Raw genomic sequence first — 72,089 nt, 5'->3', positions numbered from 1 at the left:
ATCCCATCTCGAATCCATTGAAGAGCAAATTCTATTGGTGGTGACTAATTTAAAGGAGAGGGCAAGATATGTCTCAAGTTGCTACATAAGGTGAGAGGCCACTGCACACACACATAATCAAGGAGCGGTCCTTTTAAATATAGGTCATGCTCCCCACCCTCATCAGTCCCCAAGATCCAGCAACATTACTTGACATAAGAGGGAAATCAGGGAACCAGTGGCTACACAGATAGAGCATATAATGGGGGCGTGTGAGAGAACAGATCAGATTAAACTATCCATGTGCGATCAGCATTTTGGTAAATAAAATACACCTAATCAAAATCAGTCCCATCACGCTTACCCCTAAGGATGGGGGTGCAAGATTGGCTGACCCTACCTCTAGAAGCACCCCATTTAGCTTGACATTAATGGGGGGTTCCACCATTGCCCGTATACCAACACGAAGATTGTCAAAGTCTTATTAATAAATCAGCACACTGGTCTATTAACAGGCTGTCACTCTAAAATTATAGGAAACATCATTATGGCATGCAGAGTTAGGTGGATAGGCTACACAGCGGAATCTGTGGAAGGAGAGAGTGTAGTTTTAAATTTGAAAGACCCCAGATGTGTATACTTTTTGTTAACAGGCTTGAGCCATATGACTTCGGATTCTGGTAGCGTAAGGGCATGTCCCCTGGCGTTTTCCATCCTCCCCCATCAGGACCTAGCTTTAGTCTCTGGCCAGGCCGCATTCAGCACACACAGAATACCTTTTCACCCTGGAACACCTTTGCCCATGTAAACCGTTTTCATATTTTATCAGGTCTAATAGCTATAGACTGACATTAGGCACCAGCACCTTTGGAAGGTGAGTAGGACCAAGTAGGTAGGATTGATTTACTAACAAACGTCCCACAGGAAATTAACTCAGCAGTGGCGAACGGAAAAGTGACATTATCTGGCCCCATCTTTACCCCCTGCATTTCTGATGTTGAAGGAAGGGCAAGTACATTTGGGAAGCATGGCCACCCCTTTTAGGATATTGTCTTGGAACCTAGCGGGAGTCCATACGGAGCTGAGTAATGAGGATTGGTTAAGTTATGTCTTAGGTTTTGACATCATTTATTTACAAGAAACTTGGTTGCCTAATGACTTTTTCATAAATGGGTTTCGTTCCTTTTGTGTCCCGGCAATCCCCTCCGCATCAGGAAGGGCCAAGGGTGGTATAGCTGTGCACTTAGCAGTAAAATATGAGTCAGTAAAAGTCAAAATCACTTGTTCCTCCCCCTGGTATCAATTGCTTGTGATTTCTAGCTTGGGCCCGGTTGATTTGCTCCTGGTGAATTTCTAGGATGTATGACGTTACAATGCAGGCTATTACAACGCCTGCCTTTACAACGCGGTTTTTACATCGCAATCCATTACAACACATAGCGCTTTGGGGTGTTGGATAGTGAAAAGTTTAATTTACTATTCCAACACCAGTCCCCGTGGACACTAGGGAAGGTGTTGGATAGTAAATTAAACTTATTCCCTATCCTATAGCGCCCCCCAGCGCAATGCGTTGTAATAGTTTGCATTGTAATGACCGCGTTGTAATGGTAGTGCGTTGTAAAAGTTTGGTTGTAACGGTTGTTCACCGAATTTCTATTATAACATCTTCGATAGTGGCAATTGCCAGGTGGTAGAGGACCTACAAGACAAAATTGTCAAGGTCACAGCAATGAGACAGCCATTGTGTATTTTTTGGGTTGGAGAATTTAATTGTACCTTTTGCAAACACAGTAACCAATGTGTTTCTGGGATGGAAGATAAGGACAGCCATACTCTGGCCCATTTTACTCATTCTCGCTCGAGGAAGGACCTAAATAGCATATTGACTGTTAACAATTTCATTCCTCTGAATGACTGTGTCAGTGATTCCATCTTGTCTTGCCCAACCTATGAATAGGGTGGTCGTGCTAGCTTCACTGATTTTTAGGTTCATAACCAAAAGATATTTCACTCTTGTACACAATTTAAAATCTCACCAAACTCCTTGAGTGACCATAACCTGCTTATTGCTCATTTAAACATAAATTCTAGGACAGGGAAGGTGGAAGATCAAGCAATCCTGCACAATCCTAATAAGGGATTATGGCTGAAATGGGACCGGGTAGATTCACAAAAATGTGAGCAGGATATTATTGTAGGTAAACGGGAGCTTATAGATAGTTGTTTGAAGCAGGATCCTATCCTGACAGAAGTAGCACAGGATTTTGAAGTGCTCTGCTCAGTAATTTCACTCGTTTTTGTAAAGAGAATTTCGCTTAAACAAACCGGTGCTCTGGTTTAACAACGAATGCACTAAAGCTCTTAAAGAACTAAAAGGGGCTCTACACTCAATCTCTTGGGATAAAGAGTGAGTAACAACCCTAAGGGGGAATTAAAAATATGTGATTGAACAGAGGAAAAGGGAACTGAGGAAGGAGGCATGTGAGGATCTGCACGAGCAGGATCCCTCAAGGATACAAAAAAATTCAGGGAAATTATGAATCGTTCAATGTTCTCAGAAGACCTGACCCAGACAACTCACTGATCCTATGGGAAGTCAATGTATATTTTTAACCCTTTAAATAAGGTGACCGGTATGGTGGCTAAGGATATGGAGATGTCCCACAATCTAAATCAAGCTCTAAAATTAAGGAAATATATTTCAGTCCAAGAGTAGAAGTAGAGATGGAGTGCCACCTGACCTTTTTAAGGGTAACCCTATTTTGTGGGTGCTGTTACTAACCAATATATTTGAAGCATATATTATTGGCACATTGCTCAGGTCATAGAAAGAGTTGATAGTGAAACCTGTCTTTTAAAAGGGGGACAGAAATGAACCTGTGAGCTACCGGAACATTTCACTGATAGATGCAACAGTAAAGATATTAGGTAGGGTCCTTGTTGTGTGCTTAGAAGAATGGGCATCAACAAATGGGGCACTGTCACATAGAATATGGTTTTAGAAGGGCCATGGGTACAACTGAACAATGCCTCAAACTGTCCCTGATTGTCGGTAAGTACACGAAGTCCATGAAGAGTTCTATTCATCTGGCTTTCATGGATTTAATTAGTACCTTTGATACTGTCAATCGGGACAGATTTTGGGCAAAGATGGGAAACATGGAAGTAGAGGAAGCACTGGTATCCCTTTTACCTAGGGTACATGCAGATACAACGGTTAGGGTAAGATACGGAAGCAAGGGAGCATAAACACCACCGATTGTTTCAACTGAGGGGGTCCGTCAAGATTGTATTTTAGTCCCCATTTTATACCTCATTTATACAAATAGACTCAAAGCTTTTTTATTGAAGAGGAAGCTTGATTTCCAGAGAATTGGTGGTAATTTAGTCCCACTGCTATCATAAGCAGGCAATACAGTCATGTTGGCAAGGACAGCTATGAGCCTTAAGAAATCCCTTGATGCTTTTACAGATTTTATGATATCTCTTGATCGAAAAGTTGATTTTAATAAACCATATATTATGGTACGAGGTCCTCAGACTACAAAAACAAACACATTCATTATGCATGGGAACGTTATGGACAAAGTTACAAACATTTCATATTTGGGTAACCTATTCAATACACAGCAGACAAGGGACACCCTGTTGACTATAAGAGTACAGCAGACAAGCAGGGCCTCGGATGCGTTCTTTCAGTTTGCAGTTAAACTGGGGCAGAAACCAGTAAAAGAACTATTAAACCTTTACAGAACAAAATGCCTTTCCATTGCCACATATGGGGCAGGGGACTGGGGGTACAGCAGAAGCAATAAACTTCAAGTTGTAGAGAAAAATTTCTTTAGAAGACTCCTTATGGTACCAAAAAGTGCCTCTGCAACACTTTGCCATGCATAGCGGGCTCTAGTGTCTATAAGATTCCCTAGTTCCATTACTTGAAACGCAGGTTCCATGATATTGGCTTAGGAGACTTTTTGGGAAATGCCCAAAAAACGAACCCTATTGCAAAAGACTCTATCAAGTCTGCATTGTTTACAAGGGCTAACATGTGTCATCTGCACCGCTGGGGACATTTTGGAACTCTGACCCCTGCTTTGACTAGCGCTTTGAGGACTCAATTATAGTTGTATCTAGTTTTTAGCACTAATTCACAAAATAGATTTTATCTTACAAGATTACGGCTAGACAAAGTGCATTTTTGGGTATCTTTCCCATGTCAAGGCTGTTAATCAGATAAGCTTACTCCATGTCCTTGTGACAATTTGTCTAAACAAAGTACCTTATACTATTTTGCACACTTTATAAGCCATTGACAGCATGTTTTCTGTCGCATTACCGAGAAATAATGCCCTCGTACTGACAGAGAAGGCTTTTGATATCTGTATTCACTGGCCTCTATGGACATCTGTATCTCGGTCCTGAATTTTATCAGGAGTGCCATTGCTATCATAAAGCACTATAAATAAAATATGCAATTGAGTGGCAGGCATTGTAATTCTTAAAGGTGAGCTAACTGAATTGTTTTACCACCTACTGAGTAAGGTATTTAATTTGGCATTGCTCTTTATATAAAATTCTACAAGCATACCTCCTTCATTAAAATTATGGTGTGCCAAACCAGTGTGGAGTACTACTTGGGAGATATGTACCAGTTTAATGATATTTATCTATGTTTTTATAGTTTTAAAATGTCTTATACATTTTATTGACTTATGTACACTATCTTTCTATTTACTTCAGTGAATGGAAATAACATAGATAACCAGGGCGACATGCCGGACTCTAGGATACAATCCCTAAGGGCTCTTGCTTTGAGGTTTTTGTCTCCCTGGTTTTGATTGTATCATTAGGGTTGCATTTTATCCACTGATGAATTATGTTAGAAATTGATTAGTATGTATACATTGGTATGGAATGTGATTGGATTGACTATGCTTTTATGTATTGAGTTTGCCTTTGCACTGTGTACTTTTATGGTTCATTGAACTGAAATAAAGTTAATATGACATTACATGAGTTTCACTTATTCATTCATTCAATATACTTTATTTTTGCCATGAGGCCATAAATGTACTCATAAAAACAAACACAATCAAAATAATTTAAAACAGACAGGGATACAAATAGTATAATTTGTAATAAAACTTCTCCATTATGGTAAAAAGTAAAACAAATTAAGAGCCATAGACAGAAAAATACATTTAAAAACCACATTAACACTTTTAAGTGCCAGCCACAACCACAAGGGATATCAACTATGTTGTAAGGGAAATAAATGCTTTCTACGTAATATCCACAAAGCCCCAGGGAACTTAGCAACAGGAATAGCAAGGAGTAGACTAGAGCCCGTCCTCAAAATACAGAGAAGGGCTAAATGACCATGCTGGCCCAATTGCCTGCAAACAGGGCTCAACCAGAATCTGTGAGGACTTGCATACACAAAATAGGCAAAAAGAACATGGGGTACACTCTTGAACATGGTGGGGGAAAGGGGGACAGGGGCCTATGGCTACTGTAGACCAACACTTTGTGAAAGCCCTCAATGGGAGAGTACCACTCTGAACTGAAAGAACAATTTTCTGTCTCATTTATTACCTTTAATGTTACTGATAGATTTTTGGTGTGGTGTTGACGGCCGTCACATTTCTTTTAACCCCTTGTATGCTCATAACGAGCTTAGCTCGTCATGGCATACACCTCTCGGGTGCTCATGACGAGCTGAGCTCGTCATGGCCCGTGGAACGCTCAGGTGCAGGGAGAATTCCGCTGCTGTGCTGAGCGTTCCACGGGAGCCAATGCACCTGTGACGAGCTGAGCTCGTCATGAGCACCCGAGAGGTGTATGCCATGACGAGCTGAGCTCGTCATGAGCATGCGGGTGCTGTGCGTGCCCCCTCCCCCCAGCACAGCAGGGGAATAACACAAGCAGCGAAGGGGTTAAAATGGCTTAGTCATGTTGTTACACATAATGTTGTTTACTCACATTTTACAATCAATTCCATTACATTGTTATAATAATTCATCCAAACAAATGTGTTCTGTACGGTTTTTAAACATTGTTCTCCATCTTTTTCTGTTCAGAGCAAAATTGGTTTATTTCCTTATAAGGATGTGTCATTGTTAGACCTGCCATCCTTTGGCATGTGTCCCCTGTCTTTTTGCTTTCTGGCCTCCTGTTTTTAATAGTATGTTGGACTTTGTTTTGCTGGTTCAGTGCCTCTACGCACTTCTCACTGCTGTTCAGTGTTAAAATGCAAGTGCTCTTACTGTAAATTATGTTCATGGATTGGTGTTTCCATGTTTGGATTATTTGATTTACTTCTAAGTCCCTAGTATAGTGCACTGTGTGTGCCAAGGGCCTGTAAATCAAATGCTGCCAGTGGGCATGCACCACTGATTGTGCCACCCACACAAGCAGCCTTTTCAAAGGTGTCTCAGAACAGCCATTGCGGTTTCTGCGCACAGCTTTTGGTGCCATATTGACCTGGCAAGTGCCCCCACTTGCCAGGTCCTAACAATCCCTTTTCTTACATGTAAGGCACCCCTCAGGTAGGCCCAAGGTACCCCCATGGCAGGGTGAAGTGTATCTGAAAGGTAGGACCTGTCCTGGTGTGTGTGACATGTCTTGAAAGTGAAATACTGCCAATTTAGTTTTTTACTATTGACAGGCTATCTGTCCCCCAGGCTAACATGGGAGTTGCTTTGTAACATCTTACAAGCCTAATTTTCAATTGGGACAAGATAGAGAAATAGAGTTTAGTATGCCTTAATTCAAGATTTAAAAATACATGTTTTAGTAAAGGTGCTTTTTATATTATGTGTTTGGAAATACCACTTTTAGAAAGTGGTTACTTTCTTGCCTAACCATTCTGTGTGCCGCTGCGTGTTCGTGACTTGACTGTCTAGTTTTGGAGTAACAGGAACTGGGATGTGCATTCACTGTAGACAGCCACAAGAGAGGTTGATGTGTGTCCTGCCATTCGTGGGGGACTCAAAGTTGGGCTGAATTGGCCTGTTCTGCATTTAGAGTGATGGGAGGAGTTTTTACTAGCACCTGAATAGGCAATGTCTCCTCTGCACAATGCTGTCTATACCTCCTGTAGAGAAGCTGGGCCAGAGAGTGCAGAACTGGTCAGGGCTGGGCTCAGGGACCCTTGCCACAGAGAGAACAAAGAGAAAATGTGGTATAAATATTGGGGCACTGACCCCAGGGCTTTAGAGCTCTTCTGGGTCAAGGAACCTGCCAAGAAGAAGAGCTGGAGAAGCTGTGAGACAGAACTACCACATTGCTATGTGCATTGCTGTGCTGGCCGGAAGTAGCTGCTTCTGTCTTGGACAAAGAAAGGACTGGACAGAACTTTCTGCAACTTCTTTGTTTGAGTTTCTCTAGGGGCTTGAGGTAGACCTTGCCCCCTGTTCAAGAAGTCTCAGGAACAGCAAAGACTTCAAGTTCATCTCCTACCAGCACATGGAACTTTGTGTTTTGTTTTGCAACGGAAGAAAAAGCAACTGATGCCGTCAATTATGCCGCTGCCAGGTCTGTGTCCTGAAGGCACCGTATAGGGCACCGCCCCACTTCGCACGGCAACCCTGGCCTCATCAACGACTACGCCTGAGACTGCTATGGAGCTGAGGCTTGCACCAGGACCTGTTGGCCCCGCACATCGCACTGCGTCCCTTCTAATCGCTGCACTGGTATCCCCAACGATGCCGCTCCACACTGACATCAATGCCTCTGCTTACATTGTGGTTTGAGTGCACCGCTCATAAGGTCCCCTATGCACCACTCTGTCCCACATCGCAGCCTTTGCTAGCCGACGCTGGCACCATCAATTCCAGTTAATAAGCCGATGACATTGCTTCACCAACAACAATGCCCGCTGCCTGCACCGTGACCTGCTAGCACCGCAACAAGCAACACTCCACGTTTCACCACAGCCCTGGTCTCACCGACGCAGCTGGATGACCACCACAAACGAATGCCTGCACTATGACCTCCTACACTTCACACTGGAGCCCGACTTCGCACTGCACGGAGTTTGATCTGCAATGCATGGGACTTCAAGGACCCGGCAACACCTGCACCAAAATCCGGAACCGACGCCTGCACACGCCGGTTCTTCGGACCTCACAGTGAGGACCCTGATGCCGTATATTTCTAAAGGTACACTTTTGTGGGTATTTCCGACACCGTAGCTGCCCAGCAACACCACAGTCAGCCAGAACTGTTTGAATTTGTTGTTTACGACACCACGATAGCCTCGGATGGAGCTATCGACTTCAAGGAACTGCATTTCAAGTCTGTTTTTGCCTATTGATATGTATGGTGGATTATTAATCATTTTTGGTCTTGTTTTGCACAGATAAAATATTGGATATTTTTCTAAAACTGGTGTGGTGTCCGTTTGTAGTGTTTTCACTGTAGTACTATATGTTATGTTCAAATGCTTTACACACTGCCTCAGAGATAAATCTGACTGCTCGTGCCAAGCTACCAAAGGGGTGAGAAGTAGTTATATTAGAAGTGTATCCCTGACAACTAGAGACCCCATTTCTAACAGTCATCTTCCTCCGTACTGTGTTTCTTGTCTCTTCTTTGATCCACCTTTAATGCTTGAATAGGGTTCTTAGACCAAGTAGTTGAAACAGTGGACACCTGGCTTGATTTGATATCCATGTGCTAAGTTAGGTATGGGTGACTTCATTTCAGATGATTTGAGATTAAATGGAAAGACACTTAGGCCTAAAAGATCGGGAACCTGTTTGTATATTGTTGTTCACCAACATAATTAACACCAATGTCAGACTTGTTCTTAAGTACTGGTCTCGTGGCAACAGGGAAACTGGATGCGAAGAAAGCACTTTGGTTTTATCCTGATTAAATTGTAACTGGAACCAATAGTGATAGCTTGATGATGCACAATGAAGCAATCAAAGAAATACTGACACATATCCTTGGACTTGAACTACATTTTAACTTTGATATCAATACTATCCCCTCAACCACATTAAATTCAGTCCTACCTCTGCGAACGCCGTACTTGACCATGTGGCAGAAAATAACATCTTGGACCCCTCCCAACACGGGTTTAGGCCTGGTCATAGTACGGAGTCCGCACTTCTTTCCACCACTGAACACCTCCGGAGGATTATGGACACCGGTCAGAGTGCTGCGCTGATACTGCTCGATCTCAGCGCAGCCTTTGACACGGTCTCCTATGATATCCTATTGAGTCGCCTGGAAAGCATTGGGATCCAGGACCTGGCACTTGAATGGTTCCGTTCGTTCCTTACGAGCAGGTCCTTCCGTGTGTCAGTCCCCCCATTTATGTCCCAATCACAAGCTATCGGCCAAGGAGTCCCGCAGGGCTCTGCCCTCAGTCCATCCCTTTTTAATTTGTATATGCAGCCTCTTGCGGCAGTGGCCAAAGAATGGGATCTCACGCTGGTGTCGTACGCCGACGACACACAGCTGGTAAACACCCTCACTGAGGTGCCCTCCACCGACGCCACAAGATTTAGGGATGGACTGGCCGCTGTCGCCAATTGGATGACTGCAAATTGTCTACAACTGAATGCAGGGAAAACCGAGGTGCTGCTCCTGGGCAAGAACCCCAGTTGCTGGAATGACCTTTGGTGGGCCCCCGTGCTGGGCCCTACTCCCCCTCCCAAATCTCTGGTTAAAAACTTGGGAGTATGGTTGGACTCCACACTTAACTACCAGACCCACACCAAAAAAGTAGCCGCTACCTGTATTGGGCTGCTGAGAAGCCTTAATCCCATTCTAGGCTTCTTCGACCCCAAAACGCGGCAGCTCATCGTCCAATTCACCATCCTTGCCCGGTTAGACTACGCTAGCGTCCTACTACTGGGCGCTAACAAAGCTGAGACAACTAGATTTCAGCGAATTCAGAACTCAGCGGCCAGGGCAATAGTAGGCCTCCCCAGAAGGTGCTCTGCGAGAGCCACCATACACAAACTCCACTGGCTTCCAGTGGAAGCCCGCATTCAATTTAAGGCCCTTACCACTGCTTTCAAAATCCTTAAAACTGATGGCCCCGAACTCCTCCGCTCGCTTCTAACACCCTACACCCCCCAACGCAACCTTCGTTCTACGGGGCAACACCTAGTAGTGGTTCCCCGCACGAAGCTCTGCCGCATCGGAGGTCGCTCCTTCAGACTTCTGGGAGCAAGGCTCTGGAACTCCCTTCCCCTCCACATCCGCCGCCTTGACAACCTGTCCGCTTTTCGCAAAGCAATAAAAACTCACCTCTTCCCTCCTCTGTAAGTCTCTCCTTTTTATTTTCCCCCTGTTGGTTGTGCTATGGTTCTTAGCGCCGGGACGCCCCGTTGCTGGGGCAGCTGTTGCGCTTAACAAACATATAACATAACATAACATAACATAACACTCCAACACAGGAGATGCCTTATTCCCCGAACACATCTTTCTAGGACTAGCAATCTTTGCATGAGCACAAAGATTAACTCAGGGCTCACACACTTAGTAAATCTTATGTCCCAATGGGGAAGCAAAATATCCTGGCAGGCTTTATAGAAGGCACCATAAAAAGTCCAATTTAGACATGCACATGAAATATTATTTGAATATTACACAATATTGTTAATTTCTTTATTTTTGCCTGCGAAAGAATTGGTACATAACTGAGCGCCTTTCCCATATTATTGTGTTAGAATCTAGACAGAGGCGGACTTGCCTAAAGGGCAAGGAGGCAATGCCCTTTGATAGGGTGCTCTGACAATCCAGTAGCGCAGATGTATTGGGAGTTAAGTTTTGCTCCCCTACAGACTGCGTGATATTCCTTTTAGTTTACCGGCCACCTAACACAACATTTAGGTTGTATGGAGCGTTTTTTGAAATTAGTTCACGATTTTTGCACCCGTTATTAAGGATTGGTGGTGCTCAGGTATTTTAATTTTCACTGGGAAGTAACCCCGAAGGACGGCCAGACAAAACATTTAGAAGAGGTCTTAACATCTTTGGGACTTAGCCAGATGGTGGGTGGGCCTACACATTAGAAAGGCCACATATTAGATCTAGTTTGGTCAACCTGCTCACTTATAGGTCCCTTAGTTATCTCTCCATGCTCCTGGTCAGACCACTATCTAATTGAAGGCCAATATCCACTCTTCACAAGAAGATCAAAAGCTAAGCCAGAATGGAAAACACTGCGTAGTTGGAGGCAGGTCAAAGCGTCCGACCTGACAGCCATCCTATTACATTCTGATAACAATTTATCCAGGAAGGACGACTTGGAGACTGAGAGCGCTACCCTGTTGTCTAAACTTACGGATGCCATTGAGGTAGTGGCACCGGCCCATAAAATCAAACTGGTAGACAAGGGTAAGGGGACACCTTGGTTTAATAATGCTCTCAGGGAACAAAAACAAATCCTCCGCCAATGTGAGAGAGCATGGCGCAAGTCTCACGAACCCAGTGCCCTTTCTGCTTATGTACAGAAGTTCGCTGCATACAAAAGAGCCATCCGTTTAAGGAAGGCCGAATTTTATGAGGTGACAATTACGGAGGCTGCCAACCCGCAGAAAGAAGTGTTCAGGGTCGTAAACGATTTGAGGACGGCTAGGGTGCAAAAACCAACCTTTAGTCAAAAGGATTGCCATGATTTTCAAACCTTTTTCTTGGGCAAGATAAAGGATCTGATGACAGAAATCAGTCATACCCCAAACCTTCTCTGTTCAATCGAGCCTCCTTCCCCTTCCCCTAGGCTGACAATGAACATTGTGACTAGTCTGCCCTCCCTCACCAAGGAGCTTCTGTCCACCCTGGTAGGACGGGTGAAATCAGGCTCTCCAGCTGATCCCTGCCCTCCTAAAATTTTTAGGTTAGCATGGCCGGGTATTGAGGATAAAGTGCTTGCCCTTTTGAACCATTCTTTGGAAACGGGACTATTCCCTTCTAACTTTAAGGAAGCCCGGGTGGTTCCGCTTCTAAAGAAACCAGGCGCAGATCCTAAAAATTTAAAGAACTTCAGGCCAATCTCTCAGCTGCCTTTTCTGGCACAAATTCTAGAACAGCATGTTCTATATTCTCTTACTTGCTTCCTAGAGTCTAATCATCTCCTTGAGCCCAATCAGGCTGGGTTCAGAGATCATCACAGCACGGAAATGGTCATGCTTTCCATGCTGGATGACCTGAGACTCAGGGCTGATAAGAAAATTCTGTGTGCTCTGGTCTTATTGGACTTATCCGCAGCGTTTGATACCGTTGATCATGGCCAACTATTATCGCGGATCAAGGATCTAGGGATCCAGGGCGAGGCTTTGGCCTAGCTGACTTCCTTTCTTAGGGAACACTCCTAGCGAGTCCAACTAGCAGATCTAGTGTCCAACCCAGCCATGCTGACATGTGGAGTGTCCCAGGGTTCAGCATTATCACCTCTGCTCTTTAATATCTATTTGCAGCCCCTGATAGCAGCACTGAACCAGATGGACTGCAGGGTTTATAATTACGCCAACGATACTCAAATTCTGATTGACCACTCACCTACAGCTCACCTGAAAATGCAAGACATTCTCAAATTTACCATCAACTGGATGTCGGCTAATTCATTAAAAATAAACCCTGACAAAACTGAAGTCTTAGCGGTCACCACAGCTTCAAATCCTTGGAGTGATCGGTTTTGGCCGGTAGAATTGGGGCCTTTCCCGGAACCCGAGGTGGCGGTAAAACGTCTTGGTATCAAGGCTGATGTTTCGTTATCCATGACACAGCAGGTGTCGGCTGTGGTGGGAATATGTGTCAGTTTGCTGCGCCAGCTTCGGAAACTGTCGTCACTGCTGTCATTCTCCACTCTTAGACTGGCGGTCTCAGCTTTGATTCTGGCACGTCTCGATTACGGCAACTCTTTATATTATGGCTTACCTAAAAACCTCCTGGCTAGTCTCCAGGTTGTTATGAATGACGCTGCCAGATTAATTTTCAAAAAACCTAGGCGAACCCTTGTCACGCCCTTATTACAGGACCTACATTGACTTCTGATTACTCGGAGAACCAAATTCAAAAGCCTCTCTATTGCACACAAGGCCCTTCACTGCTCAGCCCCTAGCTATATCAAGGACCAACTGATGAACTATATGCCGAGTAGGACTCTTCAGTCAGCTGATGCCTGTAACTTGGTCTGTCCCCGGTTTAACCTTGCGTCTATGGGCGGTAGAGCTTTCTCTAGCACTATCCCTCAGGCTTGGAACCGCCTTCCAGTTAAACTTCGGAAAGAAACTAATCTCCTCCCCTTTAGGAAGAATTTGAAGATTTGGAGGCCTGGGGGCCCATCTGAGTAGGGTCTCTGCGTCCCTCGCTGGTGGTGTACGTCCATTGATAGTGATGGAGCAGATTTCATCTGCAGTCAGGCATTTTTTAATTTTTGTGCTACAGACAGACTACATTTAAATTGCCATGCACATTTTGGTGCAGGTTAAAAACATGGCACATGAAAAACATGACAGTGATGCCTATTCAGTCTGAAATGCTTTTGCTGAAATAACATGTGTTTTTTGTAATGTAGAGAAAAGTGGCCTTTTTACCTTTGAAGATTAATAGAATGTGTTTCTCTCTTCCCAGCTCATCCTTGCAATCTAAATTCACTATTTCTGTCTTAAAAGACTTTGACTTGTTGCATATTTTGATAAATATTTTCAGTTAATAACACCTCTTTTTATAATGTGTGTGAATTAATAATACACCAAACACTACACAGGGGACTAAATGCTTTTTGCATGAAAAGCTATCTAAAACATTAAAGCATGTTGTTGTGTGCGCTATATTAACTGTGTGTGCTTTTAAAATTTACACTAAAGCATGAAAATGTTATGTTGCACATTGCACATTTATTTTGCATCTTGTCATAAATAATAGAAAAGCTGCTTGAAACTAATAGCTTGGCTAGGTAAACATTTATAAGGGGTATTAGTATGGAGTTGGGAAACATAATGGGCTGATTTACATGCAATTAATATTCTCTTTGTGTTTCTTTTATTTTTGGGGCCTCAGAAAAATGGCTGCCTGTGAATCCAGCAAGGCTATGGCTTGCATTAAAAGAGAAGAGAGCATGCGCAGACACCAGCTTTCCTAAAGGAGTCAAGGACATCATGAATTGGACATTCTTGTGATTGTGCCAATGTACCAGCTAACTAAAGTATCCGTCCTACTGCGCTGTGAAAGGAAGGAAGGAAGGAAGAATTAGAATGAAACATTTTTCCTAGTAAATGTTGCAAATGTTTATAAATGTAGTTATTCATGTATGCTTCTTTTGTTAAAACAGGTAAAGTCAGGTTTTTAGAATGAGTCAGGGTAGTGAGAACTCTTACCATCATGACTGACCAATCACGTACAAGTTTTCCTGAAAATGAAACATCTTTGTGTAGTCTGCCAAGAATTAGAGTATAAAATAATGACCTCTCTGGAGGAGGGGCTGGCTTTCTCAGCTCAGCTGTCTTCTAGGCTCATTAGGGGGGTGGGTGAGCTCTTGAGATAAGGAACAGATTAGAACAGACACTCTATGGGTTAGGCACGAGAAATGACCCGGGAGATTGCTGATGGGCGGAGTTGCGTCCAAGGAGAGTCAGGGCGAGGTTTCTTGCTTCCACGTGATATTTTGGCACTGTAGGCCACATTCCTTGGAGGTCTTGTGAAGGAGGGGCTGTTTTCCTCTTTAGACACAGACAGACAGAGAGTGCAGTGGATCAGGATAGAATTAGATGCTAAACTTTAAGTTTATGCTTTGACTAATTAATTAGGTCTGAAAAGATTTATTTGCATTTATTTCTATTTATGGGAGATTTTGGCCAACTATTTAATTATTGATTAGCCTTACAAGACTATTTTTCTTAGAAACTCTTTAAGAATTTTGCGCCACAGTTTCTTTCCTACATGTAATGCTTATATGCAGACTGTAATGTGTTCTGTATTAATGCTATTTTTCCTGTTCTCCAAATTCTGTAACCTGATTGATATTTTACTAATGAATAAAGGGTCAGAGAAAAAACTTAACTTTTGACTAGAAAATAAAACCCTTTAAAATACTCAACAACTCTCTTTATTGGCTTGAATAATAATTGCAGTTTTTACTGTTCATGATTATTTAAAATCTCCCGAAGGTAATACATGGTGTGAAGGGCCCAAAACCTTTTGAGCGGTAAATTAGAGGTAGCATGAAGGTTTTACATTGAGAAACTACCAGAAGAAATTACCGTTGCATCAGTTTTTGGTAATCAGAGGATGGTCATTATTGATTAGTTTGGTGATTAATGATTATTGATTTCACCATCAATTATTCAACTAATGGATCATTGACCGTAAGAGGGAAGTAAAATAATTGCCCAAGTTAGATAAATGTCCAAGTCCTGATTCCTGACTCCAATGCTTAGAACCTGAAGACTGGCAAAGCAGTACTGGCAGGTGATTTAAGAAGTGGTGTGAGTATCAATAGGGTTGTGAAATGTTGTTAATATGCTAGCATGTATTTTTTGAAGTGTTGAAAATATTAAAGTTTTTTTGCTATTGGGGAAATTTTTCTTATTTTGAATTGATGGTGTTATTGATTATATTGGTAATTTCATAGGATATACTTTTTTTGGTTATTGATTACATGTTTTAACTCTTCATGTTAAGTTAGTGTCTTGTTCTATGTTGTCTGAACACGCAGGTATGCACACCTGTGGAATCCCGGGAAGGAATAGCGGGTGGTGAATGGAAGCCACACTGCACTGAGGTTACTCGTCTGTTGGAATAACACTGAGAAGCTAGGTAGGGCTGGCAGTGTTAAATTAGGGACTATTTTCTGTGTGAGTGATTGATAGCAAAGAGTTCGCTGGTGAAACTTTGGTCTGATATCACCTAGAAAGGGTCACACCGAAGGAGTAGCAGATTTTTCTGAGCTTGATTGACAACAAAAGGGTTCGCTGGTGAAACTTTGGACTAAGATATATCCTGAAGGAGAAGTCCAAAGGAGTAGCAGGTTCTTCTGAGCTTGATTGAAAGGTAAGCGGAAGGGATTTACCTGTAGTGTTTGAAGAGTAAACGGAAAGTCTTACTTTGTGAAGGGTAAGCGGAATGTGTTACTCGCAGTGAATATAAATCTATCCTTTATTTAGCACAACAGATAGAGTAGCGAATGTATTTATGTTGTTACTAACAGAGTTATTGATTAAGAGAAATATTGCAGTAAGATTTTGTGGACGGTCAGTGGTAGGAGTAAAACTGACTAAAATTGAGACTGACAGCTTTGGAGAAAAGAAATTGCATTGAACTATTGCAAAAATGAAAATGTTTGAAGGTTTAAAGAAGCTGTTAGGAGGTAAAGTGAAAAATGTGTTTTTTATTGGTGATGCTCCTGAAGGAACACCTGTGCACTTTATGTCTACCAATTTGGGACAAAATACATGTATGTGGGTTCACCAATGGTGCAGGATTACTGAAAAAGAAGGTGCTTTGAGGTTTCCAAAAGATAGTACTTTTGAATTGCAAATTATTGACAAATTAAGGGAAGTGTTATGTGAAATAAAGACACAATCTAAAGCTGCACAATTTGAGGCCTTAAGCCTGTGGGAAAATACAGCAAGAGAGAAAGCAAGTGAGGATGAAAAGGTAAAGCACCAAATGCAGGAGAAGAGAATTAGTGATGATAAAGAGCTTCAAATAAATAATGATTCAGGGGATGAAAAAATGGATGCATTGATAACTGAGTGTCCACCCCTTTATGTGGCTCCCATGAAAAATACTGAAAATAGTGTACCAGTAAAAACTACAGGGGCTACTGCTTCTGTTGAACAGAGAGAAATACAGACTGAGAGAACTGTGCAGACATTTTATATTGACCCATTACCTGTTGATATTCAGTACTGACAGTGATACCTCCAGGTGTTACTGCTTCAAATGTGGCTGATTCAGTCAAAGAATTGCAAACTGCAGATGCACAGATAATGCCTAGAAAAATTATGACTGTCCCAATTAATATGGTCCCTACTGAAAAAGTTCAAAGAGCTGCAGAATCAGTGATTTTGCCAGGGTTTATTTCAGAAACTAAGAATACACAGAGTATTGAACAGAAATTACCCCAAGCACTGTAAGATGAGGGGAAAATGGTATTTAAAATATCTGCAGCCCAGGATAAAATACATATATTTGAAAATGGGATTTTTCAAACCTGCTTTGAGGAAGAAGCAGCGATTAAAACTATAGAAAACATGGGGGAACATATTAACCCAGACCATGAAAAAGAGAAACAGCAGGGGGCCCGATGTAGGTGGCAAATACCGGTCGGAAACGGCCGAATTCGGCCGTTTCCGACCGGTATTTGGCATCTTGAGATGTAGGGGGCCATTTTTACAGATTCGGTAAATTTACCGAATCGGTAAATTTACTGAATCTGTAAAATACCGAATCGGTATTTTTACCGATTCGGTAACGGCCAGATGTAGGTGGGACTCTTCAGAGACCCTATGGCCTTACAGAATCAGTATTTTACCACCCAATCCAATTGGGTGGTAAAATACCGATTCCAGGTGTGCATGCACATGTGTGCATGCACACCTAGCCATGTGACAGACAGACATGCCCTTAGGGCATGTCTGTGTGCCACATGGCAAACATGCTCGTCTTTGGGGTGCTAGAGGGTGTCAAAGTGACACCCCCTGCACCCTTGCTAAAATCGGTATTTACCGAATCTGTAATAACAGATTTGGTATTGCCCATTGATTCCTATGGGCTTCAGGGCCCATAGGATTGAATGGGCAATACCGAATCGGTATTTACAGAATCGGTAAATACCGAATCGTTAAGATTCGGTATTTACCGAATCTGAAATACCTACATCTCCCCCCCTCTAATTTACCACTTCTAAAATACCGATTCGGTATGATTCGGTATTTTAGAAGTCGTAAATTAGATTTACCTACATCGGGCCCTTAGTGTTTTAAATGGAGCATTTGAACATGAAGAAATTACCAGTCCTTGCTGTTTAAATAATGAAAATGTGAACCAGTGTCAGGAAAAAGAATTAATTTCCCTGAGTAAGGAAACAGCTGTATGTGCATTAACTACACATAATGGACTGACAGATTTGGCTCCAAATTTTGAAACTGATGGTTCAGGAAGTTTTTTTATTTCAGAAAAGTGTCCGGGTACATATGGATGATGAAGCACATGAGAAAATGTGTTCTTCAGGATTGCATTTGCACATTGCAGAAATAAAATATATTTTTAAATGCAATGGGTTTGATAAATTAGGAAACAAGTGGGCAAGAAAACATGAGAAGAAAAAGAAACCACCAGACCTAGCAAGGAAAATGGATAAGGAAAAGAAGCCACCAGATTTAGTTGAGAAAAATAATAAGCAGAATGAGGTAGAAGAGTTTGCTTACTCATTGAGAGAAAAGGTGGGAGAAATGTATGTGCCTATGCCACAGAATAAAAGTGAATTTTCAGCATTTCTGAACACATTCCCACAATTGAAAGACAAAATTATGCTGTGGTACCCACAAGTTGATGGATTTGATGAAACATTAAAAGAGTTGTGCATTCATTTGGTTTCTCCTTTGGTTTTTCTTAATTTGGAAATGGTCTTTTACACTGCCATGCAAACAAAATTGTGGTTTGAATCTAAAGTTGTTGTGGAAAGGCCAGGTGAAGCGACAGTGAAAAGGGTTTGCATGAATGCACCATCATTTTCTGTTGTTATGGAGGAAAATATAGCAGTGATTACTTTCCTGAAGGGCAGAGTGCCAGTAAAAGATGTTGATTGGGTACAGATTAAAAGAACACAGGATGGAAGTAAAGGTGTTTTGGTTTGTGCAAATTCAGGTATGAATGTTGTACTGATGGAAAATGTGTCCTTTTGCCATCTTTATAACAGATTTGAGCAGTGGATGAAGGAAAATAAATTTAAACATGATGCACAAAAACATGGAGAAATGCAGGTGCAAATTATGCCAGCTAAGCAAATGCAAATGTCAGTTCAGAAACAGGTACCAATGGCAGGAATTTTTCAAGCACAGATGGTCCCACAAAATATGGAAAATGCTAAAATTAATTTAAATAGGTTGTCAAGAGCAAATGTGAATTATTTCCAGAGACAAAATCAAAACCCAATCCAACAGGTTGATGTGTTTAAAAATTAGATTTTTAACCCTCACAATTCTGAAGTTACCAAGTCCATTGTGAAGGCAGTGGAAAGTCCAGATTTAGTTGCAGGAGTTTTAAAGAAAGAAATTACAAACCCAGTATTAGAAAAATGTGCACCAAAATTAGGCCCATTTGAGGAAAATTGCAAAGTTGTTGTCTGTGACTCAGGCTAGCAGGAAAACAATTATTTTGCAAATTAAGCAGCACAGATTACTGTACATCAGATAATGTTCATTTTCTGATTCCTGAAGAGGATGTACATTTTAAAATGGCCCAACAAGAGACAGCTGTACCATTATTTTCAGAAAAGACAGTTGAAAAATTACCTTCTGCTTTGGAAAAAATAAAAAACACAGAAATAAGAGAGTTCAAAGAGAAGGATGCCAGATTAATAAAATGTGCAGAACATGTCTTATTAAAATTTGAACCAGATGACATGTATTCAGGAACACAATCAGTTGCAGGAATTTTACCAATAAAAGGATTTTTGATGGAATTGATTAGAAGTTTGTGTAACTTTCTGATCATAGGTTCACAGAAAATAAATGAAAAGAACAGAATAGTGCAGGAGATTAAAAACATATTTTTTCCATGTTGTCCTGTGGTACCGAATCCAGCCAATATATTTTTTCACATTCCATGTGGTGAAGAATGGCTTACTTTTATTGATTTTTACCATGTTCATGTCACAGTGCCATTGCATGAGAATAGTCCGGAGTACTGTCAAAAAGAAGATGAATACCTGAGACACAAAATTGGAAAGGGAGGTAGAAAGGTGTCACCAGAGAAGGTGGAAATAATTTCCAAGATGAATACACCTCAAATTCAGAAAGAAGTCAGGACATTTTTGGGAATGGTTAGCTGCTGTAGAGAGTGGTTACTAAACCTTTCCCTAGTGGCTAAGCCTTTACTGAGGCTGACACACTCAGGTGTGTCTGATCCGCTTCCATTGGACAACAACTGCACAAAAGCATTCCTAGAGTTGAAAGAGAAAAAATGTCGCGCCCCAGCACTAGGAATGACAGTTTATTTGAAAGAAAATACACTAATTTGCAGTGAGATGGAGGGCTGCGCTCTCTCATTGCCTATTGAAAAGGATGACTGTGTTCAAAGGTCTGTGATGTATTGCCCAATGACCTTTGACCCTAACGTCACAGAAATGTCAGCAAATGAATTGGATTATGATGACACTGAATATGAGTGTCTAAATATCATGAAAATATGCATATAGCCAAATTCAGACTTTAAGGATGAACGTCTGAGTCAGCCCAACAATGTCCATTTTGTAGATTGCCCATGTTTGAAAGATGACACATTAAAAGCAGCACATGCTGTGCTCCTTATGCATGATGTTGTCAACGCTTCATGGCTTTCAGTAGTTACCTCAGCCCAAAATTCGAAATTGATTGCCCTTACCATAACATGCAGTATATCTGCTCTATTGGGAGTCACTGTTGTCATGGGAGAGAGAAATGCTAATTAAGTTGCACACATTTGTGTTCTGTTAGCATATATATTCAATGGAATCTTCACAGTTGAATTAAAAGAGGCTCAAGAAAATGTTTCAGAAGCAGAACAACAGGGTTGTATCAGAACTATTTTTGAGAAAAATGACAACTGCAAAGTGGCAAATGTGTTATTGCAAAGACTGATGCCCAGGTATAGATTGCCAGTTTCTCTGAAATCAGATCATAATGGGGTCTCAAAGATAATGAGTGCAGAACAACAGATTGGACAAAGAGTGGATTGTAGTTATCTGCCTGAAGTGTCACGCATAATAAAGCAACACAATGGCAGCACATAGTTACCTTTTGCAAAAGACTGTGTTTCAGCATCACCAAAGTGGCTTGAAAATACATATGCAAATGCACTTGTGGAAAACACTGATGAGAACACTAGCCATTACTGTGTAGGTCTGGTTGATGTACAGTGTACAGTTTTTCACCAGATTGCAGCTGCTACACAAGATCTGCATGATGGATGGTGCAACGGCTTTGATCTGAGAGATGCTGTGGTGAAACATCTGAATCTGATCAAAGTGAAAATAAGAGTGAAAGGCCTTGGTTGAAAAAGTACAAAGGATTGATGGTGTTCTGTCAGAGTTTCTCAGCACCTAAGTAATCTAATTTGCATGGAAAAGATAAAGAATGCCACACTATATGAGCCATTCTGATGGCAAGCTGATGACAAAGAGAAAAGAAATGCTGAAACTGTCCAGTTTAATTTTCCTTTTATTATTTTAGTTACTTATTTTAAAGAAGACTAACTGTTCCAAGAAGCTACTTACAGATCTCTGCACTAAAACATTTGAGCTTGGCTATATATGATCTGATTACAGACCAAACTTGTGTTTACCTTAGAAATAGAAGTACAATTGTTATATGCTCAGCTTTTGCAATTTACAAAAAAATATATATATTGTCACTTGTGAAATGAAAATTGTGTGATGAATTATAAATCATTTTATTATGATTTGAATCATCAGAAGGGTGGATTGATGGAGTAGATTTAATCTGCAGTCAGGCATTGTTTTATTTTTGTGCTACAGACAGACTGCAATTAAATTGCCACGCACATTTTGGTGCAGGTTAAAAACATGGCACATGAAAAACATGAAAGTGAGGCCTATTCAGTCTGAAATGCTTTTGCTGAATTAACATGTGTTTTTTGTAATGTAGAGAAAAGTGGCCTTTTTACCTTTGAAGATTAATAGAATGTGTTTCTCTCTTCCCAGCTCATCCTTGCAATCTAAATTCACTATTTCTGTCTTAAAAGACTTTGACTTGTTGCATATTTTGATAAATATTTTCAGTTAATAATACCTCTTTTTATAATGTGTGTGAATTAATAATGCACCAAACACTACACAGGGGACTAAATGCTTTTTGCGTGAAAAGCTATCTAAAACATTAAAGCATGTTGTTGTGTGAGCTATATTAACTGTGTGTGCTTTTAAAATTTACACTAAAGCATGAAAATGTTATGTTGCACATTGCACATTTATTTTGCATCTTGTCATAAATAATAGAAAAGCTGCTTGAAACTAATAGCTTGGCTAGGTAAACATTTATAAGGGGTATTAGTATGGAGTTGGGAAATTTAATGGGCTGATTTACATGAAATTAATATTCTCTTTGTGTTTCTTTTATTTTTGGGGCCTAAGAAAAATGGCTGCCTGTGAATCCAGCAAGGCTATGGCTTGCATTAAAAGAGAAGAGAGCATGCGCAGACACCAGCTTTCCTAAAGGAGTCAAGGACATCATGAATTGGACATTCTTGTGATTGTGCCCATGTACCAGCTAACTAAAGTATCCGTCCTACTGCGCTGTGAAAGGAAGGAAGGAAGAATTAGAATGAAACATTTTTCCTAGTAAATGTTGCAAATGTTTATAAATGTAGTTATTCATGTTTGCTTCTTTTGTTAAAACTGGTAAAGTCAGGTTTTTAGAATGAGTCAGGGTAGTGAGAACTCTTGCCATCATGACTGACCAATCACGTACAAGTTTTCCTGAAAATGAAACATCTTTGTGTAGTCTGCCAAGAATTAGAGTATAAAATAATGACCTCTCTGGAGGAGGGGCTGGCTTTCTCAGCTCAGCTGGCTTCTAGGCTCATTAGGGGGGTGTGTGAGCTTTTGAGAGAAGGAACAGATTAAAACAGACACTCTATGGGTTAGGTACGAGAAACGTCCCGGGAGATTGCTGATGGGCGGAGTTGCGTCCAAGGAGAGTCAGGGGGAGGTTTCTTGCTTCCACGTCATATTTTGGCACTGCAGGCCACATTCCTTTGAGGTCTAGTGAAGGAGGGGCTGTTTTCCTCTTTAGACACAGACAGACAGAGAGTGCAGTGGATCAGGATAGAATTAGATGCTAAACTTTAAGTTTATGCTTTGACTAATTGACTTATGCATTTATTTCTCTTTATGGGAGATTTTTGCCAACTATTCAATTATTGATTAGCCTAACAAGACTATTTTTCTTAGAAACTCTTTAAGAATTTTGCGCCACATTTTCTTTCCTACATGTAATGCTTATATGCAGACTGTAATGTGTTCTGTATTAATGCTATTTTTCCTGTTCTCCAAATTCTGTAACGTGATTGATATTTTACTAATGAATAAAGGGTCAGAGAAAAAACTTAACTTTTGACTAGAAAATAAAACCCTTTAAAATACTCAACAACTCTCTTTATTTGCTTGAATAATAATTGCAGTTTTTACTGTTCATGATTATTTAAAATCTCCTGAGGTAATACATGATGTGAAGGGCCCAACACCTTTTGAGTGGTAAATTAGAGGTAGCATGAAGATTTTACATTGAGAAACTACCAGAAGAAATTACCGCTCCATCAATAGCGCTTAGATACCCCTGGGTGATAATGCGCTCTATAAGTCTATATTAACATAACATAACAGTAGCTGCGCCTGTTCTATGGTCTAGTGGGCCGGTTTTTACTGTTGATTTCCCTGATATTAAAACAAACTTTGCCTGCAACAAGTTCAAATCCATTCAGCCTTCCATACTTTTAGATTAGATTAGATTAGATGTGGATTTGTAGAGCGCGAATTGCTGCCCGGAGGCGTCCAAGCGCTAAAAATAACCATAACCCCTCAGAGAGCTGTAAAGGAGGTTAACTGAAGTTAAAGGGGTAAATTAAAAAGGAAGGTCTTGAGCTGTACTGAAATACTTATACAGCATGTCTTTACAAGTTCAAAACTGCCTCAGTTTGCAAACATGGGTCACTTTTTAAATATGTAATTCTCTAATGGTGTACACTTTCATTTTGGTGCCTGGGCCTATTTTACTACTATTTACTATTTACTATTTTACTACTATTGTACTACTGGTAAATGCCCTTTGTGAATACCTTAAGTCGAACTTAATATCTATAAATATTCATAAAGGGCATTTACGAGTAGTACATGCCATTTGTGAATACCGAAAGTCGTAAAGTTGGACCTTTACTTTCGTGAATGGGGCTCCTTGTTCTCTTATGGTCCCAAGAAGATTACAGCTTAATTTAATGTTATTATCAAATAATATTGTATTTTGGTAATCTCGAGTCCGGATGTGGCAAGGAAGTTAGAAACAACTCTAAAGCGTCATTTCGTAACAGTTTGCCTCAAACCTTGCTTCCTCAAGCAGCCTAAAACGTCTCTCAAAAAGCCTCTCCCTTTGAACTGAATTTCCCGACTTTACACAGCGCAAGGTACCCAACTTTAAACAGACACATCTGCAAAATAATAATTTCTTAGAAGTCACCCTTCATTACCTAACGATAAAAAGGCCACACAGGTGGTAATTGTAATGCATAGTTTTTATAGCAGGAAAGCCTTCTATAATAAACCAACATGCAATTCGATTCACAGTTGTGCTTTGGGAAATTATTTCGCAATGGCCGCTTTTCTATATTTGATCAAAACGTTACTGATCAATTTCCGTAACTTATTTTGTTAAAATATTGTAATTGTATTGTCAGTTCACCATGCTTAACAACAAAATAAATGACCATGACTAGAAGAGAAGGGTGAATACCCTAGAGGTGAAATTCAACCTGTGTTCAGAGAAGCACTGTGAATGTTTTCTCAATGCACAAGGGTCTGATTAATATTCTATATTTTAAAATAGATATTTAATACACTATTCCAGGGTTAATAAAGGGCAGAATTTCACATAAATTGTGATTCAGAAAACTTCTCAACCTTCTTTTGTTGTGCCTTGGGTTGTTGGATTCCTATCCGGTGAAATATATACATATATATTTCAATCTGAAAAACGTCATACAAGCAAAATGAAAACAAATGAGAGTGCTATCTCCAAAGAGACAATGCATTGTTATAAAATGAAAGCAATGTCCCACTCCATGGCTTGTGACAGGTAAAGGTGGAAAACAAAATGGAAAAATATTTAGTTAACTCTTTCAGGGAAGCATAACTTTGAGCACGTTTATTGTAAGGTGAAACACAGAAAGGAGATTGCATGCAATAAGGTTTGCACTCCAGTAAAAAACACAAGCATGTATCAGGTTTCAGTGCAGCAAATATTTGTGCAGTTGCCGACAATGTGACCTAGTTAGATTATTGAGAATGTTTTAGAAAAATAGCCTGCATCTCTTTATTGTTTTTAAGTGGCCACTGTGTGAAATTTAAAAAGCTTCTCCTTTTATTATTTTCCACATCACTAATATAACTAACTACAAGTGTTCCAGAATTTCCCCTTGATGAGGTTATTGAATTGTAAAAGTAATTTTGACATCATTCACATCACGACCCCTTTATTGATATGTCCAATTTCGCAAACTTATGCTACGTGTATTAATGCGTCATGCTTCTTAATGTAGAGGCCACCTTGATGCCAAAATAGATCTTCTGTTTTAAAAGAGCCGAGTGTTGAGCACGGCATGATGGGAATTTTAGGATAAAAAACTGGGCCTGACTTTCAAATAATTTTGCACTTCTAAATTAATCTCTGGTGCACAGAAAATGCCTACTTATTCCTCAAGCACGTACATCAAGATCGGAAATACACTGTTAATCTAAATGTAAAATGGAGGTCGGTGAGGGGGCTCAGAGGTGCGTAAATGTGGGCTATGGATCACAATTGGTGTAAATCTCTATGTAACCCTAGCCATACATCCTGAGAAACATCTCCAAAGAACACTGGTGTGAGCTGACCTGGAGCAGCCACCCTGGTCCTCTGATTCTGCTGGTGGATGGCAATGATGGAGCGAGGAAGACAATGGAGGCAACCGAAAAACTGCCCCTCGACAAGTGAGTTAGTGACACCACGAGCCACATCATCTGTGTCACCCAGAAGAACACGGTATTACCTTGTCACTGGACTAGTCTAGCGCCATGAACCTTGTGTCTTGCCCGAGGTGTGCTGGAAACTCTTACAGCCGTCAGCAACCATTCAGCCTGCCTAGGTCAGGATGGCTGACTAATTTACCAATGATGGGCCCCTCCTCTTGGCACTTGAGCACAAGTAATTGGCATAGGTGTGCCATAGAGGATAAGGGGCATTAATAATGGATCTGTTTGACCTGCCCTACTGATTGGGCGAGGAGGTTTTTTGGGGATGTTTGGTTTGTCTCTGAAAGACATTTTCTTGTTTTTTTCTTCATGATGTGAGTCTGAATAGGACACTGAAATAGAAAGACGACTAAGTCCTAGACTCTGGTTATATGCCTGCTCGGTCTTACCTAAAATTTACAACAGGCTTTGCATGACCCTATGTTTACATTGTAATGGAATGAAAACTTTATGGTACCACATTGGCGGATATTACCATCTTTTGTGTGATGTTTCCCCAGATTTTCTGCAATGCTAGCTTTAGAACTCAGTACATTTAACCCCTGCTAACCACAGATAAAGGGTCTGCGCTCCTCATTTAAACTTGGTTGAATTGGGGTCAGAGCTTGGCTGGGCTGCAAAATGGCTGCGATATGAGCGAGGTTCACTGGCCGACTCCACTATTCATTAAAAATCCAGCATTATTGGGCTGACTGACCTGCAAATATAGGGTCCCTAAGGGACTTGGGCTGCTGTGGCACAAAGTGAGTGAGCAGAAGGGTGTGTGATGTGAGGGCCCTCGACTACTGAGAGAGGAGGCCGCAGGAAATGATCCAGTGGTTGCATGGCAGACCAGTGTGTGGCTCTGAAACCACAGGCGGGAGTGATTGAGAGGCCTTGCCGGTGAGGCTGGGGCCAGGTGGCCTCGGGAGAGGACAGCAATGTGACAGCAGACGCGCCATGACTGGGAGTCTCTCATGCTAGGATAAAGAGAGCGCTGCGGACCAGTTGCTGTTCAGAATGCCACAGCTGAGGAGGCACATAGCAAAAATACGCTCCCAAGCATCTGCCTGCCAAATTGCCCTGCCCAGGGATGGCAGAGTGACCTGGCCTGGGCTTACATCTCCTGACACAACTGCAGTAGGCTGAGCAATGGGGCAGCTGTGCTGGTCCTGTGGAGGGACTGCGATTCGCTTGCTGATACCCCAGCAGTGGGTTGGACCTGAGGCCCACGTTGTGCTTGCGCACCCCGACTCCTTCATTTGTGCATCAGGCCTATACCGAATTTCGCGCATGTCGGCCGAATGGACTGTGGGACTGCTTTGGGGGTGGTGGGTGCTCAGCCCCCTGGCCCCTTGTCCACTCTTCCTCTCAATTTGACTGTTTGGGCCCCTCACTGAAAGGAATGGATTTTTATGCCCCTAAGAATGGATCACTGAAACAATATCGATGTCAAGAATATTGATTTACAAAAATATCGAGGAAAAAATATAGAATACCAAAATATCTACCTCCTATCTCCAAACAGGTAAGTACAAAAATATCGAATCAAAAATTTCGATGTAAAAAATATAGTTAGTCAAAGTATAAAAATGTTTTAAATGCTTTAAATTAATTAAAATTATTGAAATAATAAATATAATTAACTTAAACATAGTTAAAATACTTAAATAACCTTAAAAATAATAAATAATTAATGTAAGTAAAAAAAATAATACAAATTGATTTGTTAATACATATATATATATATATATATATATATATATATATATATATATATATATATATATATATATATATGTCAACGTAATATTAATTAAAAAATTACAATATTTTTACCGAAGGATAGCGGAAAGGGTAAAATGTACTATTACCACTCCAGTGAGTGCAACAGTAGGGAACGCATTGGATAGCGTAGGGGTAAACATTACTATTCCCACTTCAGAGAGTGCAACAGTAGGGAAAGCATTGGATAGTGTAGGGGTAAAAATTACTATTCCAACTCCAGAGAGTGCAACAGTAGAGAAAGCGTGGGATAGCATAGGGGTGAAAATTACTATTCCCACCCCAGAGAGTGCAACAGTAGGGAAAGCGTTGGATAACATAGGGGTAAAAATTACTATTCCCACTCCAGAGAGTGCAACAGTAGGGAAAGCATTGGACAGCGTAAGTTTAAAAATTACTTTTCCCACTCCAGAGAGTGCAAAAGTAGGGAAAGTGTTGGATTGCGAAGTAGTAAAAATTACTATTCCAACTCCAGAGAGTGCAACAGTAGGGAAAGCGTTGGATAGCGTAGGGGTAAAAATTAGTATTCCCACTCCAGAGAGTGCAACAGTAGGGAAAGTGTTGGATAGCGTTGGGGTAACAATTACTATTCCCACTCCAGAGAGTGCAACAGTAGGGAAAGTGTTGGATAGCGTAGGGGTAAAAATTACTATTCCAACTCCGGAGAGTGCAACAGTAGGGAAAGTGTTGGATAGCGTAGGGTTAAAAATTACTATTCCAACTCCAGTGAGTGAACAGTAGGGTAAGTGTTGGATAGCGTAGAGGTAAAAATAACATAGTTATAAATAAAAAAAATGTTTTAAATAATAAAAAACGTAAGTATTAAATAAATATACACCATTTATAAATACCAATACATAATTATTAAAAACATAATTAGCAATAAATAATTAACAAAAAATGAATAAAAAATACAATTTAATACTATTTAATTACCAATTAATAATTAACTAACAATTATATAATTAACAACATAATTAATTTAAAAACATTATTACTTAATTACATTTAAATGTCCAAAATGTGGGGAATCTAAAGCGAATGATTTTAACATGTTTTACCAGTGTCCCCAACTTGTAAAACTTTGGGAAGACGTCGGTAAGAGTATTGATAAAGTATTAGACGCCCAAATTGAGGTAATCCCATTTACTATTATTTTTGGCATTTTGGACAGTAATAACCTGTCTGTAGTCCTAAGTAAAAAACAAAAACGTGTATTATTTATTCTTATACTACTTGCTAGACAAGAGATATGTATTAATTGGATTCGTAATATTCCTCCTGACCTCTTGGAATGGGTTTCTTCTGTAAATAAGGTTAGCGCATTAGATTACTTATGAGGGAAGATGAATATAACTAGGTTTCGGGAATTATGGGATACAAAGTTTTGAGGTGGGATAGGGAGGTTTTGTCCAATGGTTATACTTAATGTGGTCTTTCAAATTCGACAAAGCAGCAGGAGGGCTCCTTGACTGCTTTTATTGTAAAGAATCGGAAGGTTGGAAGACTTGGTTCTTCCCAGACATGGAAATTGGATGACTGTCAGTTTCTGGAAAGGCACTACGAAAGGGGCCCTTGTCTACCCTAACCTAATTAACAGCATAAATGAGGACAATAAAAAATAAATATATAAATACATGAATAAATAAATAAATAAATAGATAAAAGCGATCAAGTGCGTAATTTCACATTTTGTTTCAGTGGAAGCGATCAATCCAGCATGCGTGTTGGCGGTGAATCTGACCACAATGGGCATGGAGCCACGAAATGAAGGAGAGTCCCGTTTTTAAAGTCTGAGTCCACCGTGAAAGCACAGAGAAGTGTGAAAACCTTAAAAAAAACTGTCTCGCCGCCAACACGCATGCAGGAGTCATCACTTCCACTGCAACATGATGTGAAATTACGCACTTTCATGAATGTGTATACTCAGTGTTTGGAGCATCCTACACAAAAGACATGATAGGTCAGAAGTATGTCTGCAATTGCAAAACAACATTGTCCTGTGACTGCCATTCAAGTGTTATAAGTTAATTGCATAATTTTGAGAGAAAGGTCTGATGGCACACAGTTCTTGGACATGGATTTGTCCATTGACTTGCTGTTCTCCTCGGTTTCCATGTTCGCAAGATACAAAAGTCTTGTAATTAATATGTACCAATTACAAAGTCCTGGTCCAATTACTGTTCATAGCTGTACACTGATGGACATTTAAAATACGCACATCATTGTATGTACCTGTAACACAGACAGACATTTAAGAACAGGTGAAAGTTGCTTCAGACAAGGATAATTTTCATTAATCTTTTGAATGGGCCAATTTCGAGACACATAATCACTCTGGACAATAATGTAGCTCACTTGTTTGCAAAAGTCTACAGTTCTCAAAATGTATAAGTAGAATTTACCTCAAAAGTTTAGGAACTACGAAATATTATATAATGAAAATTTGTATCCGCTGGCTAAGCATCCATATTAATTTAGGTCACTTTATTACATTTATAAAATTATGTTGGTTCTAACATGGCTACAGTGCCAAATTAGAATACATAAGGGCATCGTTTAGACCCTGGCAGGTCGTACCAGTCTTCCAGGAGGCAGAGGTCCCTAGTGGGTGAACCTACATGCTATTCAAGGGTCCCTTGCCTGTCTGGTGTTGGGCTCTGTGCTACATCACCAAGGTGGTTCCCTCTACAGTACTAGGGCTTGCCGAGCAGCTGCCGTATTTTAAGCGCCTGCTAAGTAAACCTTTTAACTCAGAGGACTTTGTTTTCTCTGAACAAACAAATAAGGGCCCTAAGCTCAAGAGTTTTCTTTTCTTGCTGCATTTGTGGGACTTTCTGCCTTTTCCCTGCTGATGTAAATTATGTCAAGCAGGGTAAACAAAGGCATGGCAAATAAACGCAGGATAACTCTCACTGTGATATGGTGGCCCCTTGGCACTCATCCCGCCAGTTCAAAGCTTTATACCAGCCGATTATTTGCAAGTGTCACTCAGAAGCTTACTCGACAGTAGGGCAATTTATGTCAGCACTTCACTATTCTAAATTCTAAATGAGCCCTTAAGTGTTAACTCCTGGTAGTTCTGCCTAAAAGATAAAATAGTTAAGAAAGCACCAATGTGCAAAATATATGTATTTTAACAGCAATATGAAATGTTCATAATCGATTAAAAAGAAGGGTCAAAAGCAATGGCAATTAAGACACAGCACTAGCTAGTTATGTTTTAAAAGGAGACCTGTGACCACTAATACTAAGCAAAACGACAGAGGAGGTGTCTTTACATTCATTGGAACAATATACCCAGAACTGAATTGCCTTTTATTGATTGTCGAACTATTAGTGGTATGATTATTGTTAAAGGATAGAAATTATCCTCTCATGCTTCAGTAAATATTATGGATTTATTAACTTAGTCAGTAAAAAAGTTTTTTGTTGTATTTTCAACCTACATTTGAGAGCGTGATAACATGATCCATTTAGCTTCATGACAGGCCTTGCAAATAAGCCTCCAACGCTAGCTATTGGCATAAGCTCTGCAGCTCAAAGTCTAGAGATCCAATTCTTGTAAGTTTTAAATTGAGGATTTGTTCAGGTTTTTTTCCTTCTTAAGGAAGGTTTCTCTTTCTTTTTCCATAGTGCAGCCTACAGCCACGAGTACCTTCCTTTGGTCACATGATTCCTTTCTCCACTACTCGGGTACCAATTTATCCTCCGAAGTCATATGTTCTCCAATATACTGCTGATTGCTCTGTCTTCTTTTAATTTTCTTTTAAATACTTTACTGCTTCCTTATGAACTTAATAAATGTGGAGCAACTGTTTGCAGCTGTTCCTCACAGCTGCTTATTTCAGTTTCTCCAGAAGTTTCAGGTAAAAATAGGAGGCATGTTGGCAATCAGTGACCATGCACTTCCAATATGTGTCAGATAAGAGCTATGGAGGGCTGCAAAACTGTCCATAACATCATTTTGTCATCTTCTTGCCAAGTAACATATCCTAAACTGTATTTGCATTCAGGTTGAAATACTTTCCGCTCTTTGAGTATGAATTGTAAGTCTGACACTTTGCACAGCATACTGATGCGCCACTGTTAGACAGGGTAGCATTGGTGTGGGTCTCCCTTCTATTTTTCACTGTTTTCTACTCTGTTTTTTATATGTTTCTGCTAGTTTATATGCTTTGGGCACTGTGTCACTGCTATTTAGTGCCACAGTGTAAGTGCTCCCTATTGTAAAGTGTTATAATGGATTAGTGACTCCATGTTTGGCTTATTTGATTTACTTGTCAGACCCTAGTACAGTGCACCATGTGTGCCCAATGCCTGTAGATAAAATGCTGCTAGTGGGCTTGCTTTTTAGAAAGAACAAGTGCAAACCCCACCAATTTTCAAGTGCTCAAAAGTAAGAGCAAACAAATCAAATTGAATTCCAGATTTGCTCGGTATATTTATTTATACCCTTTACTAAGTAAAGGGTATACATAAATATACCGAACAAATCTGGAATTCAATTTGATTTGTTTGCTCTTACTTTTGAGCACTTGAAAATTGGTGGGGTTGGCACTTGTTCTTTCTAAAAAGTAGTATATGGTCCAGCCGACCCTACGTCCCGGGACCTATCTCCTTAACTATACAAAGCTAGTGGGCTTGCAGCACTGATTGTGCCACCCACAGAAGCAGCTTGTAAAGTGTGTCTCAGGCCTGCCATTGCAGAGCCTGAGTGCAGTCTAGTACTGCCATGTCAACTTGGTAAGTACACCCACTTACCAGTCCCTAAACCTTCCCTTTTCTACATGTTAGCCACCCCTAAGGCAGGCCGAAGGGTATGGTGCATTGTAAGTAAAAGGTAGGATATGCCCTGGTATGTGTGGCATGTCCTAATACTGTGTTACAGCCAATATCGTTTTTCACTATTGCAAGGCTACCTCTTCCCATAGGCCAAAATACGCAGTTTGATTATTACATTTTATAATCCTAACTATCCCAGGGAGCATGGTAGACAAACGAAGTTAGTATGCCTGAACTCAGTATGTTAAAACACATCTTTTAGTGAAGGAGATTTTTACATTCTGTGTTTGAAAATACTACTTTTAGAAAGTAGGTATTGTCTTGCCTAACCATCCAGCCTGCCTCTGCTAGGTTGTGTATTGCATGTCTGGTTTGTGAGTGACAGGAGGTCTTGGGCTCCAGCAGTCTGATGAGTCAGGGCTGGGCTGAATAGGATCTTGGCTGCATAGAGAGTGGGGTGGGGGGGAGAGTTCCTTTCACTCCCCTGAGCCCTCATAGAATAGCGAGTAGAGGGAGGAGATATCCTTTCAGGTACCTCGGCCAGGTCTTCTTTCAGCAATGCTATCTCCACCTCCTGCCAGGAAGCTGCACGGAACTGGCTTTGGCCAGGCACACGCACCCTCTGCCTTCACAGAACAAAGGATTACTAGTATAAATATTGGGGCCCAGACCCCTAGATTTGAGATCATTTTGCCAAGGAGAGGAACCATAAAAAGCTGAAGGAGTTGACTGCCCCTGTGCCAGTGTGCTATTTTCTGGGGTTGGCCTGCAATGGTTGCTTATTTGCTAAGGAAAGGGGAAGGAACTTTTATTTCAATGTTGAATCTTGAAGATGAATCACCAAGGGCTTGAATTGTGCTTGCCTCCTGCTGAAGTCTCAGGGATACAAGATTTCACCACCAGCTCCCACCCTGAATTTACTTGCTGGGAATTCTGTCTGCAGAGGCCTACGTATTGTTGGGAGCTGGAAACGCGACTCAACGAGAAGAAAAGTGTCGCATTCATGGCTGTTGCCGTCGCATCATCGGAGAAGCGTGTTGCACCGCAAGGATCGCTGCCGCATCACCAGAGAAGCATGTCACCATCACAGCTGTTTGTCATCGCATCACCGGAGAAGCATGTCACAGCCGCAAGGGTTGCCGTCGCATCAACGGAGAAGCGCGTTGCAGGGTCTGTTGTGGCTCAGAAGTTCCCAGAGTCCCCGCACGGCCGTCGGGTGTGCACGCATCGCCTTCACGTCATCGCATCAAAGACGCCATCTTGTCACATTGCACCGGATTATCTCATCAAGGAGACATCTTGTCACATCGCAACCGGAACACATCATGAGATCGACGCATCACCTCCTCTCCTGTAAGGAACAGACGCTTCGCCTACTTTGTGCAAGCACTGAAGAACAGACACATTGCCTCCTCCGAAGCAAGGAACAGCTGCATTGTTCTACCTGCAAACCTTTTGTTCAACTTGTGTGATGCATCCAAAGGTACTTTGTGAGAAACGTGTTGCATTTACCAAAATCTTTGAACTAAGCTATTTCTACCATCTGAAAGTCATTTTTCTTAATACTGTACTGTGGATTTTTGTCATTTGGGTCTCGTGTTAAGTCTATATGAAGAATTCTTATTTTTATAAAACCTGTGTAGTGTCCATCTGTAGTGTTTTCACTGTATTACTGTATGTGTTTACAAATGCTTTACACCCTGCCTCTGAGATAAGCCTTCCTGCTCGTGCCAAGCTACCACAGGGTTGAGCAGGGTTATTTTAGGAGTGTAGCCCCCTTACCCTGACTAGAAGCAAGGGTCCCTATTTGGACAAAGGTGCAAACCATAGCAAACTAGAGACCCCCAGTTCTAACAGCCACCAACACTCTTTATTGTAGGACATTTTAGTATTTTGTGGACCTCCTTTCCCCTGCAGATATCAAAATGTCTGAGCCAGTTTGGTGTATGCATGTAGAGTTATGGTAGACCTCATAATCAAGACCATTCTTTGAATACTAAATAAGGAGAATGAATGCCAGCTGAACTGGGACAATCTTGCCAGTTGTCTCATAGAATGGGGGAAATGCTGCTATGGAACTCTCTCCTTAGTTACTTCAGACCGAAGTCATGCTTACACTTTTTGAAGTGCAAAGCCATCCACTTCTAAGATCCAGACAACCACTCATCTGATGCTGGTGGACAGTATCCTCCACTCACATAGCTTATAAATTTCATTAAATTACATACAATTAGATTAAATAAACCTTAACCAAGCATAGGATTCATTTCAGAAAAGGTATGCAATGAACCTTGATTTACATCTTATCCCCCAATCATCTTTTGGTCTGTAAAATTCGCCAAAAGTGAATTTTTCAAATGTTACTTTTAAAGCTGCACATTGCCTATCCTTTTACACCTGCAACTACTGCAACACTATGCTGAGATCCTGTACTTTACCTTATCATTAGTTTTATTCTCTCAATTGATCATGACCATATTGGTGTGATTACATTAATAACCTAGTTTATGTGTACTGAACACTATTTCCTGTTACTGTGAGACGATTACTCTCCTATACAAATCCTATGTAAATAAAATTGGGATAAGTAAATCCTAGACTAATAAGGCATACTTTAAGTTCTTGTGGAATAAGGTATGTGAATGCAACAGTATGCTTTTCAAATAGGTGATTGTATGCATTTTCCTTATGGTTACATAATAAAGAGCCCCTGAGATACCTCCGTAAAAGATTTGTTGTCCAGAGATTTACATTTTTGATTTGTGTTTTTGGATCATTACAGAAGTAATTTAGCTTGGGTAGAAATTGCTGATCTAGTCCAATTTATCAGGATGACATTTTAAAAAATGGTGATGTGTTGCAGTGATGATGTAACATTTGAAGAACCATGAGACCTATCTACTTCCTTTTGGTGTCTAAACATACGTTTTGGGATTCAAAAGTCTTATAGAGACAGAAAATACCCCCTTTCGAGCAAATCCTTCAGCCATTTTCCAAAATGGCGCTTATAATCGAGGAAGAAGAGCCATATATAGAAATGAAACAAAGAATGATGTTTTATAATCCTTTTATGTATACAACAAACAACTGTTTTCTTTTTGCTGTGATGTTATTCATAATACATAATATGGAAAAGACAGTACATTTGCGTAGCATAAGTCCGTTGGTTAATGGGTTTTTCTTCCACTTCTTTGCTATATCTTCAAAGCCATCATCAATGTTGTCAGATTCTGTTCTGAACTCAGAAACTTTAGTGTGTAACAGTTTTGCCTTGCTGATATTAAACAATGATATAAAAAACTGTTGAGACAACATCAGGCATTCTTGTTGACTCCCATGATTTGCGGAGCTATGAGGCATCAGAAAAGTTGTCATTAAGTCCAAAATCTAAATCTTTCAGGGGATTTGTTTAAAATGGTTCTTTCTGATTTAAATGCATCCTGTGGTCCTATTTTGGCAGCAAGAATTTCAGGAGGCAATTCAGCTTAGAACACCACAATTGGCTCATTCTTTTTGTGGGATTGACAAAAATTAATCATGTCGCACATTCTCACTAGAAAAATCTTAATTTCATTATTATCGATCAATTCTGTTTCATCAATGTTGACCATTATTTCTCTGATCTCATTGAGTGTGAACCATAAGTCAGCACTCAAGAGTGGCTTTGAAACTTAATGTGCTTTTCAAAGAGTGAAAACCTAATTGAAGGTTGGCGGTTACATTGCTGCTGGCAGCTCATTGTACATTCATATTTTCAAATACATGCATGCAGTTCAGGTGGACATACAAATCTGATGCAAATACATTTACCTCACTGTTTAGATCAGCTACTCAGCTGAAAACTTAATCTTGGAAGAAACTAGCTGCAGATAAAAACATGTTTGCCCTTTGAGACTCACATACTCTGTACTTTGTTATTTCATCAATCCCTTTTCCCCTTGTTCTGGCTAAACCACAGAAAACACATTGAAGATCCTCTGCTTCCTGATTAGATGTTGGAGATGGACGAGGGGTAGCCATCAATCTTCTAAGTGGATGGGCATTGGGTTTGGCTATCATCGCTTTCTCAGACGTCTCAGATTCTTGTTATGATTCATTGTTTTCTGTTATTTTTTGTCAACATTTTCCATATTTTTTTCCATTGTATATGATGTATAGCACTTGTTGTTACAATGATAAAATATTTGAGCTTCTTCACATAACAGTTTCAATCTTTTGTGAAACTTTGTGTTGCTGTATTTATGCAGCATCTCAAAGTATCTTCTCTCTATCCGCATTTGATGTTAGCTTTTCTTTTGGATCAGTTTGGCATATGACACATTTTTCTTTGTTGGAGGAGTCCTTAGATTTTGAAGTTAGCAACACTCTTTTTGGAAGTAAAGATCCTTTGCTACCATCTGCTTCGCTCATGCTTACGAATTTGAATCAACAGAACACCTGAAACAAAAACAAAATTAAAATAAATTACCAATATGATGTCTAACACACATCATTATAGTCACTATTTTAGGAAATGGTATAAGGTTTACTCTGAGGAGTTATTTTCTGTCTATATAAGACTTCTAGACCTCCATGAAGTATATAGGTCTTAATGTTCCTGTAATATAACATCATCTCTGCAACACATCCACCATTTTCAAAAAATGTCATCCAGAAAAATTCAGCCCGGATTATCAATGTCTACCCAAGCTAAATTACTTCTCTAATGGTCCAAAAACGCAAATCCAAAATGAAAATCTCTGGAGATTTATTTTTTTACGGAGGTATATCAAGGGGTGCACAGCTAAAATACTGAGTTATAAATATTGACATACACAAATATCGAGTTGGAAACATCGTGATGCAGAAATATCGACAGCAAGAATATCGTGGTCAAGAATATCGATGTGGAGGTAAGAAATATAACTTTTATAAATATCAAAGTCAATAATATCATTTACAAAAATATAGTTGTTTAAAATATCGATGTTTTGATTAGTGTTATGTATTTTAGTGTGCATTTTAAAAGCAAGTCAACCATTTTTTTATAAGTATTGCTTTTGTTTTTTAATATATGTGTTACATTTTTAGTAGTTATTAATTTTATTTAAATCACATTTTTTTCGTTTTTTAGTTCTGTAGCGGGTTGTGGGTGTATAGGGGAATAGGGTAGGAAGTAATTTAATTATAATACAATGAGTATTATTTTTTATTTATTAGTATTTTTTACATTTTGATTTTATATTGTTAATTGTGGAAATTAATGTATTAATAATTATTTAATAACGGGTTGCTAATTATTAATAATTAATTAATTGTTAATTGTGACATAGTGTTTTATAATATTAACTGTTGTATTTCTTGTCGTCATTTGCAATTGTGATCTTAATATTTTGTTTCTCTTTCTTATTTTAGTGCAACACTTTTCATTACCTTGATGGTGACTCCTGCTTGTAGTTTTGGTACTGGTTGATCTGCAGTTTGTGTAGTTGCATGTGTTTGATAAGAAAAACTTTTTTTGTATTGTTTATTGCTAATAAGTATAATTGGCATGCATGAATGTGTTTTTATAAATGGTGTAACTATTGCAGCATCTTTTGCTTCTGTTTTATTGTGTGTCAAATTATCTTTGGATTTGTGCAAGATGTGTACTGTGTTGTCTTGTGTGTAATTTACTTTTGTTTTTCCTTTCTAGTGGTGCTTGCTGTGTCTGTACAGAGTACATGAAGGTGATCCTCAGTCTAAATGCTGTGTCTGTACAGAGTACATGAAGGTGATCCTCAGTCTAAATGTTGTTTTGGAGCATGAAATTAATTGTGTGGTTTATTTTGACAGTTTTTTTAGATCATTATATGTCAATAGTTATATTTACTCTTTGATGCAGCCAGTTTGTTGAGTTCAGATTTGACATAGTGTTGCTTATTGTTGTTTTGCTGTTGGGTTTGATTGGTAAGCATTATGGCTGACTACCCAGCAGGTTGTTGGTTTGCTTTTTCAATCTGCCTATGGATATGGCTCTGAGGTTGACTCTGCATCTGACTAGGATATCACTTTGTTTTTGGGCTGTTCATACTTTTTTGACTCAGGTTGTTACATTGGCCAGCACTTAGACAAATGGTGTACAAGCTGAGGAATAAACAGTGACATCCCTGGAACTTTGACCTTAGGGGATATTAGTCTGAACATGGGCACTCAACTGTTGCCCACGTGCTTCTTGGTGACTTGTACAAGTTGTATAGGATGGCAAGAAAGGCTCACCCACCCCTTGACCAACAGAAGCTTTATTAACTGTTGTATGAGAGGCCTAAGTGATGTGGGATGATGATTTGATACACGACTAGTATATGTTTATGATTTAAATCCTCTTCTCTGGTGATTGAGACAGGTTATCTTTCACCACCCTGGATACCAAGGGAGAAACATTAACACCCCCCCCTCAATTGGGGAGATGACAAATATGGAATTTTTGACACAAAGGATTGCATCCGATCCCATAAGGCCCCTAGCGAATTTCCTAGAGTCTCTAATTTACCTTCCAGATTGGAAATTATTTGATTTAAATCTTAAAAAGCGGCAAGCAACCTTTATTCCATCCCCTCCAAAAAATCCTGTAAAATACACACATACAAAGATGAAGCCCCTTTTGTCTTACTCGGGCCAGTGGCTTTTTTATGTCCAGTAGGCTGAGCATCAGAAATTAACCCCTTTTCACTTTTGGGTCTAGCACCTTCTAGATCTACGTGACTAGAGTTCAAGGATGGAATCGGAATCTCTGTGGAAAGTAGGAGAGATGGAGGAGATGGATTATCACTGGGGCTGAAAAGCAGTTGGGGAAACTGTAGGATCAACAACCAACGTAGGGGAAGAAGCCATCTCACTTTGGGTTTGAGTAAGTTGCTTTTCAACAGTGTAAATTTCATTTGTGAGCACCCCAACTGCATTACTTAAGAAAGAAAGAAATGCTAACTCACCCTCCATTGAGGATAAGCTGACTGACCTCAAGCATGATCCGCAACTAGTCAAAGATAGCCTGCAAAACCTATTATACTTCTCTATGAAGATGTAGAAGGTTTAGAAGCTCAATACGACCCTTGAGACAAATCAACCCAGCACTCCTGAAGTGGATAAATACTGCAGGAGGAAAACTTGGTCTTCTGAAAACCTGCTCAGTCTACTCTGGAAAACAAGCCCCCTTCTTAATCACCACTCCAGGCCTAATAGGTCTACAAAATATCTAAAATATTCCTTCCAATCCATTTAGAGAATCCAGTATTAACCTGAGAACTGTGAACAAGGATAATTTATTACCTGTCCCGACATCACACCTAAAAGCAGTAGCAACTAATTTGCACATCAAATCGATGATTCTCAACTGCAGGTCAGCAGTTAAACACACACCAGAAATTTCTGACTTCATCCTCATGCAAGTACTGGACCTTCTAATCTTAACTGAAACCTGGCTTAATGACACCTCCTCTCCTATTTTGGGCATCCTAGTCCCTTTCATATATGACATCATAAGATTTGATAGACCTATTAAAGTTGGGGGCGGCATTGCATGCAGCTGTCGCTTCATTCTCACCCTGAGACATGTACAAACTTCTCCAATGCCCTCCTGTGAACACATAGGCATTGAAATCTGGAACAATGGCAAGATAGTTTATTTGCTCCACATAATCTACAATCCCCAGGTGAAAACTTCCTAGAACACATAATGGAGTCCATAGCCTCAAACTCTGACAAACACCACAACCATATCGTCCTTGGGAATTTCAACTTATACTGGAAAGACACAACTGATCCCTTACTGGAGTCCTTCAAGGCTTTCCTCTCTGACTTAAACTTCACCTAGGCCTGCAATGGACTTACACACAACAAGGGCTCCAGCCTTGATTTAAACATAGCTAAAGACAATATCATACACCTTGATAACATCTCACCTTGTGACTGGTCGGATCACTTCCTAATCTCTTTTCACATTTTGGTAAAGGTATTTGTCAGACAAGGTCAACTTCACAAGATCAAACAGTGGTCTTGAAATCCGAGGGACATCAATGTAAATGATCTAACCTCCATTAGTACTAATATACTTCCTCCACTCCCTAACATGACTAATCTGGATGACCTCACTGATCATTACATCCATGACATGACAATTATATTCGACATAATTGAACCACAGTAACTCAGAAGGATGCAGAGCAAACAGTACAAACCATGATTCAATATCTTGCTTAAAAGGGACAACACAAATTAATTTCTGTGGATAGATCATGGAGAATCTCGCTTTTCATAACAACCCTCAAACAGATGAGTATGACCAGAAGTTCTTATAATAAACATATCCGTAGTGCAAAAACTAATCACCTTAGGGCACAGCTTGACAACTCCAGAAACAGACCCAAAAAACTATTTGAAATCATCAAACAACCAGCTAACCACTCAATCAAACAGTACTCTGCACTCAAGATCTTACTCCCTAGTGGTGAAGATTTCTCTGCACACTTCATTTAAAAGATAAAAAAAATTAACTAGAACTGCAACTTGCATCACCAAATGTGCAGTACCAGACGCAGCCAACACCATCATCTTGGCTAACTTCAGTGAGTGTCCCTACTTCCTGCTCCATAGATTGTATTCCAAAAAACAATGCCTTGTGGAACACCTTTTAACTACCAGGCATTACAGAGCTGCTCAAATCTATGACTTTGTTAAATCACTCTAATCATTTCAATGATCTGCTACCCAACAACATCTTCAAAGAGATCAATTCTGCCATTCTCCCATTCTGGTCCATGATTATCCATGAATCTCTCATGCAGGGTAGGATTCCTGATTACCTCAAGATTGAACAAGTCACCCACATCGCTAAAAAGCCAAATGCAAACTTAGCGGATCTCAACAACTTCGGTCCAATTACAAATATCATGACCTAGGCCAGAAATGCGCACACACACAGCTCTGCAACCACCTCAATAAGATCCAGCTCCTTGACCAATACCAGTCAAGTTTCAGAGAGGGACATAATACTGACACAGCTCTAATACACATTGTTGATAACGCCTTGAAATCACTTGACCAGAATGTACCCTGCCTACTTATCCTTCTTGATCTGTCCTCGGTGCAAACATGAAAACCTGACTGATCTTCATCAGAAACGGTTGGGGTAATCGGGCCCTATCTCAAATTGGTTTGCCTCAATCTTTCAAAATAGAACGCAAGGAATCAAAGTTAACCTCTCCCTCGGCAACAGAACACCAGTCTCAAATGGAGTGCCTCAAGATTCCACAATTTCTCGCTCACTTTTCAACTCATTCATGAAACCACTCTCCGAAATTCTGAACCGCTCGATCATTCAATACCACATGTACACTGATGGCACCCAATTGTACATGAAAATTGCTTCACCGTATGACATCAAAACTCTTAACTGTGCGCTTCTGAAAACTCAACAATGGTTAACTCACAATCACCTATTGCTCAATACACTCACAACGGAATTCCTCCTGATTGCTCCCCAGAATCAGTCTAAACCCTTCATTCAAGACTGGTTCAAATGACTTACAACTCTCAACTGCGCTCCACATGTTGTTGACTCTACGAGATCTTTAGGCATAACTCTTGACAAATACCTGAATATGCAAGACCACATCAGCGCAACAACGCTGGAGCCAATTATCATCTCAACACAATTAGGAAAATCAAGCCATTCCTGCCTTCTGAGGACATGCAGTTAGCAGTCCAACAAGTAATTGTCTCCCACTAAGACTATGGAATTGTGACACTGGCAGGGTTACCCAAAGCTAGACTGGCACCTCTAAGACCTACTCTGAACTCTTCTGTCAGAGTCATCATTGGATCTAGAAGACATGATCAATCACGCCAGACCTAATTCAGCTCAATCGGCTGTCGATCGAAGCAAGGATGCAGCTTAATATAGCCTGGCTGATGCAAAAAGCTCTTCATTATAACACCCCTGTTTACCTGGCTAAAAAACTCAAACTATCTGGTTTGAATCGGACCCTAAGAAGCTCTAACATGCTCCTGCTGAAACCTCTTAATTTCAAAGAGAAAAGAACCTACAATTGTGCTGTCTCTGGTCTTGCACCCAGAATATGGAATTCTCTTCCTCCCAAGATCAGATCTAACTCTAACTTATTTCTAGCTGACATCTTTGAACTCATTCAGCGATGCACTTATTGTCACTCTACACGCACCATAAGATTGGTTGCTCTTTTGTTTCTTTACATGTATCACAAGGTTGGTTGCTCTTCTTTAGTATTTGTACTTTTTAAGCTCCTTTATGTTGTTGTATTTATGCCTTTACCTTTTTCTCGCTCCTGCCCCTTTGAACAGTGCTCTGATACCCTGACAGGTCATGTTCACACAATATAAAAATTTTCAAATAAATAAATAAAGACAGAATAGTGTGACTAGTCTTGGGTCGTTTATCCAGCCCATTCTGAGTCTCCTGTTTCCTCTTACCCATAGTGAAAAAAAAGAAAGTTAGAGCACATCTACACTACACTGTAACAATAAGTAAAAATCTAGTCAAATTCAATACATACAACATAAATAACATACTGTTGTTGTTGTTGTAAAGCTTTTATTCGACATTTTTGCCATAAAGCCAACACATAAAAAATACATTTATAAACATAATTTTTTAAAAACAAATATCATCTTTAAAAGATTCAGTATGTACATGTATCAATTCCCCGGACAAAATCACAAGTTATTTACAGTTTGCGTGGGGATACATTACTTTTTTCACCATCCATGATAAACAGGGTTTCTTCCAGTTTGTATTTGATTTACAAGACCTAATAATAAAAAACAACTATTTACATCATTTAAATAATTAAAATGCCAGTGATTAAAAGTGCTATAATCTATGTTTTTAGTCCATATTTTTTCCTAATCAAGCAGACACTAAGGAGGTACCGACTGACTCCAAAGGTTATCAACCGAACAGTCGAAGATCTAAGTAATCTTTCAGCCTCTTTGTATGAACATATGCCCAAATCTTTACAAAGAGGTTTAATCCATTTCATACGTTGTGATTTATATAATGGGCAAAAGAATAGAATGTGTGCCTCGTCTTCGTTTTGTTTCAATTCACACAATTTGCAATATGGGTCTTTCCCATCGGAATTGGAGTTTCCCCACCGGCAAGTATTTGCATTTATTTGTAAAACCCCATATCTATATTGAAGATATATGGTTTTAGCCAAAGGTGGTTCAACTTCGTCCATAAATTGTTCAAATATAGGGATGTCCTTAAATTGCAAAAATTTGAGTGTTAATGAACCAGTGGCACGTTCATATACATTGTTATTCATATAATACCAATAAGCAGTTTTTACCTGATCTTTACAGTTGGTTTGCAAGGTGGTTGGATTTTTCCAGAAGTGTGATAGACCTATTTTTGTAAGCCATATGGATATATGTCTCAGCCACTTGATCGAGTTAAAAGTGTCCAATTCCATAATTTCCATTAATCCAGCTCTATAGTCTGCAAGTTCCGGGGTGGACCATAATCTTACCCAATAGAGCAATGGCCTCAACCAGCACAAGTGGTCTGTACGTTTTAGGTTAATATCTAGAAAAACGGGGATTAAGGGTGTTCTTGCTGGTAATCTCAATAGGCGCCTACAGAACGTATTCTCATCAGTATCAAATGTTCTGTTTGAATAAGGCCCCCAAATCTCAGCGCCATATAGAGCAGCAGTTTGTGCTTTAGCTCTAAACACTTCAATCGCCGGAGTTATGGCTTTTGAAGTGCTCCCTCCATGGATTTTTAAAATAGGGAGAGAGTTGTGCTTAAGTGTCAACCTACTTTTTTCTAGTTGTTTTGACCAAGACAGTTTACTGTCAAACCTGATACCCAGGTAATCGAAAAATTCCACGTACTCTAGCTTAGTGTTGTTTAGGGCCAGATTTTTCTTAAAAGTTTTCGGGGGATTAATGGCCATATACTTAGTTTTAGATGAGTTAATTTCTAACCCCTTTATTTCGCAGTAACTATTAAATTGATTTATTAAATTTTGTAGGCCTTTAGGTGTTTGTGATATTAAAATGGTATCATCTGCAAATAGCAGCGTTGTAATTGCCTCATTACATAATTTCGGGGAATCGTGATTGCATTGTGCCAGATAGGGGGGGATATCATCTACAAATAAGGAAAAAAGGGTCGGGGCCAGCACGCAGCCTTGTCGTACCCCCCTCTTAACTGGTATGGCTTGAGTAAGTTCACCATTTCTCCCCATCTTACTTTTGCAAAATTATCAGTATGAAGCTTTATAAGGTTAGACAGCAGTTCTTCCGGGACACCCATATTCCTTAGAGTATCCCATAAAAGGGAACGAGGGACAAGATCAAACGCTGAGCGTAGGTGCATAAATGCTACATATAAGCTACACTTCTTTATTTGGACGTATTTCCAACAAATACACATAAACCTATGTACCTGATCCACAGTGCTTGTCCTAATTCTAAATCCTGCTTGGAATTTTGAGAGGATTTTAGATTCCTGTACCCAATCTAAAAGTCGATTTAAAATATGTCTGGCAAAATGTTTTTGTAAAATGTCAATTAAACTTATCGGTCTGTAATTACCTGGGTTATAGCGATCCCCTTTTTTATAGAAGGTAACTATTTCCGCCCCCTTCCATGATTCGGGAATCGGAGTTCCTAACAGAATAGAATTACATAAAAAATGTATATAGGGGCACCATACTTCAATGTTGTGAGTTAACAAATCCCCTGGTAATTTGTCCGGGCCTGGTGCCTTACCGGCCTTGACTGCCTTTATTGCACACAGTGTCTCTTCAATGCTAAATTTTACTAAATTAATGCATGGAGGAACAGATCGAATGTAGTTTTCATCTGGGGACACCCCTGTCAGATCATATAATTTTAGAAAATGATCATACCAGATTTTTTCATCAAGGAAAAAATCTCTATTGGAGCTACCCGATTTATTGTTTTTTGTTATCAGGCTCCAAAAAGTGCATTGGTCATGCTTCCTAGCGGCATTTAAAAGATCTTCCCAGATCAAATCATCCCATTCTTTTTTTGCCCTAGAGAGGAGATTTTTATATTCATTTCTACACTCTCTTACCCTCATCTGATCTTTAGATTTTACGGCATTGATTAGATTACCTTTGGCTAGATGACACTGTTTGTTGTACCACGGTGTCTCCAATTCCAATTGCCTTCTTGTATTGCCTTTGCTATTACTACAAGTTTTGCTCAGGAGGGGAATTAGTGACTCTACTAGATGATAATGCATTTTGAGGACTTCATGGGATCCCAAGGTCAAATTATCGTATAGAGGGATAATCTCCTCGGACGACCAACCAGACTGTGATTCCTTCCAAAATTTCTTCCTTCAGAAGGTACAGGATATTATCACCGACATCAAGACACGGCCAGCTCCAATCATGCTGCCTAGTCAGTCGGTTCAGGTGCTACCTATGACTTTGAACAGCTTCCCCCCATAGATGACAAATGCCTAGCGGAATTGGTCGGACAGATCAAGTCAGGCTCAAATATCGATCCATGTCCCCCAAAATTTTTCAAAATGGCCCTGCCAGGCATTCAGCCCCAGGTGTTGAGTTTACTGAATAACTCCCTGAATACAGGTTATCTGCCAACTCAAATGAAAGAAGCCAGAGTCTCCCCACTTTTAAAGAAAGTAGGAACGGATACGAAAGTCTTAAAAAACTACAGGCCGATCTCGCAGCTACCTTTGTTAAGCAAGATCCTGGAAAAGCATGTTCTCAGCACTCTAGCTAACCATCTTGAGGAACACAACCTCCTTCATGCCAGACAAGCTGGGTTTCGGCCCCAACATAGCACAGAATTGGTCATGGCCTCGGTCGCCGATGAGCTGAGAATCAGGGCTGATAATAAACAGCCATGCGCCCTGATTCTCTTAGACTTATCGGCGGCTTTTGATACGGTCAGCCACACCATCTTGCTGGACCGGATCGCGAAACTGGGGATCTCAGGCCAGGTGCTAATGTGGCTAGAATCCTTCCTGACGGGTCGCACCCAGAGAGTGCAGCTAGGAAACCAGCTGTCCGGGATCAGTGAGGTAGCCTGGGGGGTGCCCCAGGGGTCGGCTCTATCCCCCCTGCTTTTTAATATCTATCTACAACCGTTGGTAGAGGAGCTCATGCGTATGAACTGTGAAGTTTTCAATTACGCTGACGATACCCAGCTATTGGTACAGCTGGATGACACTAGAGAGGCCCAGGAATCAGTAAGGAGTTTGCTCAGCTTCACGGTCAACTGGATGACTAACAATCTGTTGAAAGTGAATGCTGATAAAACGGAGGTGCTGGTAATCAGCAATAGAGAGGATCCTTGGAATGACCTGTATTGGCCTCCTGAGCTAGGAACTACTCCTTCTCCTGGTACTGTGGTAAAAAGCCTGGGTTTAAGGATCGATGCGGATCTCTCAATGGCCCCCCAAGTCTCAGCAGTTGTTGGATCTTGCATAGGTGTGTTGAGGCAACTGCGAAAGCTAGTTCCCATCTTATCTGCCTCCACCCTGCAATCGATCGTATCTGCCACAGTTATCTCGAGACTCGACTATGGCAATGCCTTATATCTTGGCTTGCCACGTAAGCTGTTGAGGAAGCTGCAGGTGGTTCAAAATGATGCAGCTAGGCTGATCCACTCCCTGCCCAGAAACTCGCATGTAACCCCCTTGCTTCAAAAGCTGCACTGGCTTCCAGTGAAACTTCGAGTTCAATTTAAATGTCTCTGTGTGGCCCATAAGGCACTCTTTGGGAAAGCCCCAGAGTACATCAAGCAACGTCTGAAGAGGTACATTCCTGGAAGATCCTTGCGCTCAGGAACAACCTCCAATCTGACTCAACCTAGGTTCAAACTAAAAACCAGAGGAGGCAGGGCCCTGTCTGTGCTTCTCCCGCAACTCTGGAATGAGCTCCCGTCTACCCTGAAGGAGGAACTCCAGCTACTACCCTTCAGAAAAAAACTGAAGACCCATCTATTTAAAAAGGCTTTCATAACAGTTTAGGCGGCGAAACAACTGACGGTTCTTGGATACCAGTGTGTTATGTTTTCTCTGTTAAGCGCTTAGAGACCGGCGGTGATAGGCGCTATACAAATAATCCATAACATAACATAACATAACATATCTGAGAAGGTATCATAAATGCCCACAAGTATATCTTGTTTTGCTAGGATATGTGTCCATTTTATAGCTCTCCTGTTGTTGGAGACCTCAACCTCTCCCACCTCCATGTTTGATTCCGTTCCACCATCAGATTTTAAGAACGGTTGGGGAAGTAGCCCTAATTGTAGAGGGAAGTGGTCACTTTCTGGTCTATTCATGATAGTGAAGGCCAACAACAGATGCCACAAATTAGTAGTGATCAATACAAAATCAATCAATGATTTGGATGCCCCCTTACTATATGTATAATTTGCTGGCTTATCTGGATCTAATCTACCATTACATGCCCTTAGATCATAAGATACCGTCAATTCATAAATCTGCATAACTGCCACTGAGCTTTTTACTGATTTTACGCTATCTAGGGAGGATATATCAAGGGCCCTATCTTCATTTTCTAGTAGATTTTTGAGCCCCAACACAGGCTCGAATTGGCAGTTGAAATCCCCACCTATAAATATTTTGGAGTTTGGCTCTAACTTACTCAAGTGCGAACTTAGTTGTTCCACAACCATTGATTCCTGTTTTTTGGGGATTAGGTCTATTGTAGATATTTATCAAGTAAATATCCCCCATATCCTTCGTGGTAATCTTTACCCCAAGCAAGTATTTGGAAACAATGTTCAGAGGTGATACATCAACATTCAAACATATTTTTATCCAAATTAACAAGCCCCCTGAAGGTCTACCTCTTACAGATGCAATAGCCCCGCAATGAAATACTTTGTATCCAAGTCTGTGCACCATATTAATTGCCCATGTTTCTTGAAGGAGCATGATGTCATGCTCTTCCATGAAAGAGCTCCAGTTTCTATCACACAGGTTTCTTGACAACCCTGCAATATTCCATGACAAGATTTTTAAATCACATTTTAGGTTGTACTGTACTGAGTTACTAGGGCAGGCACTACGTGTACCCAATATACTTGGTATTTCCCTCTCATTAGGGTCGTCAGAAAACTTGCTATTAGATACCAAATCTTGCCGCTCAATATGTACCGTTGATGTCCTATTTTGGTCTTGTGCAATACAAACATTCGCTATATCCCTCCCTTGATGGTCTTCGAGAGGGCTAATAGACAAAGATCCAACCCGTATAGTTTTGGGTTTATCAGATACAGGGGGCATTACACAGGAATTTAGGCTTAATTTTACACATTGATTCTCTAAATGATTACTAAACATGGGGGAAAGAGTTCCATAGAATCCACACTCTCCTGTTCCTGTTTGTCAATTACCCCACCATGACCAGTTTTTATCCACATCCCTATTTTCTGGATACATTCTATCAACAGGAGTCTGAGGATCAAAAAACGAATATCTGTTATTCATCAAGCCTGGCCGGGATGAATCTCTAATGTCTTGTGGCCGCTGCATAGGATAAAAATAGCTAAGGTCACAAGTACCAATTCCCAGGTGGCCTCTCCGTTGATTTTGGCCATACACAAGGTGTGCGACAGAGGGGTATTTAAAGTTGACCAAAATACAATCCCCTGCTATGTCTTTCGGTCTAGTGCACAACCAACTGACTCTTCGGACTTGGATGACCTGGCAATTAACAGAGTATGGCAAAGGTCTATTTTCTCTCAACCAATATAGGGTCTTATTTTTCAATTCATCATAGGACTCCCTTTTATTGGTTTTCAAGGGAGGGACACCAGTAAGCACTGCCACGTATGGTTGACACCCCGGTGGAAGGTGTGCGTTTGGGATCTTTTTCGGCACTGGTCTGACTCTGTTATGGTCAGTTACTTGAGCGTTATTGTCCAAACCACCATTGATAGTGCAAGTTGTAGTTTCTATCACATCAGCAGGCTTTGACGGTGCAGGGACTTGGGAAATGGTAGTACTAGTCACCTGTTTTACTTTGCGTGGCGCAGGTTTTGGGGGAGCAACCAGTTGAATTCCTCCATTGTTTGGCTGTGATTTGGGAATCTCTACTTGACATCCCCTCAATACAGTGTTAATACTATTCTGATCTGACACTTTATCTCTCCTAGGTGGTCCAATTTGTTGCGTTGAATTTGGAACTATAGGACTAGATTCCACCCTTGTAGTATCTGCTCCAATCTTGGAATGTAATTTTACCAAGGTTTTTAGGGCAAAGAAATTATCCAGTGAAGTTTGCTCGAATTTATCCAGACGTTCCGATAGCCCTTTCAAACTTTCAGTTACTGGTAACAGCAAAGTTGTCATGAGCAATTGGATCTGGTCAAGTAAAGAATTCGCTACTGGTGGATCTTTTGGGCAATTTATTAATTCGTTATCCGACGCTAGGCGTTGTTGTTCACTTACTTCTGACCCAATATTCATCGTTTCTGGCTCTAAAGATTTACAATACACACCCCCGTTCATATAGTTCCTGCATATTCTCTTGAGGGTTTTTAATCTGTAGGCTTTTCGCGGAGTGACCAGTCTCTTCCTCTTTACTGCAACTTGACTTGCTTTATGCAGGGGAGATGTTAAAACTTGCTCTGCAGGCATTTCATGTACCAATATTGCAGGCAGAGCCGGTAGGTCAACTACTGTATTGTCAGAGCAATTTCTTGTGTCAGTATTACCCAAAATTCTGTTTGTAGATGCATGATCAGAGACGATTTCAAAAAGGCCATTATCTTGCCTTAAATCGACAGCACAAGGTTGCAAGTGACTAGAAGTTACAGAAATTAAGGGTTCTACTGGGATAATGTTCTTTGAGGATTTAGCCTGTGCCAATGTTCCCAACGAAGAACGTTTATGTTCCAGATATTCATGTGATAATCTGCGTTCTGCTAAGATGATTTCTTTTTCCACAACAGAAACTGCACGGGTTATAAAATTATCCATGGTGCCTATCGTAGAGTTCCCCCCTCGTCTAGAGCTTCTGCCTGAACGAGTAGACATTGGGGAGTATGTAGACATATAAAATGTAATACGAGATAATCAATGTTGTATGACCCACAACGGCAAGTCACTGTTTTACCTGGATTGTTAGAGGGGTGGCCCGTCCCGGCCCCTGCTGGCCCCGGACGGCCACAGACGGCCCGCCCTTTGCCCGGGCTTCGCCCGGCGTCCCGCAAAGCGGGCTCTCTCCTGGTGTTATAGAATGGGCGGTGATGGGCGGGGCACGCAGGGGGGCGCTCACCGGATGTTACGTGGTCAAGCAGGGACTCCTGGAAAAGTGAGTCCCTGCCGCACTACCCTTGCAGCCTCCACAGGTGTTCCGCACTCTCGGCAATCACGGCAACCAGGCAGGAGCAAACAGCGTTGGTGGGTCCTCCCACGAAGCGGCTCCCGCGAAGCGGGAGCGGCGAGCAGCTGAAGGCAAAAGGGGACAAGGTAGCAGATAGACTCCCACGGCGTCTCAGTGTTCAGCTAAAGGGTCAAATAACATACATAAAAGCTAAATCCTTTTGCCCAAGCAAACTTTATAACAGAATCAGGCATGATGTGTATAGCGTGTTTTGGTGTTGCAAATACAGGTCAGGCAAATCTTTCAAAGAGTTCTACTTCAATCTCCAATCCACTGAAAGGTTCCACCTTAATCCAACATATTCAAACCCAAGACAAAACAAATAAGCACTCTCTCAGACAGTTTTGAAGCACAGCACAGGACGAGAACACCCAACACCAAACACCTTCAGATGGATTTAGAAAAGAGGCACCATACATATAAGGAGAAAAATGGAGCAACCAAAACCAACCATCAAAGACCCTCTCAAAGTTTAAAGGGTGGGGCACCCCTGCCTTTTGCTGGCACTAAAAGGCGCAGGAAAGGCCCACCCATAGCCCAGGCTTTGCCTGAATAAGGCCCTCACAGGTCGATTGTAAGGAGTCTAAATAGCATCGGAGTCTTTACATCGCATGCACATGTACAACGCAATCTTTCACCACAGAAAACATTACTTAGCTTACGCATTCAAACACATGCAAAACACATTTACAACGCACACAAACACCCTGCATGGTTTAATATCGCATTGTTTTGCCAAATACCCCCTACATAACACACACTAGCCTAAAGCCTAAAAAAGTACCCTACACTTCCCTAAACCCTAAGCCCTAACCCCTAATACACTATGCTAAACACACTGCCCTACACCCTAAACGCTACACTGGCAGTACAATCCCCAGCCACTGCCCTAAACCCTAATCACTACACTGTCCGCACAATCTCCAGACACTGCCCTAAACCCTAATCTCAAGACAATGCCCTAAACCCTAAACTTTAAGCCCCCTTACCTCTTTCTCCTTGCGTCGTCCCCATTGCTCCTCCGCCTCTTCCCCGGTGCTTGTCCGTGCCAGCTACCTTGCGTCCATTACACCACATACAATCTAAAAGCGTACGCGTGTAAATGCACATGTGATGTAATGGTGCGCGCAGGGCCGGACTGGGAACCAAAACTGGCCCTGGCAAAGTGCTCGGCCGGACCCCCCACCGGGGGTTTGGGGTGCGACCACGCTCTTTGCCAGGGCCGGTTTTCGGCCGATTTTGTTACTGGTCCGTTTTTGCAGCAACGCTGCAAAAACGGCCCTGTAACAAAAAACGGCCCCCAGTGGCCCAAAAACGGCCCCCACCCTTGCGGCGCACCGGGGGATTGCCCGGTGCCCGCAACGGCCAGTCCGGGCCTGGGTGCGCGGCGTAATGTTCCGCGTCCTAACGTCGCTTGCGTTATAACGCTTGCGGCGTAAACGCATGCGACCTAACACATGCGTTGTAATGGATGTAACCCGGCCACAGGTGATGCAGCATGAGGGGATTCCCCCTAATAAATGTGGCAGGTCAAGGTGTTGAGCAGATGCAGACCCTGGTAATTGACACCTAAGTTTTGCAATAATGAGTGTCCCAGCTGCAGGCAATGGCAGCAAGGAACAATGTTGGGCAACAATGATACAGACACGGCCCTCAAGTCAGCGAGATGGTAAGGTGCTTAAATAGCACAGATTGGCCACAGGTGATCCAGCATGACGAGATTCCGGGACATGCATTCTCCTGGGGTCGCAGTCCTGAGGCAGCTTACCCCTAATAAATGCAGTAGGTCAAGCAGTTGAGCAGATGCATCCCCTGGTAATTGGCAGTTAAGAGCGGCCTTAATGAGTTTCCCAGCAGCTTCCCAGCAGCAGGTAATGGCGGCAAGCAAAAATGTCAGACAAAAATTTTACTCACGTAGCCCCCCAAGAATGCATTTACTTCAAGGCTTAAATTGAAAAAATTCTGGCCATTGCCAGCGATTTATGAGCAAAAATACCGTTTTTTAAGTCGACCCTTCACCTTTAATAGATTGATGTAGTGACAGTTTTGATAATAAAACTCCATAGACAGCGAGCAAAGGGAGGGGAGGACATAACAAACATAAATATGTTGGGACCCATGCAGTAAGTTACGTACAAAAAGACAGTGATTGAGTAACTGTAAAACTAACTCAGAGATATCTTACAATGGCCCACAAACACTCCCAATCAGCTTCAGGATTCACCTGGAAGTGGTTGCTTGCTGCCGTTTGGACCCACGCCATTCTAACTGCCCTGCTGCTGGGTTGTGTTTCACCGCTGTTTCACCGCTGCTCCTCGCCGCACCCGCTCCGCGGGTGCCGCTTCGCGGTTGAAGAAGGGAGAGGCGAACTGCGCGCTGCACCTGGGAGCGGCCTGGAAGCTCAATCTCGCCGGCGCTAAGCAGGGACTCAGAAGACCAGGAGTCCCTGCTTCCCCAGACCGGAGAGCGGATGCGCCCACCTTCTGACACGCCCCCGCCTGTCCAGGAGCAAAAGGCGCGTGTGTGCAGTAGCCGCTGGGATTCACCTGGAAGTGGTTGCTTGCTGCCGTTTGGACCCACGCCATTCTAACTGCCCTGCTGCTGGGTTGTGTTTCACCGCTGTTTCACCGCTGCTCCTCGCCGCACCCGCTCCGCGGGTGCCGCTTCGCGGTTGAAGAAGGGAGAGGCGAACTGCGCGCTGCACCTGGGAGGCGCCTGGAAGCTCAATCTCGCCGGCGCTAAGCAGGGACTCAGAAGACCAGGAGTCCCTGCTTCCCCAGACCGGAGAGCGGACGCGCCCACCTTCTGACACGCCCCCGCCTGTCCAGGAGCAAAAGGCGCGTGTGTGCAGTAGCCGCTGGGATTCACCTGGAAGTGGTTGCTTGCTGCCGTTTGGACCCACGCCATTCTAACTGCCCTGCTGCTGGGTTGTGTTTCACCGCTGTTTCACCGCTGCTCCTCGCCGCACCCGCTCCGCGGGTGCCGCTTCGCGGTTGAAGAAGGGAGAGGCGAACTGCGCGCTGCACCTGGGAGGCGCCTGGAAGCTCAATCTCGCCGGCGCTAAGCAGGGACTCAGAAGACCAGGAGTCCCTGCTTCCCCAGACCGGAGAGCGGACGCGCCCACCTTCTGACACGCCCCCGCCTGTCCAGGAGCAAAAGGCGCGTGTGTGCAGTAGCCGCTGGGATTCACCTGGAAGTGGTTGCTTGCTGCCGTTTGGACCCACGCCATTCTAACTGCCCTGCTGCTGGGTTGTGTTTCACCGCTGTTTCACCGCTGCTCCTCGCCGCACCCGCTCCGCGGGTGCCGCTTCGCGGTTGAAGAAGGGAGAGGCGAACTGCGCGCTGCACCTGGGAGGCGCCTGGAAGCTCAATCTCGCCGGCGCTAAGCAGGGACTCAGAAGACCAGGAGTCCCTGCTTCCCCAGACCGGAGAGCGGACGCGCCCACCTTCTGACACGCCCCCGCCTGCAACGCCCTCCATTTAACAAACTGCCCGACGCTTAGCGGGACGCGAGCGGGACGCCGAGCGAAGCCCGAGCAAAGGGCGGGCCGTCTGTGGCCGTCCGGGGCTGACAGAGGCTGGGGTGGGCCCCGTCCCTTTGCTCTTACCAACCACGACGACTCACGCTTGGTGCCTGTGGCCCTCCAGTTGCTCAAACTATGTCTACACGCTCTGGTAAGCCTCTCAGGGGTGAGGTTGAAAGGGGATCTAATGTCGCGAGCCCTGTCATAGGGTCAATGGACCGTTTCATTACCAGGGTAGCGGCGGTGATTGAAAAGGAGATAGCCATCTCTGAGCGGCGTCTATCTGAAGTATACCTCCCCGCAAGACGTTCATTATTGGGGGCAGACGCCCAGTCGCCCACGCCAGCCATTACCCGGGTTCAAGCAGGTACCCCGCCTAGTATGGACAGTGCTCCTTTAGAACCCCTCCTTCTGACTGGTATTGAGCAAAATATAGATAGGTTGGAAACTCAGGCCGTTCTTCTTCCTATAGTCGTAATGGAAGACGATGGCCCTAGTAACTGTTCCGTATCACTACCACCTATTCCATCAAGTGATGTCATTAGAGACCCCGAGTCCCCAAATTCCCCTGCACCTACCACAGATGTACTAGATGGAAAGCTAGTTGGGGCTTCACCTATTATCGTGACTCCTGATACTAGGCAGGAGTCTCCCCTCGTAGGTAAAAAATCGCGTAAACGTAAGAAGGGTAGGCTAGTGAGACAGGCCGCCCTCTACCAAAGAGTAAGGAAGTCTCCTGTTCCTAACACAAGCATTACAAGGGGTGCCCCTATGCTGAATGAAATCGACACAGAAGGGGATGTACTGATTTCTCCAAAGGGCCCTCACACAACTAAGGTCCCAAAGAGAGCAGACTTAGTAGCGGTCGAAAATATTCTGGAGAAGGTATATACCCTCATGAAACCGTTACTAACTCAAGTGAAGGGTCTAGGGGAGAGGATTGATAAACTAGAGCAGTCAACTCTGGATGGGTTACACTCACTGAAAACAACAATCAAACAAGCAACTAGAGTGACTGTAAATAAGGATGTGGATGTTAAAGGGAATGATCTATCAGCGCAGAAAGGCCCTAAGCCCCCAACAACCCAAAATAAAGCTGCTCCTAATAATCTAGTAATCCCAACTCCCAAATCTCCTCCCCACCTGAAACCAGGTCCAAGCCACAAGGGACTCCCAACAAATAAAGAGCCTGAGAAAAATAAGCCAAAATGTCCTCCTCAAAAACAGCAGCAGACAACTGATGGTAATAAGGAAGTCCAACAAAAATTAGAAGGTAGCAGTAAACCTAGCGGGCCAACGACTAGGAAAGCCCCCAGGCCTGCAACACAATGTTCTGCCCCAACAATCTCCCCACTGGCCCCCAGTATCCCCCCACGACGGATCCCCCCAATTAATCTCCCACCAGACTGTCAACCATTTGTTGCAGTCATGGTTAATGTGCCTCCCCTAAAGGATGGCCAGTTGGAAAACCATCAATCACTTAAGAACAAGTGTATACACTGGCTGAAGGCAAATAAACCAATCCCCCCGGGTATGGACGGCATTATCCTAAGTGTCCGTAGAGTGGGATGGGTAGGGCAAGGGAAAAAATTGCTGGAGGGTGACTGTGTAATTATAAACTTTCAAGATTACAGAGTGGTGCCATCCATTTGTACTCCTATTAAAAATATGGGGGCTCCGGGGGTTAAATTGGTAGACCTCTCATATTTTTACCCTAGGCACCTTGTTAGCCCAAATGGAGGAAGTGAAAGTTCTCTTAATTCTGGCCAAAACTGGGTCGGGGTTGTAGGAGGCGATAGGGAGAAGCAAATGTGGGCAATTGGCCCCTGCTGACTGGAATCAGCGAGCAGAGCAGAACAAGTAGAAGCACCACCCACCCAAATAAACTTTGTAAGTGGAACAGGAGATCCTATAATAATTCCACAAGACCCCTGTTCTCCTCGGATATACAGGGGAAACCCTATAGATATGGGATTTCAAGCGCCCAGCGACCATCCAGCTGTGACGGACCTAGTCTTTAAGGTTCTCAGCTGGAACATCGCAGGGATTGCTGGAAAACTGTCCCTCCCAGACTTTACTGCATGGGTTGATAAGCACTCCTTGTGCCTCTTCCAGGAAACCTGGAGCCTGACACCGGTCCACAGGATGGGTTTTTCCTCATACTCCTCTCCTGCGCGGGTCTCGGAATCCGGGAGAGGCCGCCCAGCGGGCGGCCTTCTTATTTGGGTCGCGGCTTCTCTAAACTGTAGAGTAGTGGACTATCCCACAGGTTCCCCGGATATACAAAATATTACCCTCATAGATCAAAGGGGAAGAATTGTTCTAAACATCTTTAATGTGTATGCTCGGGGTACAAAGGGTGGGAGAAAGTCTCCTGTGATAGCTCTTCTCGAGACCCTGTTAAACAACACCCCCCATAAGACCCGCACCCTGGTGGTAGGTGATATGAACTGTACGTTCGAGCCTTTGGGCTCGGACGTCTCCCTCGACCAGGATGAGGAGGATGCCAGGTGGGGGATCCCGGCTCTAGACATCGCACCGATTAAAAGGTGGACAGAAGTGGCGCTCCAAATATACTCCCTTACTCTTGAATTTAATTTAAGGGCAGCGAATGGGAGGACTTCCTTGGATAGGGGGGGTGCACATACCTACAACAGACCAGGGCACACCTCTAGGCTGGATTATGCCCTAATAGACATGTGCTTATGGCCTTATGTAAAGGACATGCAGGTGGTCCCTTCGATAGAAAGCGATCACAACCCTCTCTCCCTAGAAATGGAACATTGGTGGCAACCCCTAAGGAAGGCCAACATTAAAGAGGCACTCGTACCACTAGATGAATCTGAAGTCTCCCCATGTGGTAGAAGAATTAAATGGGCAAAACTGGTCCTATCCGAGGCGAAGGTTGGGGAAATTCAATCCCATTTAAACCGCGCGGTAATATCTCTGGAATCCTCGCTAGAAGGGGTGGGTAAAGTGAGTGGGTTATTTCTCTCCCTGATTGAAGCCCTAACCAACGTGTTTACCCTGTACCCTAAAAATCCGGGCAATACAGGAACTAAAAAATCTGTTGAGGGGTGGTATACCCAAGCATGTAGGACCCATAAGGCAAAGCTAGTTGAGGCAGTTAAATCTAAATCCCAAAGTGTGATCCAGGAAGCTAGGAGGGCTTACAAAAAGACCCTTAGTTTGGCTAGAAGGGAGTGGGAAGAAAATTACTGGGAAGACCTGCTCCAGGCTAGCAAAATTAGGGATTCAGGGATGTTTTGGAATCTTATAAGGAAACGGAGCAAATCCGATGTAGCCATCAGACCCTGCAGTATCCCGCCTCAAAGTTGGGCAAAACACTTTGGGTCTTTATACCTCCCACCAGACGGGGAACTGTCTGCGGGGATGGATCTCACACTAGCAACCGAACCTCATGCCTATGACCTTTTCACTCCCTTAGAGATTGAGGGGGTTATAGGCTGGGTGGCACCACGCAAGGCACCGGGCCCGGACGGCCTTCCGGGTGATCTGATGAGGGCTTATCCAGCGGAATGGGGAAGGATCATAGCAGCTCTACTAAATGATATTATGAGGGGAGGAGTAGTACCAGAATCCTGGAAAGGGGCGGTGGTTGTCCCTATCTATAAAAAAGGGTGCAGGGAAACCCCGGGAAACTATCGCCCAATAAGTCTGATAGACTCCACCCAAAAGATAGCTGGCAAAGCTATCCTTGGTAGGATCCTCCATTGGGTGGAGGAGAATAAAATCCTATCAGACTTTCAGGCAGGTTTCCGGGCTGGTATGGGGACTATAGAGCAGGTGTTTAGGTTGTCCCTCTTGGGGTGGAAGGTGGTGGAACTAGGCAAGGGTAGTCTTTACTTAGCCTTTATAGACTTGAAGACTGCCTTTGATCTAGTTCCCCGGGAAGAGCTCTGGAGGGTCCTTTGTGAGTTGGGGCTACCACCTTACATCTTGTCCCTTCTTATAAGCCTTCATGCCCACACTTTTGCACAGGTCCGCTGGGGTAATAACGGAGAGCTTACGGAAAAAATACCAGTGTCTAGGGGCGTAAGACAGGGTTGCGTCCTGGCACCCACCCTATTCTCGTTATATCTGAATGGGGTGGTAAAACACCTTCAACAAGAACCAGCTGACGCCCCCTGTCTTGGAGGTGTCCGTATCCCAACCCTGCTTTTTGCGGACGACACGCTCCTGATTTCAAAGACCCCACAAGGTCTACAGAAACTTCTAACACGATTCCAGGAGTTCTGTGTTGCAAAAGGGCTAACAATAAATGTGGACAAAACAAAATACCTAGTTGTTAACCCACCTAAAAAATTGTGTCGCCTACCTACACTTAACTCTATTCCCCTGGAGAAAGTAGCCGAATTCGACTACCTTGGCATTCGGATTACGGAAAGGATGACTTGGGCAAACCACATTGAAAAAATGGTCCTTAACCACAGGAGAGTAGGAGGAGCTCTCATGAGGGAATACAGGGCCTCAACTAGGAGATCACTTACCCCAGTACTTGACATCTACAAGGCCAAAGTAGCGACATCAGCCTTGTATGGGGCAGAACTGTGGGGTCACTGCCGTCTGGATGCCCTAGTTACTGCTGAGAGCAAGCTATTAAAATCCCTCATCGCTGTTCCTCTGAGCACACCGTCAGTACCTGTGAGGATGGACACGGGATGTAAAAACATTAAAGATCAGGCCCAGCTTCGCCCGCTCCTGTTGTGGACACGGATCTGGAGGTGCGAAGAATTAAAATCCTATGCTGATGCCCTGAGAGACATAATGAGCCAGGGGGGTTGGGCCAAGATAAAATGGTTAAAGGACACCAAAAAGCTGTTGGAGAATATAGGACTAGGGGATTGTTGGTCATCTCGCTCAGCCCCTCCAAAAGAAGTTGTCAAGGCGCTTTTTTGGAAATGGACTGCTGAGCGTCTGATCTCTAGCCCAAATCACTGCAGGTCCACTGCCACCTTTTTACAAATTAAAGACATTGTGGCCATCGAACCTTACTTGGACTTGATCACTCTCCCCTTTGACCGTGCTCTTTATTTTAAATTTAGAGTTGGCTCCCTCCCGTTAGGTGCATTGGTATCGAAATGGTCATCTGCGGATCGCACCTCTCCCAACTGTGCATGTTGCCCGAGTAAGATTGAGTCTATTGCACACGTCTTATTTGAATGTCCGGATTATGCAAGGCCTAGGAGCTCTTGGCTGAAACCACTCTGCCGTAACATGGGCACACGTAGTCATTTAGTAGCCTTGCGTATTCTAAGCACGGACACTTCCCCCCCCATAGTCTGTGGAATAGCAAAATTTTTAAAGCAGTTTTGGCATATTCGATGTAAGAGATTGTCAGTAGCTGTTTAATCCTTGTTTTAGCTAATTTATTAACGGACTTTATATCCTTTTATCACTTTTAATATTCCAATATTTCTTACTGACTTCTTATGGCATAAACTTTTTTGTATACTGTATTGATTGTATTATGTATGTGCTTATAAGATATCTCTGTGTATCGAATAAAAGCTTATGACTGACTGATATCTTACAAATGTTTATTCCTGTGGTCCTTGGATAAGATTAAAAGTAAAAAAATCAGAGTTGGTCTAGGAGAAGTTAGGACCCCTTTTCTCTCCTGTACTGCTTCTATGTCAACATGTTTTGGTCACAGCTATCGGCCATAATGGGTAATTTGGCCTTCCAAAGGACTACCGATTCTGTTTAATAAAAATCCCTTTCCTGGTAAATATCCAAACCTTCAAGGGAATATGTGTGTTTGAACGAGATAAGTGTTTCTATATACAATGACCCTACTTGTCACTTTCTGTGTAGACACTCTCATGTGTTGCAAGTTTTATCAATAAAGTTGCTCAAAGTGGGGTGCAAGTGAGAGAATCCCACTGTAGTCACAATTTATTCAAGGGTTGGATGCCACTATTCAGTGCCTCTTGCCATCCAATCCCAAGTGTTGGCCTGCGCAAGGGTGTTGTAGCAGCCCTACGATGAAGCATGCCTCTATTTAGTGGGTGAGGATATTCTTTTAAGAAACTCTATGTTTTCCAGGAGAAGGGTGGTATCTTGGCCACTTGCATCTCCCTCCTTTTCCTCGTTTTGTGGCTATGACATTACCTTTCTACCTTGACAGCTTCCTCTGAGTCAAAAAATGAGGGAGACGTTGAAGTGTTATCTCCCCATTTAACCCTTTTTGGCAAGGGCTCCATTTTCATCAATTGTTTGCAAATCTTATGTTTTCTGGGAAAAGCAGGGTCCCATCTTGGTCATCATTTCTTCTTAGCTGCCTTCTGTGAGTTCAACAAATTGTGAGACAAAAGATTTGGCTTCATTATTTTGCTTGACTTATGACAGAAGAGCACAAGCTATTATGATTTGGTGCTATCAAAAAGCATTCCCACTCTTACAGTTGCATAGAGCTACTATCCCTAATATCACCATAAATTGTACGATAGTGACTCAATTTGTGTTGAGTGATTTGTGAGCCCTGGTTTCGACACTGTGCCTATACATTTGTAGAAGAGAGCCCTTATTGGTCTCGCCTTTGTAAAATGTGTCCAGTGTCCATTCTCTGGAGTCTATGTCTTCTTTAGAATGCATGTGGGTTAGTATTTTATGTTTAATGTTTTTGGACCACTACGTCATGTGCTGCATAACTGTTGTCCACTGAGGATATGGTATGCAAGTCTGCATAGTAAGCTAGTTTCCCTGAATGTTGCCTTCTTCTGTGGACATGACAACCTGCATGACCTTTGTCCCTGGGCTACTGCCCTGAAACTTTAGCTGTCAGGAGGGCTGGGGAACGGGTGTAATGTGCATACCTTCCGAGGTAATTTATCTTTCCTTTATTGTACTGACACTTCAACTGCTACTGCTGCCTTTTTTGCATTGCCCTGCACAGTATTGCAGCATTGGGAGCTCGCCGAAGTCCTGCCCTGATATTTGAACCACTGCCACTGACCTCTGCTCACCTGCCTACAAATATTGGGATAGTAAGGATCGAGCCCCTCCTCTTCACTTAAAGTTTTCTTTCAATTCTAAACGATTGTGTCATTTGTTTGGATCTAGGTTCCCCTATTGTCATTAAAATAGGACACAAATTGGAATTTGTGTGCAAGAACCTAGTACTGCACTTGGATTTTGAGGAGTCTTCGTGCACCTCTACAGAGAGGACATGTGCCAAGTATAGGCCTTTGATGGCAGTTGATCTCCATTTTCATGTTAGGGGAGTTACACTTAAAGCTATTAACCTGGCAGAGCTTAAGGTGTGGTGAGTGGCCTTTGTTGGATTGGAGACGGTTTAGCCTCTGCTCCCTTAACCACTTCATAGGCGGCTCAGTGGACGAATGCATCTACTGCAGGGGCCTTTGTTTGACCTTATGGTCACAGGTTCAACTCTTTGCAGGTCCACTCTGCCTTTCATCTATCTGAGGTCAATAAAATGAGTACCATTGAGTTGGGTAACAATAAACATCTGTTACTCAGTGCAAGATGCCTCCGGGTGAACGTGTGCTTTATACTTATGTTATAGCCCTTGTCCTTGACATTAAATAAGGTCCCTATTCTTTATTGAGATAAAAGTTTTAGGTGCACTTTGAGTTCCTTTTGTGTTACGTTGTGTGTAAACCTACTAAGACAATAATTGAAATTGAACTCTTCTGCACTAATGACTTTTCCCATGGACGCAGAATGGGAAACCTCCGTGATACTTCAGGACCAAGGTTGTATCAGTGAATTGCACCAATCAATGTGGCCTACGAAGAGTGATAAATAGCAATAGAACTAGCAAAGACTCAGAAGACTAACCACTATTTGTTGAATTACCACTAGACCAGCCGTTAAATCCACATGCATACAAGGAAAGTGACATGGAAAAGATCTGGAGCAGCAAGGAAAATAGTCACAACTACTTTTTGCGTGTCTTGATTTTCTCGTTTTTTTCGCACACTTTTATATTGGACAGTGCAACCTGCTTACAAATAGTTTTACCATGCATGCTATTAACAATAAACTTACATTTTCGTGCACACTGCATTATTTTTCCAAAGGCACATATAGGGTGCTTGAAAAAAGTAAGAGGCAGCGTCGGTAGCCAGAACAATTTTTTTATTTAGGTGTGTGACTTTACCAAAGATAACAAAAACTGACACCGTTATGACACAGTTATAGTATAAATTGATTTCAAAACAATGTGCTTCTAAAATTCACCTGATAAATACAATTCGTTTCTCCTCCACAACGCGTGAAGCTAAAATCAACAGGAGATTTAAAGGTGATTTAGTTTTTGGAGCCGTGTACATCTTGCAGCTTGTGACATTGAATTTGCAAGCTGGTTGCAGGACCTATGTTTGTTTAATTTATATTACATGATTCCCAGGAGGACACGGCTGTTTCACGGGCCTCATCCCCACAATAACTAAAACCAGCAGTAGTGCGAAAGGTTAAGGAGAGGGCAATTGGATTCCTGCAGAACTGTCTCAAGGACACGATAGGGCAATGGCAGTACAATTCAGCCATAGATAAATCAATATTGAGAATTCAGGTGCCATACTGGAGGTCATGGGATTTAAATTGTTTAGCAGTTAGAAGCCTGTTGTCTCGAGGGGGATACTTTTTTAAAAACATTTGCTGATTTATACTCCGGAAAGGAATTTGAAAGCCTGGTTTGTTCCAGTGTTTCCCTTTTTAACGCTAATGCATCACATCATTAAAATGTCCCAAATGTACACAGGCCTTCTTGTTGAAGTATTAAAACATGCCCGTGAAAAGTGCTACATTACTTTTTTCAATAAGTCACAAGTATTTTTGAAAGTCACCGTTCTGTTTGAAAAGCAAAAATAGCCATGGTAAATGTAAAATCCTGTTCTTAGAATAACTATCTGTACTCTGGTGCTCGAGATTTGGAGTGTTAGTCTGTTTTCCGAAAATAGACGTCAGAAGAGAGATATAATTCACTTATTTGATAATCAGCTTCTTGGAATTTTAGGTTTAGGGACGTGCCCCGTTTCTTCACCTTGAAAGTCTAGTGTTCAGGAAAAATTATTATGTGCTTTGATAGGCCTTTCTTTAAATGGAAAAGTTGTAGCTCAATAGAAAAAAAAATGAAACAAGTGCCAACCTCAAGGGTGAAGGAAATATTTTATTTGCAAGAGCCTTGGGTTTATCTTCGAGTGAAAAAAGTAGTTTTCAGAATGTTAGAATTATTTTTTTTCCGGTGAAATGCAGGGTTTAATTTATAATTAATGAAAGCAGTATTTGGGGCATTACCATAAAAAAGGACTTTCACACTTCTACAAATGCAACTTCATTCACTTTTATTCTATTCTATCTGTGCAAGAAATTGGGGCCTTATTTGAATGGGGGTGACGCCTGTTGAAGCAAAAGCCACAATCTGTGTCCCTGTGAGCCACAAAAAACACTACGGGGCATATTACCAACGTTAAGCGATATTTATCGCTAACGATGCTTAGCAACGAATTTTTTAACGCTAAGCATCGTCAGAAATTATCGCAGATAAACCTGCTATTATCAAGGTTTATCGCAAATGCGATAAAAAACGGCCGCAATGCATGAATATCGCTGAAAAGTCAGCGATATTCATGCATTACCGAGCTAATGCTCTTAGCCATGTTATCCACCTCCCATTGGATAACATGGCTAAGAACTGCTCAGGGCAGGTGTTAGTTTTTGGAGATATTCGCGCTTAGCGCGAATATCTCCAAAAGTTGGTAATAGGAGATAGCGATGTTAGCGACTGTTTCCAGTCGCTAACATCTTGGCACGCCCACTTTGCATGTCATTAGTGATAAATATCACTGACATGCAAAGTGGGGCCCAAGATGGTCGCTATCTCCTACTAGCTGTCGCTAACTGGTGTTAGCGACAGCTAGGTAATAGGGAGATAATTTTATCTCCGCTTTCTTGGCTTTTAAAGCCAAAAAAGCGGAGATAAACCCCCTTGATAATATGCCCCTAAATTACCTTGTGCTTAACACTTAGTAGCTTGGCACAAAAGCAGTCAGACTTATCATAGAGGCAATGGGTAAAGTATTTAGGCAGGACACAAACATTAATAAAGTGCAAACACAACAAAAGAAATATTCCACACCAATTTAGAAAAGTAGAATAAATTGTAATAAATTATTTGAAACCAAAATGACAACTAGTAGTAGCAGAGTTATGAATGTTTAAAGTTTTTAGTAAAATCTAGTGTCTAAAAGATCAAAGCGTCAAAAATGGTGAACAGCCTTTACAACAAAACTTTTACAACGCACTACCATTACGACGCAACTTTTACAACGCAAACTATTACAACGCATAGCGCTTGGGGGCGCTCTAGGATAGGGAATAGGTTTAATGTACTATCCAACACCTTCCCTACTATCCACGAGGACTAGAGTTGGAATAGTAAATTAAACTATTCACTATCCAGCGCCCAAAAGCATTATGCGTTGTAATGGTATGCGTTGTAAAAAATGCGATGTAAAGGTAGGCGTTGTAAAAGTATGCGTTGTAACGTCATACATCCGTCAAAAATGGACATCTAGTCACACTTGACCAGGTTAAAGTAAAAAATATATGGACAACTATGATGGAGCGAGTGTTGGATACAAAGAGTGGATTGGGACTGGTCAGCACTTACCTTCGGACTTGGAAAGAAATTTTGAAGAAATTGTCTGAGAAGGAAAAGTTCTGTGGGGCAAGGCTGCAGGCAGTGTCCACGGAGGAGGCGCTCAACAAAGTTGCAGTGAAGATCTCTACTTTCAGACTTAGTCTCTTTTTTCGAAGTCAAAAATCTCCAGCAGGACAAGACAGAAGTCTCTTGCTGATGAGAGTTCCAGGAAGTTGAATACCCCATTGGCAAAGGACCTTTGAACAGGATTAGCTGCTTCAGAGAAGAATATAGCAGGAGCTACCGCAAAGTCAGGCCGACCAGCAATGCACCTTGGGTGGATAGATGAGAAGGTTGGTCCCAGACTTCCCTCGGTTCTCAAGCAGATTTTTGCCCAAAATGTTTAAAGTCCAATGGTTTGGGAGTTTGGCTATCTGGGCATCTTTAACATCACAACCAAGGGTTAAGGACTTGAGGTTTACCATTTGGACTCACTCAGGCTGGATGCAGGTGCAGGTTCAAGATGGTGGGAGCCTGTTATGTCTCTGCGGCTCTGATCAGAAGAACAGCAAACTAGCCTTTGAAGTCACACTGGTATTTCTGGGATCAAGGGATGAAGCGGGGCTCAAACAGGAAGGAAGACATCTGAGGGTGGGAAGCAGGATCACGGCAGGAACGCAGTCGTCCCAGGTGCAGTAAACCAATGTTGTGGAGTACACAGCATGGCACAGCAGCAGTCAGTGTTCTCGGAACCCTTTTGCCAGTCCAAACAGTGTACAGAAGAGGGGGGTCTAAGGGTCTTTTTTTCACACCTGAGAACCCTTTTGCCAGTCCAAACAGTGAACAGCAGAGGGGGTCTAAGGGTCTTTTTTTCACACCTGGTGTCTTCTTTAAAGAAGGAGAAGTTTCTTGAAGTTGTCCTTTGAAGTGCTTGGAATTTCTTGACTACCCCACCCTGTCTTAAAGCTGGCTTCAAGTACAATGTAGTGGTGACAAGTCATTTGTGTGAAGGCAGAGCACAGCTTATTGAGCTGCGAGTTGGGCTGTACCAGCTCAGCCCCCATCCTGCCAGCTGATGGCCAATTCAGACACACCCAAATTCTCATTTGTGCGAATGTTGGAAGGAATTTACAAAGTTCAACTGCCAACTACACCCAGTTATGTAACTCAGGAACTGGTTGAAGGAACCAAACAGTAATCACAGGAAAAAGTTGCATTTTCAAAACTGTAATTTAAAATCCGACTTTACCATTAAAGAGGAATTTTAATTACAATTTCTCAGATCTCTATTACAAAATGCCTACCTGTTCCCAATCGAAGGTTAACACTTATTAAATGCAAAAAAGGCAACCCAATCTTAGCATATTGGACAGGTAAGCCTCATAGAAGTGTTCAATGAATGTAGAAGATGTTTTTAACAATCAGGACACGCAAAACTTAAAGTACATCTGCCATTTTTTACTGCCTGCCTTTTGCCACTGTTTACTACCTGCCTAAATTTTAGCCCTTCGCCCCTAGTGCCCTGTGCCTTCCCCCTGCCCCCCACCCGCTCCCATCCCTCGCTCTTACCGCCGCTGCCTCACTGCGGCCCCGCCCCCCTGGTGCGCCATTCGCTGCCCTGCTCCCGCCTCCCAGCTGCTCCTCCCTCCCGTAGCCCCTCATATGGTGGCCGCGCAGCGGCCGCGCCGCTAGCGCGCCAAAGGCAAGCCCATCTGCGCCCGGCCACGCCTGGACCACGCCCAGCGCTAGAACCCCTGGCCCCCGCCGAAAGCAAGAAACCCGACTGAGATATGACACCACCACCCTCCACGCACTCAATACCGGCCGACCAGCTGCCTGCTACCAAGCCACTCCGAAGCGCACCCACGGACCCTTCTCCTGCCAAATCTGCAAATTCACCTGCATCCGAACCTACACCCCACCACCCAGACAAAGCAACAACAACAACCACCTCGAGTGCATCCTGCTCAACACCCGCTCCGTCCACAGGCACGCCGTCAAACTCTGGGACCTCCTCAACACAACAGCACCAGACGTCGCCTTCCTCACAGAAACCTGGAGGAACGACTCCTCAGCCCCCGACATCGCCATAGCCATCCCGGACGGCTACAAGATCACCCGAAGGGACTGCGTCAACCAAATCGGAGGAGGAATCGCCATCATCTACAGGAACACCATCGACGTCACGACCAACTCCAAAGATGCCCTCACCACCGCCGAACACCTACACTTCCAGATCCACACTGACCCCAAGACCACCCTCAGAGGAACCCTCGTCTACAGACCCCCGGGCCCACGCACACAATTCAGTGAAGCCATCGCCGACTTTATCAGCCCACATGCCCTCACCTCATCAGACTACATCCTCCTGGGGGACCTGAACTTCCATCTGGAGAACAACAATGATCACAACACCACCACCCTGCTCGACAACCTCGCCAACCTCCGACTCAAGCAACTGATGAACACCCCCAACCACTACGCCGGCCACACGCTCGACCCCATCTTCTCTGCCAGCAGCCACGTTGCTTTCAACCACTCCACCGGACTACACTGAACCAACCACAGCTGCATCCACTTCACCTTCAAGAAGACCACATCCCACCACCGCCCACAACAGATCCCCCGTAGATGCTGGAGCAAGGTCACCGCTGACCAGCTAACCACATCACTGTGCCAGAACCCACCAATCAACTCTACTGATACCAACGACGCAGCCTGCAACCTAACAGAGTGGATCGTCAACTGCGCCGACGCCATTGCACCACTGAAGAACCTTCCAGGCAAACCCGGCAACAGGAAAACAACATGGTTCACCGACGACCTCAAAGAATCGAAGAAATCCTGCCGAACCCTCGAGAAAACCTGGTGCTGCGAACAGATGACAGAAAACATCCAGCCCTCAAGAACGCCACCCACAAACAGCACCAGCTGATCCGCACCACCAAAAAGACATCGTTCAAAGAACGGCTGGACAACAACACACACAACAGCAAGGAACTCTTCAGCATCGTAAAAGAGCTCTCCAATCCCAGCGCCAACAGCAACAACATCACACTGTTGCAAGACCTCTGCAACTCCCTCACCACGTTCTTTCACTGCAAGATCGCTGATATCCCCAACAGCTTCAGCGCCCAGACTCCACCCCCAGCCATGAACCAACGCCCCCACAACCACCCTCAGCGCTTGGACTCCCATCAGCACCAAAGACACCACCCACGCTATGAACACCATCCACTCCGGCTCTCCTTCCGACCCATGCCCTTACCACATCTTCAACAAAGCCGACACCATCATCGCTCCCCACATACAGAACGTCATAAACAACTCCCTCGCGTCCACCACCTTCCCAGAGAGCTGGAAGCACGCAGAGATCAACGCCCTACTGAAGAAACACACAGCGGAACCTAAAGACCTTAAAAACCTCCGCCCCATCTCTCTTCTTCCCTTCCCGGCGAAAGTGATCGAGAAGATCGTCAATAAACAGCTGACCACATTCCTCGAGGCTAACGGATCCCTTGACCCAGCCCAGTCTGGATTTCGAGCCAACCACAGCACCAAGACCGCCCTCATTGCAGCCACCGACGACATCAGGACCCTACTCGACAACGGGGAAAATACCACCCTCATCCTCCTAGACCTCTCAGCCGCCTTTGATACAGTCTGCCATCGAACCCTAATAACCCGCCTCCATAACGCCATGATCCAAGGTAAAGCCCTAGACTGGATCACCTCGTTCCTCTCCGACAGAACCCAGAGAGTCCGCCTCCCTCCCTTCCGCTCCGAGGCCACCGAGATCATCTCCGGTGCACCCTAAGGCACATCGCTCAGCCCAACCCTCCTCAATATCTACATGAGCCCCCTCGACACCATTGCACGCAATCACAACCTCACCATCATCTCATACGCCTACGACACCCAGCTGATACTCTCCCTCACCAAAGACCCAGCCACCGCCAAACTCAACCTCCAGGAAGGTGTGGAAAAGTAAATTTTGCCATGTTCTGTGTCCCTACGTGTCATCCATCATATGTTATGTGTGCATGATTAAATATGCATATGCATTCCCCATGTTCGATTAATGACGCAATTACAGTTGTGTCCACCTCTAGTATGCCAGTTTCCAGTCCTCGTGACTACTACGAATATCAGGCCTATGTAAAGCTACGTTGCCACGTTTCTCAGTGTGCACGTTATTCTATTATAAAGTCCCCGTTTCTAGGCCTCAAAAGGGCCTGGACACCAGATTCAGCTCCTGTCTCCTGAAGCCTCGCTGAGGAGCGATACAGCCCCCACCTGTATCCTCGACCCTTCACTTACTTCCTGCCTCGCAGTGCCCGGCTCAGCCTGGCTCAGTCTCTGAGTCTGCCAAGAATATGTTATGATTCCAGTTATCAGTCCAGTCCTCCTTCTCTGCATTCCTAAGCTACTGAACTGCATCAATAGTTTCCGTCATTGTCTAGCCTTCACGTCTCCACGTTAGAGAAATACTGCATTTAATGGTCATTTAATATTCTTCATCACGCACTACATGTAGAATAATGCATGGTCCAGTCTTAGAATCAAGTTAGCCTTTCCCCTCCTAACTTCTAGTTTATATCAACATGTTCTCTAAACATCAGATACTAGATACTGTTTAGGTACATGTCGCCCTGACTCTCCAGACTTCAGTCTCTGCTCCTAGCACAGAGTTCATAGCCCCCAGCTTCTCCTAGTGATACGTCATTGCTAGTTTGCGCGCACCATCAGGTTAGAGGTCCCGGCTCCTTAGGTAGCCCCCTCCATGGTTTCCGCCCCATTCATGACATATTCTGTTACGTTTGCATCACATATCTATGTATACGCCCTGTTACACCTCTTTTCCCCCTTATCTTTCGCGACTGCTACGCGTCACGCCTTCTGCTCCACCCACTGCTACGCCTACTACAATGTAATGCTATGTGTTTGCGTTATGTATATATGCTCATGTATTGTTATTAAAAGTGAGCGCGCTCATCCCAGATCCAGCCCCAGCAGCTGCTGGGCCCTGCCATCCTATTCCTATGCAGGTTGTCCTGTTCCTGTCCTTATGCTGTATTAAACCTGCAAAACTCCTACTACCTCGAATCTTGACTCTTATTTATTGAGCTATCTGTTATGATATATGTCTAGTCAAAAAGAGAGGTATTATTTATTTATTTACCACATAATGGCGCCCGAACAGGGACTTGCCCTTTCCCCACGCGTCGGTGAAGCCACGCCGACCCCCTGACCCTCTGCAGTCGTGACGGAACTCTTCTGTGCACCGGCAGATATTTCTGCTTCAAGTATCCCTCAGGCCCACGGAGGAGACGGTGGAGGCGGTCCAGCATCCAAACGAGACGGTGGAGGAACGCGGCGAGTCCCGACCAGAGCCCAAGCCAAGAGTTCAAGGTCCGAGGTATCCGGAGGCCCACCCGTAACTGAAGTCCGAAGTTTGTCGTCCGTCGTCGTAGCAGTCCAGTCCAGTCGGAGGCCTTCCGTTCTTGCTGCCCGGTGAGTACCATTACTGGGGAAGTATCTAGACAGGGTCAATCTAAATTGACTCTGGTCCGTGGGTTGGTGGTACACAGACTCACAAACGAAGTGTTCACCTAGGTGGATACGGGTCTTGATGCGTCCCTTTATGGGACCGGTATGTTCCGTACTGTTTCAGCAGTGCATCCAGTAACTCTAGTCTGTTCCGTTCTCGAGAAATTCTTGTGTTTCTGTTCTCAGTATTCCAGGTAATATTCTGTCCGAACTGTTATGTTATGATGTTGTTCAATGTATTTCCAATGTCGTGGTATGCCTGAATTGTTTTCCCAGTTGTTATTGTTTCTCGTGTATTGTATTGTGTTCCGATTCAAGTTTACAATGTCTCTCTTTTCGAGATTACGTCAGTTAAAAACTAGAAAGGGTTTGTTAGAAGAAGCAGTTCCTGTTCCGCCGAGGGACAGTCCAGGTCATTTTATGTATCAGAAGCATGGCATAAGCGCCATATTGTATCTAGATTTATGGGTAGAGTATACCAAACAGTTAGAAGAAAAGTATAGATGGCCCGTATCGGGTACATGGGATGCCGAGTGCATCATGCGAGTAGAAGAGGCATTATGGAAAAAGAAAGCCAGACAGTCACAGAAAGATGCCATTGAGTTATGGCGTAAAGAATCTCATAAAAGAACCGAAAAGGAAATCAGAAAGTCAGAATTAAGTAGAGAATCCTTAGAACGAGCACAAGAAAAAGAACTAATCGAGATAGGTGAACAAGTCAAAGCCGAACAGTCAGACAGACAGAGGCATGCCCTTATTAGGGGTATGTATCCTCTCCTTGCCGAGGGCTTGCCAAAAGCGACCCCAGAGGCATCCAGTAATTTCCCGCCACCATTAGTTCCGACCAAGCTACGTCACAAACAGACCGCAGCTGATATTTTTATTTCGTCCTATTTGGACGACACAGTCCCAGAATATGCAAATCCTGTTCGCGCTCCACCAGTCCCTGCAAATCAGGCACTTCCCGCTCCTCCAGACACCGGAGTACCTGTTACGGTACCCCCGGTCCAGTCCGTCATACAAGTCCAGCCTGCATTTCCATTTCCCACTCTGCCAGGACGAAGAGCCTCAGTAGACCTAGACTCCAGTTTAGGGGCCGCAGGGGGAGGTACTCCTCAAACCCCGCCGCCACACAAGCGTTTAACGTTAGCCGAGTTACATGCACAAGCGTCACAGCGTACGCCTAGACATCAGACTGTAGCAGAAATAAGAAAATCCCTTGCCGAATGCGGCTATGATCCAGTCCCAGGCGAGGATAATATGGTTTTATATTCATTCCGCGTAAGAAAGGTGGCCGAGTATCTAGTCACCTTACCGAATATGAAAGAAGATCTAGACAGAATATATCGTTTCATCCGTACAGGGGATGATCCAGACAGTATTAGCGAGGCCATGTCTCAAAGGAAAGCCGAGATCCAGCTCATGATATTAAAGTTTCTGATCAATTGTCTAATAAGAGAACAAGATTA

This window comes from Lissotriton helveticus, chromosome 8 (genome assembly GCF_964261635.1).
Source record: "Lissotriton helveticus chromosome 8, aLisHel1.1, whole genome shotgun sequence".
Taxonomy (NCBI): Eukaryota; Metazoa; Chordata; class Amphibia; order Caudata; family Salamandridae; genus Lissotriton; species Lissotriton helveticus.
Note: the sequence above shows the minus strand (reverse complement) of the source record.